This window comes from Mustela lutreola, chromosome 8 (genome assembly GCF_030435805.1).
Source record: "Mustela lutreola isolate mMusLut2 chromosome 8, mMusLut2.pri, whole genome shotgun sequence".
Classification (NCBI taxonomy): Eukaryota; Metazoa; Chordata; class Mammalia; order Carnivora; family Mustelidae; genus Mustela; species Mustela lutreola.
In genome coordinates this window covers 66,639,370-66,711,458 of record NC_081297.1, presented here as the reverse complement: position 1 = coordinate 66,711,458, position 72,089 = coordinate 66,639,370, and the positions used below count along the sequence as shown (strand labels likewise).

General features: G+C 39.9%; 3 protein-coding genes across 3 annotated transcripts; 1 reads left to right on the top strand and 2 right to left on the bottom strand.

The window, feature by feature from the left end:
• Window positions 1-14,377: 14,377 nt before the first annotated feature.
• CCDC184 (coiled-coil domain containing 184) lies at window positions 14,378-16,263 on the top strand. The gene has a single exon (XM_059185520.1). It carries the CDS (start codon window positions 15,319-15,321, stop codon window positions 15,898-15,900), a length of 582 nt encoding a protein of 193 aa, XP_059041503.1. The 5' UTR covers window positions 14,378-15,318; the 3' UTR covers window positions 15,901-16,263.
• Window positions 16,264-31,085: 14,822 nt separating this feature from the next.
• LOC131839772 (olfactory receptor 10AD1-like) lies at window positions 31,086-42,940 on the bottom strand. Its single transcript, XM_059187499.1, has 2 exons — window positions 42,798-42,940; window positions 31,086-32,034 (listed from the first exon to the last, which is right to left on the bottom strand). Exons 1-2 carry the CDS (start codon window positions 42,938-42,940, stop codon window positions 31,086-31,088), a joined length of 1,092 nt encoding a protein of 363 aa, XP_059043482.1.
• An 11,374-nt stretch (window positions 42,941-54,314) lies between these two features.
• LOC131839771 (olfactory receptor 10AD1-like) lies at window positions 54,315-55,256 on the bottom strand. Its single transcript, XM_059187498.1, has one exon. The coding sequence runs from the start codon at window positions 55,254-55,256 to the stop codon at window positions 54,315-54,317; it is 942 nt and encodes a 313-aa protein (XP_059043481.1).
• Window positions 55,257-72,089: the final 16,833 nt, after the last annotated feature.

The following is a 72,089-nucleotide window of genomic DNA, read 5'->3' as shown; positions in this document are numbered from 1 at the left end:
ATCAATAATTATAATAAATATAAGTGGTCTAAATATCACATTTAAACAATAGAGATGGTCAGGTTAGATAAAAATAAGACCCAAGCATATTCTAAATATAAAGGCATAAATACAACAAAATGAAAAAAACGGAAAAGATATGCCAGGCCAACACTAATAAAAAAAAGCTGAAATGCTTTCTTTAACATCAGACTAAATATTAGAGCAATGGATAATACCAGGAATAAAGAAAAGACATTTCATAATGATAAAGTGGTCAATTCAGGATATAATAATCTTAAATTGTCAAAAACCTAATAAAGAGTTTCAAAATATAGGAAGCAAAATATAATAGAATGAGAAATAGAAAAATCTACAAAATAGTTTAAATCCAAATATTAATTTTATCAATATTAAACATAATTAGACTAAATGCTCCAGATAAAAGACAAAGGCTGCCAAAATGGATAAAAAACAAAACAAAAATCTGCCTATATGCTGTCTACCAGAAATATATTAAAACTTAAGGAAACAGACTGAAAGTAGATGAATGGAAAGGGAAACATCATGCACCCCATTCAAAAGAAAGCAGGTGCAGCTATATTAATGTCAGTCAAAATTTAAGACAAAAGCATAATTAGTAAAGAAGAAAACCACTTAATGATGAAGATCAATCAACTCACTAGAAGTTATGACTATTAAAAAATTTAGATTACACTTCTAGCACCAGAATATATAAAGAAAAAAATTATCAGAAGGATAAATTCACAAATATAGTTGATTATAATAACCCCTTGTTGTAATTTGTAATATAAATAGAAAAATCACTGATATAAAAAAGTTTTATAAAGAGCTTATAAATTTGTTTTAAAATTTGTACTAATGGATATATCTAAAACTTTCATCCAACAAATGCAAAACACATATTCTTTCATTATATATATATATATATATATATATATATATATATATATATATACTTGTCTATTAGGCAAATTTCAACAACGTTTGAAAAGCTGATATTCAACAGAAGGTATTTTTCAACTACAATGAATTTAAGCTATTAATCAATAACAAAAAGACAATCAGAAAATTCTCATGTTTGGAAATTAAGAAATAATTTATTCAACAATATTTAGTGCATGCTTACTATGAGCCAGGCACTGTTCTAGACAGTTTGGATTATATTAGAGAGAAGGTAATAATTAGAAGTCTGGCATACCAAGTGTTGGTGAGAATATGGAATGATGAGAACTTTTGCCTTGCTGGTAGAGTATAAATTATTACACCCACTTTTGAAAGCAATTTGATATTTTCTAGTAGAGCTGGAGATAAGGATACCCTATGATAAACAAATCCATCCATATGTATAAACTTCAGAGAAGTTCTACTTTAGAAAAATTTGTTATGCATACCATGAGACATGTACTAGAATATTCATAGCCGTATTACTAGTAAGAGCCCCAAATGTGAAAACTGAACTGTCAATCAACAGTAGAATGCAACTGTAAATGCAGATATTTATGCATTGCAGTATGTTCAGAAAATGAAACACAGTAGAACCATGAAAATGAATGAAGCACAGCTACCCCCAAAACATTGATATTTACAAATTTAATGTTGCGAAAAAGCAGTACATGAAACACTAAAGATAAATTGTGTGATTCCATTCATATGAAGTGTGATTCCATTCGCATAAAGTTCAAGAGAATAAAGTCCTTGTGATTCCATCCATATAACGTTCAAAAACAGGCAAAATCAGACTATATCGTTAGGAATGTGTAAATATGTGATAAACTATCTAGAAAAGTGAAAAATTATTAGCACGACAATCAAGATAATAGGTATGCACAGGAAAGAGAGAGTTTGACTCCAGTATGGCAGTGGGGGTCTTTGGGGAGGGGTGGGAAGATGACTGCTGTCTCTTACCTAGACAGTGATCTATTGCCTTTATTCATTAAATTGTAATGTATGTCTATTTACGTGTATGTATTTGTGTTATATTTCCACAACTGATGAAGGTCTAAACATAAAGGGAAACAAAAGCAGGAAAGGCATTAAACATAGAAGACCGTGTGAATAAAGGCAGGGTGGCATGAAAGTGTGCTGGGTGCATGAGAACTACAAGCAGATTTGTGCATCTGGAAGGTAAGCAGTGGAGCAGAAAGTGGTGGGAAAAAAATGAAGTTGGAAGCTATGGAAGCCTTTGGAACATTTCAGCTGGGCTGTGAAAAGGCTCAACTCTGAATTTCAGGTAGACTCCTCTACTGCTGCAGGGGAGAATGATGCACAGGGAGGAGAGAGAAAGGAAGGGGCAGAGGAAAGGCTGAGAGAAAGGAGCTATTACAATCCTCTGGGCATGAGATAGCAAGAGCCTAAGGTATGGTGTTGTTTATTGTCGGAGGCAGGCCCCTGGCCAGGGCAGCCTCCGCCATTAAAAGATGGCGCCTGGCTAGTTGCCAGGTTAGGATTGCCTTGTGAGACTAAGCGGAACGCCCAAAGAGGAAGTAAACAGCATTGGTTGCTAGCGAAGTTGTTCATTTATGTGCACAGCCTGATTCGCTCGCTCCTGCTTGTACCCTGCTCGCTGATTGGTCATGTAAGCGTATATAAGTGTGTAGACTTGCGGAAATAAAGAGAGAGAAGAGAGAGAAGATGCATCCGAACCAGGGGTTCTTGTCGTCCTTGTGGGCCGAGGGCGATAAATGGCGCCGGCACCCGGGAACTAAATAAAGGAATCTTGCAAGGTAATCCGCAGGAAAGCGGGGAGTAAAGGTCTGCAGGTAAGCGGGGACATTAGCCACGTTCAAAAGTGGGAATTCCGCGGTAAAGCAGGGAGTAAAGGCCACGTTCAAAAGTGGGAATTCCACAATAAGAAGCGGGGCGGCCTTAGAGCTGGGTTTAACATGTACAAGTCTGCAATAAGAAGCGGGGCGGCCTTAGAGCGGAATTTAGCAGCGAGTCTTTAACGTCCGCGTCTGTTGTCTGTGTGTTCATAATGGGATCTGAAGTATCTAAAGTGCGGTTGGAAGGGTCTTTTTAGAAGACCTGCTGAAAGCCAATGGAACTCCACTAAAAGCAAAAACTAATCGGGCCTTTTTGAATACAGTGGAAAAGGCGGCTCCATGGTTCCTAGATGAAGGCTTGCTAAACATACCTCAATGGGACCATTTAGGGGAGGATTTGAAGAAACAGAATGCTTTAACTCTTTGCCTCAAATTTAACATAACAAAAGCACAGGCACGGGACATAATAATCTCCTGCAGAAATTGCATGATCTTACTACCTGCACTGTCCTTGGGGGTTAATCCTAAGGGTTTGTTACCTAATCATATATGGCATATGGATGTCACATATGTTTCAGAATTTGGAAAGTGAAGATATGTTCATGTCTGTAGATACCTGCTCTGGAATAATTTTTGCCTCAGTGCATACGGGGGAAAAATCCAGAGATGTTGTCGCCCATTGCCTACAGGCTTTCGCGGCATGGGGAAAGCCACGCCAATTAAAGATAGATAATGGTCCAGGCTACATCTCACAACCCTTTAAAGCCTTCCTACAACAACTTGACATTCACTTGATACATGGAATACCCTATAACCCACAAGGACAGGGTGTTGTGGAGCGTGTGCATCTTACAATAAAAAATGCGCTTTATAAACAAAAAGGGGGAATAGGGGACACCTTCAGGTCCCCTAAAGATAAGCTCAACACCATTCTCTTTATTTTGAATTTTTTAACGTTGGACAAAACGGGTAAATCAGCTTCAGACAGACATGCAAGTGATGCTGCTGCTTCCCCTAAGCCTTTAGTACTTTGGAAGGACATCCTCACAGGAAAGTGAAATGGACCACATCCAGTGTTAGTATGGAGTAGGGGGTCTATATGTGTTTTTCCACAGGAAAAGGAGGCTCCAATTTGGATCCCAGAGCGGCTGGTGCGTGCAGCCTTGCCTCCGAACACCAGTCATGATGCTGAAGATGCTGATGATAACTCTGGGGATGCTATACCTCCTGCGGCCGACTCAAGCCAGAGAGCTGTGAGCAGTGGTTAAAGCATGGCCATATCCTTTACCAGTGACTAACTCTTCTCTCATATTCCCTCCTCTCCCTTTGATGCATGGCAGGTCTGTAACTTGCTAGGAGAATGTACTGATATCTCAGCAGTGTCCATGTTAAATGGTGGCAAATTCCTCAACTGTTCTTATAAACAAAATGACTCTAGTATCTTTGAGACAACAGTTAATGTGTCTTGTCCCAATAATATTACTTATCAGCCCACTCCCATATGCGTCTGGCCACCGTTCCCTTTCCTCGTAACAAATGCTAGTGAGCTGAATGATACATTGAATTGCACTAAGAATTGCTATCTTTCCCAGTGCTGGAATGTCATGGCCTTCAAGCTGGCTGTGATTATGCGTATCCCTACCCATGTTCCTATCCCAGTTTCCATTCCAGAGGACAAGTTACCGGTGGTGCTATCCAGAAAGAAGAAAGATTTTGGTATCACAGCTGCCATTGTGACAGCATTGGCTATATCTACAGCAGCTGCCACGGCAGCAGCAGTCTCGCTTGCTGCAACTATACCCACTGCGGAAGCTGTGAACACCCTTGCAGAAGGAATGGCGGCTGCCCTTCAAACACAGACTCAGATCAATGCACATCTGCAAGCAGGAAATCTGATAGTCAACCAGAGAGTGGATTTGGTTCAAGAACAAGTGGACATATGGGGGGCCCTATTGGGACTGGGATGTATAGTACCCCTCCTGGCAATTTGTGTAACTCCCATAGCCTATACTAATATGAGTGACTAACAGAATGTCTCCCGACATCTCTCCCAATACTTGCGGGGGAATTAGTCTGCAGAATTCCAAAACTATACTCAGCACCTGCTACTAGGCATAACAAGGATAAATAACACCAGAGTTGAGCTTGCAACCCTCCCAGAGATAATAAAAACATTGCAAGATGTGTTAACCTTTACGAAACAATGGGCTAGTGTAATTGGTCTGATGACAATCCTCGTAGTGGGCTTGATTCTGCTAGTAAGGAAACTGCAAATTTGGAGGCGACAGCAACCTAGGCAACAGCAAGCCATGGTGCATGCCTTGTTGGCCATCGAGGCTGGAACATCCCCCCAAGTGTGGCTAAGTATGCTGGATCGGTAGTCAACGACGGGTAAGATTGGTGGGGGAAATATACCAACCTAAGACAGGACGCAGATCATTGATATCTGCCGTCTGATGACGGGTAAGGATATTCCCCGCCACTGACAACCTAAGACAGGCACGATCCCTGCCATAAAAGAAAAAAGGGGGAGATGTCGGAGGCAGGCCCCTGGCCAGGGCAGCCTCCGCCATTAAAAGATGGCGCCTGGCTAGTTGCCAGGTTAGGATTGCCTCGTGAGACTAAGCGGAACGCCCAAAGAGGAAGTAAACAGCATTGGTTGCTAGCGAAGTTGTTCATTTAGGTGCACAGCCTGATTCGCTCGCTCCTGTACCCTGCTCACTGATTGGTCATGTAAGCGTATATAAGTGTGTAGACTTGCAGAAATAAAGAGAGAGAAGAGAGAGAAGATGCATCCGAACCAGGGGTTCTTGTCGTCCTTGTGGGCTGAGGGCGATAGTTTATAGAAATGGGGAGGAGGAAATGAATTAGAGAAGTGTCTGTGTGCATTTCAGTAATCTTCCTATTTTGAAAAACACAGTCACTTCAGGGCTTTTTCAACTTTGGGTTTGTGATTAAAACATGGATAGTATGGTGCCAAAATATCACAGAGCTAGTCTCAAGCATATATAAATCTATTTCTTTCCAAGCTAAGCTCAGACAAGCAAGACTCTGCTAGTTTTCAAGTCCTCCAAGCAATCAAGGCTCCTTCATCTCAGATATCCATCACTTTCAAGAAGCCCTTTAATGTTCATTCTTCCAATCCATGAGCACGGAATGTTTTTCAATTTCTTTGTGTCATCTTCAATTCCTTTCATCAGTGTTTCATAGTTTTCAGAATACAGCTCTTTCACCTATTTTGTTGGGTTTATTCCCAGTTATCTTTATTCCCAGTTTTTGGTGCAATTGTAAATGGGATTGATTCCTTAATTTCTCTTTCTGCTGCTTCATTCTTGGTGTATAGAAATGCAACTGATTTCTGTACATTGATTTTTGTATCTTGCAACTTTACTGAATTTGTGTGTCAGTTCTAGTAAATTTTTGGTGGAGTCTTTTGGGTTTTCTACACAGAGTATCATGTTGTCTATAAATAGTGGAAGTTTGACTTCTGCCTTGCCAATTTGGATGCCTTTTATTTCTTTTTGTTGTCTGATTGCTGAAGCTAGGACTTCTAGTAGTATGTTAAATAATAATCATGACAGTGGACATTCCTGTTTTGTTCCTGACCATGGAGGAAAAGCTCCCAGTTTTTCTCCAATGAGGATGATATTTGCTGTGGGTCTTTCATACATGGCCTTTGTGATGTTGAGGTATGTTCCCTCTATCCCCACTTTGTTGAGGGTTTTTATAAAAACTGGATGCTGTACTTTGTCAAAGACTTTTTCTTGCATCATATGGTGCAAGGATCATATGGTTCTTATCCTTTTATTAATACACTGTATTATGTTAATTGATTTGCAAATATTGAAAAGCCCTTGTAGCCCAGGAATAAATCAGACTTGTTCATGGTGAATAATTCTTTTAATGTACTACTGTTGGTTTCAATTTACTAGAATCTTGTTGAGAATTTTTGCATCCATGTTCACGAGGGATATTAGCCTATAATTCCCCTTTTAGTAGGATCTTTTTCTGGTTTTGGAATCAAGGTAATGCTAGCCTCATAGAATCTACACATTTAATACAATCCTTATTAAAATATCACCAGCATTTTTCACAGACCTAGACCAAACAATCCTAAAATTTGTATGGAACCACAAAAGACCCTGAATAGCTAGAGCAATATTGAAAAAGAAAAGCAAAGCTGAAGACATCACAATTCTGGACTTCAAGGTATATTACAAAGTTGTAGTCATTAAAACAGTATGGTACTGGCACAAAAACAGACACATAGATAATGGAACAGAATAGAAAACCCAGAAATGGGCCCACAGCTATATGGCCAACTAATCTTCAGCAAAGCAGGAAAGAATATCTGGGGGGAAAGACAGTCTCTTGAACAAATGGTGTTGAGAAAACTGGGCAGCAACATACAGAAGAATGAAACTGGGCCACTTTTTTACACCATTCACAAAAACTAATTAAAAATGGAGAAAGACCTAAATGTGAGACAGGACACCATCAAAATCCTAGAGGAAAACACAGGTAGCAACCTCTTTGATCTTGGCTGTAACAACTTCCCACTAGACAGGAGACAAAGGAAACAAAAGCAAAAATGAACTATTGGGGCTCCTCCTCAAGATAAAAACCTTCTGCACATCAAAGAAAACAGTCTACAAAACTAAAAGGCAACCTACAGAATGGGGGAAGATATCTGAAAATGACATATCTGATAGTGTTAGTATCCAAAATCTATAAAGAACTTTTCCAACTCAAGACCCTAAAAATAAGTAATCCAGTTAAGAAATGGGCAAAAGACACAAAAAGACATTTTTCCAAAGAAGATATATAGATTACTACCAGACACATGAAAAATCCTCAACATCACTCATCAGGGAAATACAGATCAAAACCACAATGAGATACTACCCCACACCTATCAAAATGGCTGAAATTAACAACACAGGAAACAACAGATGTTGGTGAGGATGCGGAGAAGGGGGAACCCTTCTACACTATCGCTGGAATGCAAGCTGGTGCAATCACTCTGGAAAACAGTATGGAGGTTCCTCAAAAAGTTAAAAATAGAACTATCCTAGGACTCAGCAATTGCAGTACTAGGTATTTACTCAAAGGATACAAAATACTGATTTGAAGGGGCACATGCATCCTGATGTTTAGAGCAGCACTATCAACAATATCCAACTTGTGGAAAGAACCCAAATGTTCGTCAACGGACGGAAGGATAAAGATGATGTGGTCTGTATACACAACGGAATGTTAGCCATCAAAAAGATGTAATCTTGCCATTTTCAACAAAAGGAATGGAGCTAGAGTGTATTATGTTAAGAAAAATAAGTCAGGGAAAGACAAATACCATATGATTTCACTCCTTTGTGGAAGATGAATATAGAGAAAGGAAAAAAAAAGAGAGGAGGCAAGCCATAAGAGACTCTTAACTATAGAGTCTGAGGGTTGCTGGAGGGGTGGTAGGGGGTGGGCTAAATAAGTGATGGAGTTCAAGGAGGACACTTGTGATGAGCACTGGGTGTTACATTAAGTGATGAATCACTAAATTGTACTCCTAAAACCAATAATACCCTATATTTTTACTAACTAGAATTTAAGTAAAAACTTGAAATATGAGGGGCACCTGGATGGCTCAGTGGGTTAAAGCCTCTGCCTTCGCCTCAGGTCATGATCCCAGGGGTCCTGGGATCAAGCCCCGCATTGGGCTCTCTGCTCAGCAGGAAGCCTGCTTCCTCCTCTCTCTCTGTCTGCCTCTCTGCCTAATTGTGATCTCTGTCAAATAAATAAAATCTTAAAAAAAACCTTGAAATATGAAAAAAAAAAGAAGCCCCTTAAAAATCTGACATAAATGCATCATCCTGCCTTTTGCCCTCACAGTGGCTCAGGGAATGATACTGTTGTCTATCCTCTGTGCTATCCTTCTCTCTAGGGTTTCTTTCTCTCTCACATCTCTGTAGATTATTTCCTTTCTTCCATTAGACCTTAGATTATAATGATATCCCAGCATCACCTCCATGCTCCATCTCTAAAGAACCTTTCTCCATAATCACTGTTTCCAGTAAAGAGAATTTCCCCCAAACACTAATAAAAATCCACAAGTGTGAAGCAGAGGGGACTTAGGTCTCACAGATCTCATTACAATTAAACACCAGGAATTTCAATATTCTAATCATGTGAAATCATTTCAAAGCCATAAGCACTTTTCTCTTTTGCAAGAGGTAGATACCTCTGTGTGTCTTATAGTAAGTATTCCTTTTTTTAAAGGCCACTCAAAGGATTATTTATATGAACATAAGCTAGAAATCACTAAAGTAGATGGGTGAAACCAAAGAAGCTATGCTTCTCTCTAGGATAAGGAGGAGTTGGAGCTCTGCAGGCTACATATCCTTAAGGGTGATGTTTCTTTTCCTAGTTATGGATTCAGGCTTCATTCATTCATCTGTTAAACAATTATTTATTGAGCAACTCCCATGTACCAGGCATTAATCTAGGTGATGGAGATGTCACAGTGGACAAAACCAAACCTCTTCCCTAATGGATCTTATACCCTATTTGAAAGTGAAAGACAACAAACAAATAAAATATAGAATAACAGATGTTAACTGCTGTGGAGTAGAGTAAAACAAAGTAAAGGGACTAGAGAGTTCTGGAGTGAAGGGGATCCTTGTGCCTTAAAAACAAAGCAGGTATTGTCCCTGTAAATTGTGGACTTATGGTTGACTATAGAAGATGGGACCGTTTTCATGTAAGACTTCTTAAAACAGGGGCTTCAGGGTCTGTGTGGAAAAGTTGGGGCGAAAATCCTTCTCACTTCTGCACAAGATCCAGCACTGCTTCAGTACTTTGAAATGTGGATCAACTTTTGGGGATCAACTGTGTCCCCAAAAGTTGATCCACATTTCATAGTATTCACCATCATGAATACTAGTCATGAACTAGACTATGAATACATAGTCTCTGTCTATGTGTGTTGACTAGAAGCATAACACGCCCGCACAGTTGCTGCTCAACTGTAGCTGGCAGTGCCTTGCTTATCCTTGGGATACCACCCCATGGTAAAAGGGAATTAAAAACTACTTTTGATAGTATTTTTAGGATGTCTAAGAGGTATAGAGATAGCATAACTAGATGTATCAGTAAGACCTACAAAATTGTGTTTGAAGTGTCTATGATAGAATACCTCAGACTTCCTCAAGATGTGACAGGTGAGAAGAGGCCTGGAAGTTTGCATAGGTCAGCATAAAGGAACACTGAATTTCTAAAAATTCCTCTAAATGGAAGGGCAGACATACCAGAGTCCATACCCTGTCCAGATGCTGAGACATAATTTCCTCTGAGTTGGAAGGATACTTCCGGAGAGGCAATTTGTCAAGCAAAATTGTCCCATGGCACCAAAAATTGAGAGTGTTCTCTGGTGGTAAAGCACGTCAGTGCCTGATGAAGATTGTAACTTGGGGAAAAACCAGTCCCTGGGCTGTTGGCAACTTTCTGGGGGCAGAAAATATATAGTAAGGATGGAAGGTACATGAGACCCTGTACCAGACATCACGGTTGGCTCCAGAACTCCGAACGGCAGTTTGTGGCCAACTACCCCACAACGCTTGGACTGGAACTAGACCTGTCAGAGGGCACAGGATAAATGACTATCCAGTGAGGGGAAAAAGTCCTCTGCAAGTGTTAACACAAAAGCAGCTGTTGCAGAAATGCAGAAAGGGGAGATAGGGCAAACACCGGCACAACAGGTTTAATTGGAATGACAGGTGATTTTCAGTGGAATTTCAGACTCCACAAGAAGGAATTCTTGCTTTGAATAAAGTTATTATGGAAGAGAAAGAAATGTGTGGGCAGGAGATGGCCTTTTTAAGATTCCTAAAAATAGTTTGGGGGCACAGAGCAAGCAACTGAAAGTCTTTCTCTGGTTGTCATCCTCTGGTGAGGATGTGTGTTTGGTGCTCACCTCATGGCCATGTCTATGACAATAGAGCTTTTAGACTGTGGACATTTGGACCCCCTTTCCAGCCAGGGGCTCATAACAATTCGGGATCCTTGCAAACTCCCATGTCCATTTCTCTGTATAAGAGTAGAGGAAATGAGGGGTGGCCTGGGTGGCTCAGTTGGTTAAGTGTCTGCCTTCAGGTCAGATCATGATCCCAGGGTCCTGGGGTCCTAGGATCTAGCACTCCATGGGGCTCCCTCTGCTCAGCAGAGGAATCTGTGTCTCCCTCTCCCTCTGCCCCTGCACTTTCACTCACTCACTCTCTCTCAAATATATAAAACCTTTAAAAAAAAGAGTAGAGGAAATGAGCAAAACAGTTTGTAATATCAGACAAAACACCCTTCCATAATGAAAATATTTAGTCTATGCGACAGACCAAACCTACAAGTATTTTCAGTCTTTCTTGCCCTCTAGGAAGAGACTCTGTCATTGACAGCTGGTGCTCCAAGTACCTGCTCAGAATGGAGGGCAAAACCAAAGGAGATGAAACAAGGACAAGGAATTCCTTCTCATGGAAGAGAAAAAGAATATATCCAAGAGGCGAAGTAGTCAGGCAAGTGAGAAAGCCAGGGACAGACTTGAAAGTTTGGAGGTGTCTGCAGCGAAAGGAGGGGGAATGGGAGCTACAGCTATGTCAGGATGTGTGAGATGCGTAGAGAAGGAGGGAAGAAAAGTTCAAGGCGTTTTGCTTTGTGCTGAGAATGCAAATTTCTTTAGAGTTTTCCCAGAGACTATAATAAAAATAAAGTGCTTTTTAGTTTTTTGGCTGTTGGAGGTGTTTCTTTTGAATGTGATATCACGCTGAGATGGGCCCTAAGGCAACTCAATGCCATAAAAGTTACATCTGGAGAGCACCATCTGGGATAGTGGACCTTAAGTGTAGCAGTCAGCTCTGCCTTGATTTTGATCATCACTCTTGATCTGGGTCAAGACAGCATCTTCATCACAGCTGTTGAATTTATAGTTCAAAAAGTACACCAGCTATATAAAAGATAGATTGGAGATAAACTGGATGCCGGATAGAGGAAAATGGCAGAAACTACTAAGAATCACAATTCTAGTTAGAATGTGATATGTGGAACTAAGTGTACCTGACCTGTATCTATGTACCATGGAATCTCTTCCACCCATTGGCTCATGATGAAGGAATAGAACAGCTAGGGTGGTTCCCTGAGGATAAAAGAAAGGCAAGAAGCAGAAGGGGTTATTTATTTTTTTTCTTGCTATAGGGCATACATGCTATGTGTGAATACTCTAATGACATGGTCAGATTACCCACTGAGCCTCCTTCTGCTTGGGATTGGATCCATTCAACAAACCCTGGGGCACTGGCATCCAGAGGTCCCAGCCCTGAAACCCCACCAGGAAACTGAGGCTTCTTTGCTCTCTCTATCTGTCCCCCTTATTTTTCAGTAGCTAGACACTTTTATTTTTCCTAGTTCCATTTCACACAGAATTCCTAAAATGATCTGGATCTGAATCTGATGCACCAATTGTCTCCTCCTCACATTTTCAAGTCCTGTTACTAGTCGACTCCCCCAGTTCCCACCTACCCTTGGCTCTCAATGTCTGACCTGGAACTTGACTGGATCAGCCACACCCCTTGATCTCTGCACCTGTTTCCCATGTTCTTTCGTGCTTCTCCAATAATTTCCCTTCCCTCTAGGCTCAGACCCCCTGTACTCTCAGCAGACTTCATGCCAGCATCTCTGGGCAGCATGATGTAATCTTATGCTGAAAGACTTGACATACATGGTATCCTCAACAATAGTGGCAAAAGCCCTTTATGATGACATAAGTCAGCTCCTAGTGTATGGGGACTATGTTTAATGTAAGAGTAATACCAAGATGGGAGTTCCTATACAAGGGGCAGGGTCATCTTTACAGGTAGAAGGCAGGGACCCACCTGAAGGCTGAGAACACTGACAAGCTGAAATCGTTCAGGTGAAGTGCTGGTCAAGAATGTGAAGTAACAGACCTAGGCAAAAAACCTCAGAAGTCCTGTCTTTTATGGCTATGGCAGAGCTCTCCAGAGAAGGATGAACAGCATGGTTGAATCCACATGCCCTGAGAACATGCTTGCTATAATATGAGATCAGAAACTTGTGCTGTGTAAGCTCAGCCGTGTGTGTGTGTGTGTGTGTGTGTGTGTGTGTCTTTGTTTCTAGTTTTCCTATGGTTTTCTGGTAAAGACTTTTTGTAAATACCAGCCCACTTCAGCTGTGCTTAGGAAAACCAAGGAAAAGCATTTCTGTCTTCTCCTAAGCTTTGGGAATAACCCTTGGAGAACAGGGTGAAGGTAGAAATGACAACCAAGGTGAGAGCGCCACAAGCTGGTGGAATAAAGAAGAAGGAATGAGCAAGCAAATAGGACCAAATCATTTGTTTTTAGAAAATATCATACTGTAGGGTTTTTAATTTGTTCAAGTATTTATTTTGGGAAATCAAATTTCTAATGGCTGTGTAATATATCAGCAGTGCCTTAGGTTAAACTTCCTGCTCTTTAGGTTATTTCTCCCATTTAGTTCTATTTTTAATAATAGTAAAATAGACATAAACCAAACAGTTCTTTAGTGCTACAAAGGTTTCTTTGGGCTAGCCCCACTCTTATAAGAGCAGGCCACCAGGGAAATCTCAAGGTAACATGCTCAGGATGTACCAAACATTCACCCATACCTAGCTTTCCCCCAGCTTGAAGCGATACAGTTTGTTTCTCCACAAGATTAATTTCTTCGTATGAAATTCATTTTTAGTTTCTGACCACTTGGCTTCTCCCAGTTTACTAGGGTCATTACTAATTAGTATGCTGCTGCCCAGGTGCTTTTGCTTCTCAGTCTCAAGTCATCTGTAAACATATTAAAGTTTTCTTCCTCTTCTCCTTTCCCACTCCACTTCTCCAGTAGGGAAAGGAGTTGTCACAAAGGCTGAGGCACTCAAGTGTGTCTGTACATGGACACTGGGCCTGTGGAGGGGGAACTGCAGTACCACACACTGTCCCCACCCATCCCTTCCACACACGGCCAACAGTTTACCCTTTCACCTGTGAGCTAATGCAGAGTGCTATTCAGTTAGAAATAATATTTTAGATTATCCAGTCCAATCCCCTAACAGATCAGGAAAATTATTTATCCAAGTTCTCTGAATTAAAAGGCAGAAACAAAATTGAATTCAGGTCCCCAAGCATCAGCTCTGTGATGGGCTGGAGAGTTCTGGATGAGGGAATGGGAGCATAGTGGTTCCTGTTAAAGTATTCATTCAATAAATACATAGAGCATTTATTTACTACGTGCCAGGCACTATTTTAGCTGTTGGGAATTCCGTGATTGAGGGCGTGGAGACAAACCTCTGCCCTTAAGAGGCTTTCGTTATCAAAACTTAAGTACTTTGCTTCATCATCATGGAAAAATTCCCTGTGCCCAGGGTAGGAACGGTTGGGTCTCGTTTCATATGTAAGGGAATCCCATCTTTCCTTAGCTTCTGTGCTATCTGCAGGGAGAGGGCTGATTTACTGCAGTAGCCAAAGAGAAAGGCGGGCACCTCCTCAGTGCCCTCCCCGCCCTCTGCACCGCGGAGGCCGGGCGGGGCCTACTCTGCCCCAGCGCGCAACCGCGCCCAGCTCAGGTCTGGGATTGTTAGCGCTGGCCTCTCTACCCTCTCTGCTTTCCTGCGGACGGCTGGAGGACAGAGTAACAAGACCCGGCTCTAGCGCCATCCTCCGAGAAAGGACTGCGGGTGGGTGAAAAATCCTTGCAAGGCGGTTGCGCTCAGGGTCTAGTACCCAGACTGGGGGAGGGACGAGTTCTCCCTGACCTGGAGGTTTATGCAGCAAACTGCTCTCTCATGCTTCCCTATTAAGCATCGCAGCTGCACGCTCTTTCCACTCAGCTGAGGCCACTGCAGCGTCTCCTCCCCTCCTGCCCCACCCGCTAGTTCAGACTCTAGAGCCCCACTGCAGCTTCGCAACCATCCTTCCTTTTCTTCTCCACTTCCTGGTTGCCATGGAGATACACGTCATTTACGTGCCGTGCGTCGCCTTGGAAACAGAGGAGCATCCGCGGCGCCGCTGCGAGACCCGCCCCTGCCACTCCAACCACACTCGCGGGCGCTGCCCGTTAATGGCCGGGGGTAGTCCCGAGCGGTACCCACTGCTGGCCTCCACCCGGACCCCTCCGCGAGAGCTTCTGTGACCCAGAAAACCAGCGGGCACTTGCAGCTCGTGGCGCCCGGAGGGAGGCGCTGACACGGGCTCAATTCAGGAGGCGAGGCAGGTCTGGGCGCTTTCGCCCCGGGGCAAGCCGGAGAGTCGCCGACTTGGGACTCTTCGCAGGGTCCTCGTCCCGCCGGCTCTTCCCGGCCTCCCCCGATCCTGCCCGCGCCCTCCGCCCGGGACTCATCTTCTCACGTCGGCTCCCCGCCCCTCTCGGGAGCCTCCTTTGCCCTCGGCTCCTCCCCGCCCCTCCGGGGACCTCTCCCCCATCCCTGTCCCTCCCCCCACCCCGGAGGCCGGGCTGGACCGGACCCAGAGCCGCCACCGCCCGCTTCTGCCATTCAATGGAGGACGGTCCGCTGGAGATCATGACCAAGGACGGCGGCGACATGCCGGCACCTTTGGAGGTGTCCACCGTGCCGGCCGTGGGGGACGTGATCTCCGGAGAGTACAACGGCGGCATGAAGGAACTGATGGAGCACCTGAAGGCCCAGCTGCAGGCCCTGTTTGAGGACGTGAGGGCCATGCGGGGGGCCCTGGACGAGCAGGCCTCGCACATCCAGGTGCTCTCGGACGACGTGTGCGCCAACCAGCGGGCCATCGTCTCCATGTGCCAGATTATGACCACGGCGCCCCGCCAGAGCGGTCTGGGCGTGGTCGGCGGCAAGGGGAGCTTCCGGGGTGCCCCCCAAGAGCCGGGGACCCCTTCGCCTGGGATCGGGGACAGCGGTTTGCTGGGTCGCGATCCTGAGGACGAGGACGACGATGAAGAGAAGGAGATGCCCAGCTCCGCCACACCCACTAGTCACTGTGAGCGCCCCGAGAGCCCCTGTGCTGGTCTCCTTGGGGGGGACGGGCCACTTGTGGAGCCCCTCGATCTGCCCGACATTACCCTGCTGCAGCTGGAGGGCGAGGCCTCTCTGTGAGGGGACTCCGAGGGGCACTACTTTCCTGGGCTGGCTTTGGGTTTCCGAGTGCATGACGCGAGGGGACTGAACGGTGCGGTGCAGCATGCTTCACTTCGACTGCTGCTCTTGTGGGTCAGGCAGAGTGACTCCCTCGAGGAAGGATTTATAGGGTGAAGGATTTTGGGAGCATCAAGAATTCTTTCTGCCTAACCAAGGGAGACAATAGCACACTGCGGAAAGGTGAGGTTCCGGGAGAGGAAGCGCCCATCTCTGGACTCCCATCCATCCCCCTACCCTGCCCATTCCCCCTCCCCAGCCAACAGGAGAACCCCTGAATTGTGTAAATAAAATTCTGCTTTTTCTATTCTGAAAAAGGACTTATCTAGGACTATGGCAAATAATCTCTAACGATTTACCTAGAAATTAAGGAATTGGGGGTATTCTGTTCTGGCAACAGAAAATTTACCCTTCTGCTGAAATCCAAGATATTCAGCGCTCTGCAGAAGCCTCTCCCCCTCACAGATCTCTGCGGCTGCTGATTGGTAAAGGAAGCTTAAGGAGGGAACTGCAGCCCTAGGAATCTGGGTGAATGGGGTTCCAAGGGCCCCTGGGCTGGGAGGAGCTGGCTATGAATGTGCATGAAGACATAATAGCTCAACCTCTAGGATTCTTGCATGCAGAGTGGATCCTGCCTTGTCACTGACTTCATCGGGGATTGCTTTATCCACCCACTGGGGCTTAGAGAACAAAGAGCCCAGTACACAGGCAGAGACTTGGGGGTGCTCAGCAGCAGCCCAGATTTAGGGGACATTTGAGGGACTCTTGGGGGCCGCAGCCAAAAACTGTCTCTCTCCTGGCTATACCCGCTTAACTTCAGTTCCTTTTCCTGTCAATTTGTCCCTGCCCGCTGCCTCTCGGTGTTGCCTCCATAATGTCCTGTGTGTGTTATGTGTGTTGACTTGTGTAGTAGTGTGTGAGCCCTGAGGGGCAGGGCTTGTGGCTCTGGTGTTAGGTTCAGGGGGCTTCAAACCCTTCTGTGAGTCCACGGCTATCATGGCGCTTTCCCCTCTCCTTTCCTCTTTTCCCCTACAACCAGGGCATGGAGCATGTGGCTGTCCTGAGGTTCTTAACTGATGTGCCTCCCTCCCACCTCCTTAAGTAGTGACTTTGTGTGCCCTTTCTCCTCCGCTGTGTATTCCTTCTCAATGCTTTCCTTGGTGTTAACCTTAATAAAGAGGCGTCATCTCCCCTCCTTGCTGACTGGTACTAGGGGGATGTCAGGGTGGGGCTTCTGGGCCCTCTATATGGACCAGGGCTTAGGGGGGAACTGCAGGGACCATGCCTTCCCTCCTCTCTCCTTGCCTTCTGTTCCAAGGAGTTACCAACCCTGCCCTGGTCCGGACGTGCATTGCCAGCTCTATCTACTTTCTCTTGCATCCCAGACCTTGAACTCAAGCTGGATGGGGTGGGGGGGGAGCGTCTGTGTTGAGTCTTCTGGTTTTTAGTAGCAGAACTCCAGATGTGCAAGCGGCTTCAGTGAAGCGCCTGCTCCCTGAGAGATGACTTCCAAATCTGAGCTGTGGAAGGGCAGGCATGACACCTGTTCCATGGGAGGGTTAGGGATTGGGTATTGTGGGTATTGTTCTGGAGGGATTGCCTGGGATCTCTGGAATAGAGTGACACATCACAAAACAGTAACTGCCTTGGGCCTCTAGTGGAGAATGCCGGTAAGGTATTCCCTGTGGAGCTTAGACTGACATCAGCTCTAGTCTGCTCCCTTGGGCTATGGAATTTCCCAGGACTGCCCTAGGGAAGACAAATGAGCTGGAGGGCTGTGTGTGTGTGTGTGTGTGTGTGTGTGTGTGTCCACGTGTGTGTGTGTGTGTGTTTGTTTGGGCTGTGCACATGAGTATATGTGTATTTATATGTACCTGTGTTCTTGCTGCTGGTTGCTGCGGAGAGGTTGAAAGAGCTCTGGAACCACAGATCTGAGTTTGAATCTCAGTTCCAACACTGAATGACTGTTTGAAACTTGGTTTGCTGCTTGATACTTAATTTCTGCCTGTGTAAAATGGGGACAAGAAGTTGCTGGGGATAAAAATATCTAAGACCTGTAGGAACTCTTGTGCAAATGTTAGTTTTTTTTTTTTTTTTTTTTTTTTAATAGTTCTCTTGGGATGGGGGTGGTGATGGTAGTGACTGGGTCCTCTGGGGAAACAAAACAACCTAGAGAAGGTCCTAGAAGCTCTCTTTTTATATTAATCCTTCCCCATCTAAAGAACTCTTAACTTTTAGGATAGTCAAATAAAGAGGGATGATGAAATTCCCAAGGTGACATGGGGCTTTTCATCATAAATGCCATGCAGTTATGGGCCAAAAAGGTCTTGGGGGCCAGCCCTGTATAGAATGACCAAAGGAAGCTTTGGTTGCCGTTGTTGGGGAATGGGTGGTGGGGTCCTAGAGAGGGCAATTAAAGTATATTTGTGTTGAAGTATCCCCAAAGGCTGGGAGATAGTTTCCTATTATTGTTCCAGCATTCAGCACCAATAACAATGATAGCTATTATTTACTGAGCACGTACCATGTGCTGGACACTGCCCAATTTCATCTCCAGTGAGATGTAAACACTATTTCTATTTTCACATAACAGTTCCAGAAACAGACGCCAAGACTTTCTCAAGGTCACACAGCTAGTACTTGGCAGAACCAGGACTTAAACCCAGGTTTTCCGACTTAAAAAACCCTAAATTGGAACTACTGTGCTAATTGCTCTATTATTTAGATATTCAGGTCCCTTATTTCCTCAGTCAATCTAAGAGTCCTGAAAAGGAAATAACATTAGTTTTAGTCTTTTTTCATCTTCTTGATGAGAATAAGAAATTGCCGTTCAAATTTTGGTTTGTGGCCCTCATCAGAGTCTAGTGGATGATAATATAATAATGGCACTGAGAAGATGGCCTTTTGGACCTGCTCCTTGAAAGGAAGAAGCCAGTGCTCCTGGATATTCTCTGACACTGCTCCATTCTTGTGCCTCTTTCCTGTTCCCACAGCTCAGTTTCTGTAGAGTCTGACAGGAATCCCAAGGCAGCTAAGCTCTTTAGCCTCTATAGAAAGGTCTGGGTTGAGCTCTTTACCCTTTGGCCCCATTTCAGTTCCCCTTCCTATGCCCACTGTCCTAAATGTGTCATAAGTCCCTTAGCCCAAGACCTCCCAGAAGTTCTCTAGCTACTCCTCCAAAGCCCAGATACAAATCTCTGGAGAAAAAACAATTCTTCAGCTCTTTAAAGTTACCTCCCCCAGGATCTCCTTGGGGTCCAGCACAGGTTGGCCTCCCACCACCTTATTTCTCCCTCCTCGCTATCCTTCCCTTGCATTTCCCCTTTGGGATGCTCCTGATGAGTGAGTCTCAGATGAGACATCTAACCTGGGACTTATGGACAGGGGCATTATTGAACTTCCAGAGGCCATAGCCTCTTGAAATCGAATGCAAAAGTGTGTAAGTATGAACATTCTCTAGAGACTTCTTTTGTTTCAGCTTAATTCTTAAAGGTGAGAATTAAGAAAAAAGGATCGCAGAGCTGAAGAGGAATGAAACTTTTTAGCTTGAAGAATACCAAGCCAGAGATGACCCTGCTGAGCCAGTACTGTATGGCACCCCTGCCTCCTGGGGCTTCCAGAGCATTTGCCACACTGAATTGAAATCTTCGTATAAATCTGACTATTCACCACCTATTCAACAAATTCAAATTATATCAACACTTGTGCTAAGAATCCTGTCTCCCATTATTTCCAAGTCTTTTTGTACTTGGGAATTTGCCCGAGCACTGCTGATGAATATGGGTGAAGAGGTGCACCTCATCCCCCAAAAGTTCAGCACTGCACTTTATGTCTGCACCTAACACCACGCTATGTGTAACTCGTCATAACTCTATTTCTGGCACTTCTATCTCTCACCAGTCTAAGGGAAATCTCTCAGGGTTAGCTCTTAATCTCAAAATGAAAAGACATACAACTTCATAGAGATAAGCTACAACTATCACCTGGTACAAGTAAAATCTGTTCTAGAGAAATAATTATTTTTAGAAGAGATGCAAAATGGCCTCTAACGTAACTATGCACTTTTATGTGGCCTCAGAGTCAACTTATGGTCTCTGCTTGATTATGTGTAATGAAATGGCTCCCGGAGAAGTTTTCCCAGAACTAAGGAACAGTACAATACATGTAATTCTATACTTCTGGCAAGATGGACAACAGCTCGCGTCTTTGAAAAGGCAGGTTTTCTAGGCATCTTTCCACATGTACATGACTAGGGATAGAAATTCAGCCAAGATACTCTCGACAGTAAGAAAGGAAATAGAAGTATTAAAGGAGTAATCACCAGTCTGTTATCCCAACTACCAGTTCCCCTAACTTCCACATTGTCCCCAGAAGGTGGATTCCCTCACAAAAACACAGCCTCTCTACTTGGAAGCACCGTGCTTCTAAAAGGCAGTCTGCTCTGTAAATGGTGCTGTCTTGGCGCCACCTAGTGAAAGATAGGGTCATACAAGGGGACCCTCAGTGAATTCATGGCTTTCAATTCAGCAAGCGCTACCAACTGCTTACTAAAGGCCTGGCTCTTTGCCAAATAGTGGGTGGCCAAGGAAAAATAAATAGAATGTATTTGAGCAATATAAAAACAAACTGCAATAAACTCCTGACTGGTCTCCCCTGGCCTCTCACACACCTGTAATCCTGAAGATTAGTCTTCCTAAACCACAGCTCTGAGCACTCATTCTCCTCAGAAATCTGCATCATGTCCCCATTACTTCCCGAATTAAGCATAAAATCCAGTGGTTGTAGGAAGTCAAGGTTCCCTTGGATAAGACCTTGACATACTTTTTTAAAACCCATACATTTATTTCCTAGGTACATTTTCTAACCAACCTTTCCATCTTTGGAAGCCTATATCATCCAGTCAGCTAGAAATGATTCCCAAGGGTATCCCAGTTCTTTTAAATCTCTGGACCAGTAGACAGAATGAGTCCCTCCTGGTCCTTGATTCTCTTCCCACCCTATTCTGTTTCTGCCTGTTGGAATCCTACCAATTCTTTGTGGCCCTTCTCAAATGCTACTACTTTCATGGAGCCTTTCCTAATATCTCTTCCTCCTTTAAATACCCAAATCTTGGGGCACCTGAGTGGTTAAGCCTCTGCCTTCGGCTCAGGTCATCATCTCAGGGTCCCTGCATCTGGCTCTCTGCTCAGCGGGGAGATTGCTTCCCCCTGCCTGCCTCTCTGCCTACTTATGATCTCTCTGTTAAATAAATAAATAAATAAAATCTTTAAAAAAAAAGATCTGCCTGCCTCTCTGCCTACTTATGATCTCTCTCTGTGTTAAATAAATACATAAAATCTTTAAAAAAATATCCAGATCTTACTTCTTTTGGGGACAATAATTATATTTTTTCTTACTTATGTTATTTAATGTGCTTGTTATTCTCTCTTCTAGCTTATGAATATCTTGAAGGCTGGAACTTCTTTCTCATTTTTATAGTCTCTTAAGTATTTACTGTATTTTATTGACTTTAAAGCACCATCAATTGTGTAGCACATCATTTTAGGTATTATAAAAAAATACTGTCAACTAAACTTTATCACTTTTATTTTAAATTTTCAATCTGTTTAAAGAGCTCATTTAGACTTATTTAGAAATAGAACTTTTTTGTATCACTATGATGCACACAAATTCAAAGTCATTATGGAATTCTTATAATTTCTTCATATTGAGTCTAACACTTATGAATCACTTTTGACTCAGGGTTGCTGATGTCTGTATTTTTCCAAACATTTATATTTTCTGGGTCATTTTGAGTATTATTGAAGCAGCATTTCTTAAAAAAAAAAAAAAAAAAAAAAAAGAGCTTCACTGTTGTCTTTGGCAATTTCTTCCAGGCCACAAACCTATTCGGCAAGTTTTAAAGCTGGGACTTTTTTGATCTTGCCAGAAGTGTTCAAGGAATATGTTCAGACAACAACCAGGACTAATATTCCTTTGAATGGTCCTTGAATGGTTAATTAACGGAAACATCCGGATTGTGGATTTCCAGTCATACTACCTAGAATAACAACGAGGCTCAGGCATGTGTAGGCAGTGGCAACTATGTCATAACTGCTGTTTGGCCAACAGTAATTGTAAGATGACATTGATTACTGATTATAAGACACATCCCATTTCAGAAATGCTAAAATGGGGATGGGGGAGAGGGAGAATGTTTGCAAATGATGAAATTGGTAGAGTGGAAACTTTCTCATAATAGGCAGGAAATGAATGTTTGAAACTTAAATACATAAATGAGTACATAAATGAAAAATTATAGGATTTTTAGATCTGGGAATAAAAAAATGTGTCCCCATATCTTAGAATCTTCAAAAATGTTACTGCTGAAAGAAATCTTAGTGATGATCATATAGGCTTTTTATATATAACTCAGATGTCTGAAGAGACAGCTTTATCTCTTAAAGTATCTGATTAAATTTGGCTCAAATTCCAATGCTAAATTCTGAGAATTCCACAGCATTCCATACAATTTCTATTATATCTTATGGTTTATTGTGCTTCTGGTTTTTTCTGCATCCACACACCTGAGTCCATGCAAGCCACCTTAGTTTGATTTCTTATCAGCTCTGGGACACATAAAACAGACCAGCCCATTCACTGGTTTCAATAACAAATATAACATTACTAGGCATTTAAAAACTTTTACTATAGATTTGAATTAAAAAAATAGAGGGAGGAGTGATCACAAGGAAAAGTCCCACTGAGGAATTTCTGCCTTTACAGGCTCCTCCACCCTATCCCACCTTTACTCTCATCCTCCTCTGGCCTGCTCCCGAGTAACAAGCAAATTCTTTCTTTTATTCTGAGAATAGTTTCTCTCCATTTAGTCCCCTCAGTGGGGAGAAATTTACCTCATATCTACCCTAAGTACCTTATTAAAAGGTATAGTCTCCTACAGTGAATATATGTGATCTCATTGCATATAATTAAGAAATAGATGAGATGACATGCCCAAAGTTGTACAATTAATGACAGTATTAGGAGCAGAATCCCATTTGTCTAAATTATATAAATCCTCCCTTTGAATGATACTGTGCCTTGCTTTGTTTTAAGTGGTTATAATATACTAAGGGAAGCTTATGGTGGCTCAGCTTCAAGAGTAAAAAGGACAAGTCAACATTCCTTTTATAGCAGGCGAATAATTCTTATAAGCATGATGGAAAGAAGACCTCCAAGAACAGAACCACGCTGAGTCAATCTGCCAGCAAGTATTTCCCATCTGCCTACTGTGTATCATGGAAGGTGGTAGGCACTGGGGCAGACTCAAAGAAGTCATGGCCTCTGCCCTTAAATTGCTCACAGTTTAATGATAAGGGAATGGTGTGTTCTTGAATTGGGACAGAGTGCTTCTCAGAAGATTGAAAGGAAAATCTGTTTTCTGTAAGCATCGTCAACTGAATGAAGAGCAGTTTAATTTTAAAATGGGAATGGGGTGTGTGTATGTCCGTGTGTGTGTGTGCGTGTGTGTGCTGGGGGCCAAGTGGTGGGAAAGACAAGGTAAAAGAAAAGAAATGCTCAGAAAACCCACAAAATTTTATACGACAGAGGACATCAAGTATGACATTGGAATAAAAGCAGTAGTTGAGTTGGCATCTCATAATTCTCTGGAGAAAGTAAGTTGAAAGGGGCTGGGAAAAAATATTTATGGCCTCTACACCAATGCAAAAAGTACAGGTAATATACAAATAGAACACGAGATTTTATACAATGGGGAAAATAATTTCTCACAGATATAAAGAAACTTGTTAGGATGGGACTCATGACTAGAACATGGCAGTGAGAAAAGGTGAGTAACATTGTTCCAAATAAAAAGAACTGGTTTCTTTATTTATTTATTTATTTATTTATTTATTTTTAAAGATTTTATTTATTTATTTGAGAGAGAGACAGTGAGAGAGAGCATGAGCAAGGAGAAGGTCAGAGAGAGAAGCAGACTCCGCATGGAGCTGGGAGCCCGATGCGGGACCCGATCCCAGGACACCGGGATCATGACCTGAGCTGAAGGCAGTCATCCAACCAACTGAGCCACCCAGGCGTCCCAAGAACTGGTTTCTGATGAGCACCTGGAGAGGGAATGGAAGTCACATGATACAAACTGCATGTCTGTGGGGACAGAAATGGCTTCTTTGCTGTGATCTAGGGAAAGTCAGTATGTATAAGCCCCTACTCTTAGCATTTCTAAAATTCAGAAAGGAAAGGAGGAAGAAAAAGTGTAAAGACCAAAGGAAAGAAGGAAGGAGACAAAAGACAGTAAGCAGGAGGAATAAAATAAAAACGAAAGAAAATGATAAAAGGAAAGTCAAAGTAGCACTTTACATCATGAAGATACTCTTAGATGGGATTTTATATCTTTGAGAATGGACACAGGAAAGGAATTATTTAGGTGAAGATAAAAGGAGAGGAAAAGAAGTGACATCATCATAAAAATGTCTAGTCTGCCCAAACAGATAAACTGGATTACAGACCCCAGGAATAAATCATGAAATTGGCACAACGAAGTTGCAGAAGTTGATTTAATGTAACATAATCCTTCAGAAGGAAGAAGGCGGCAGAGCTAAGATGATTCTAGATCTAATTCTGATCCACAAGGATGGAATTGATTAGCAAAATGAGGGTGAAGAAGATCTTGAAAGAAAGTTAACTATGCCATTTCGGTTCTTCCTGATAGTCAAGGAGGTCAGGTGAGATGCAGTCCAGAGCTACTGAAGTCTGACTTCACCTAACTAAAAGATATGATTTTCATAGCCTGCAGCTCTAAAGGGGGAAAAGGCTCAAGGAAGATGGTGTTCGCCTAAGAATGAAATTTAGTCAGTGTAATTACTCTAGAGTCCAGTGATGAGGACTGGATGGAATGACCACAGGGACCTTGCCATTAAACTCAGATTTAGAGATGCGAGGCAGAGAATAGGCATAACTAAGAGAGTAGTCCACATATTTCGATACCTTCAAAAATACAAACATAAGGCAAAAACTGGGGGATTTAATAACAAAACAAAGATTTATGTTCTACAAAGGGCACCATGGACAAAGCTAAGAGGTAGATGGCAGAATGAAGAAAATAATTTGCTTTGTCTAAAACTGACAAGGATGTAATATCCTAGGACTATATTTGGAACTCTTGCAAAAACAGGAGAAAGACAGCAACCCAATTAAAAAAAAAAGGTGCAAAAAATATCAACAGGCAATTTAAAGAATATATAAAAGCTAATATGCATATGGAAATTTAATCAAAACCATTAGTAATCAAATATGAATTGAACCAACAATAAGAAATTAGTTTATACCTATCAAACCAACAAAAACTAGAAATCTAGATTACAGATGTCAACAATGTGGAAATCTGCTGCAAGACTTCTTTCTACCACTTCTAAAAGCAAGCTGGCATTACTTGACACATTAAATAGACTCATACCCTACAGCCCAGCAGTCCTTTTCTTAAGTAACATAAAACGAATTATTTACAAGTTCAGAAAGGGACTACAATGAGGATGTTCATTGCAGGGTTATTTGCAGTGACATGGGCAATGAGTGTGCTCATCACTGGAGGAGTCGATGAGTACAATGTGGCAAATGCACACCATGAAATACTAGGCATCAGGTGAAGTAACATTAAATGTCAGCATCTGGCAAGATGGATAGAGATAAAAAACAGTGCTTAGCAAAAAACATAAAACACAGAAATAGACATATAACTCAGTAGTTTTGTAGTACATTTAAAAATAAATGCCTAACGAATAACTATTTTCTATGAACACATTTAAACACATTAGAAAATTAACTATTGTTAGGGCTGTGGATGGGAGTGTAGATAGAGTGTAATGACAGAATAAAGAAATAAAGATTTAAACAAAAGGGCTTTTCCTTGCAGCAACAATGATGGTGTATCATGAACTGAAGAGTATGATTAATTTGATCCTTCAAGGGACAAAAACTTCAAAATAAAACATAGAAAAGCACAAATTTATCAGCACCTAGACCATGAACAGAACAACACTTAGAAAAGGAAAAGTTGAAATGAAGAAAAACTTGTAAAAATACTGACAGCAAAATGGACTCATTATTTGAAAAATAACAAAGAACAGATATCTCTGATGCTCTGAACACATGGGATGCTATTTAAATTTAGAGAAAGTAACATTTTTGGAGACACTGACTTACACATTTGAAATATTTCTTTTAATCCCCATAACCACATTGAGGTAGGTGTTACCTTAGTAATATCTTTTTTCGTAATAACTTTTTTGGTTTCAAGAAATATAAATCCATCTGTAGTAATTTTGAGGAAGAAAACTTTATTGTAGGATGCAAGTTTATCTCACAAAGCCCAAGAGCAAGAATGCAGCTGGTCCTCCAAAGCTGACTGAAACCAGGGCAGCAATTATCTCAGGCTCTTTTTCTGAAAATATGGTCTTCTATCTTTGCTTCTCTCTGTCCTCTGACTTCAACCTATTCTCCCCGCCTGCCAACTTTCTTTGCTTCTTCACATACATGGAAGAAGACAACTGCTCCATAGCTCAAGTGTTTGCCTGTTCTAGCCCAGAAATGACTAAACCCACAGCACACCAGGAAGGAGGACTTAATCTAGCTTTACTGCACTGCTTGTGGTGATATTGGTGGTGGTGGTGGTGGTGGTGGTGGTGGGTGTTCCATGATACTAACTTGGTTGCCAGGGCTCACCGCAGTGGGAGAAAAAAAGGATTCTTGGAGAATGGGCTGTGTGCTATAGCACACTCTAAAACATCTACCACAACTAATAGGACTGCAGAACAGGTGCCAAATGAATATGAATAATAAGTGACATGAAACTCTGTTTTCTCTAACTTCAAAGCCCATGTTTTCTCTACTACATCATACAGCCTTCCAAATGTTTGAAATACCTGTTTTCATTGCCTCAGTAAGAGAACAGTCTTCTATTAGGTATCCCAGGAAACAATGGCATTCTCAAATCAAGACATTTTGGAAGTTTCATAAAGAATTATTTACAACAATGTGAGCAGGGTGCAGGGAAATTGCTAAGGGGCCACAGTACCCCAAATCTGGTATTAAAAGGGCTAAGCCTGAAGAGTTAATGGAGGTAGCAGTTCTAAAACTGAGAAACAGAGAACTAGGTAGAAAAGGCTACATGACAGGGGCTGAGATCTTAGAAAGGGACTCAGGTGAGCTTGTCACAACCCCACAGGGAGCTAGAGGATTAATCAGCCTAACCTCACATTCCTACTTCCCTCCAATCTTTGGCCTAGACTACTCATTGGCTGATCCCAATAGAAAGCTAGTGGTAAGGGGATCTGTTGACATGTTTCCATGCAGGTCAGCTTCCCAGGCCCAGAGCTGCGTGGATAAAGAGGGCCAGGATAAACTGATCTGAGTAGGCAAATTAATATCTTGGTCTGTAGACTGTAGTCTGTAGACTGGAAAATAAAAACAAATGTGCAATCAGATTGGAAGTTCAAAAAGATGAGATTTTAAGAGTGCTCCTAGAGGATCTGGACTTGTTTAATTTTCATGTCCTGGGTAAACCATGTTTCTATGTATTAAGGTGGATATTTAGCTTAGGTCACTAAAAATGAGTGCTTCAAGGGTGGGAGGCGGGTGTTCAAGGCTCTGGACACTCATACTCTACACCTACTAGAAGAGCTTTGTCATTTGGTTAATACATCAGCATTCTGCTTAAGATTTCATTGAGAAAATAGCGCTACAACACCTCCAGATACTGTGCTAAAATAAAACCTCACAAATGAATCACAAACTAGTGGCGACGACAGAAAAGTAAATGAGAGTACAGGATTAGGAAAATGCACAGGTTATGCAGGAACTCCAAATATTAAGTCCAGTGAACCCAGAAAGGGGAAGCGGTCAAGGAAGACTTTCTGGCATAACTGCAAAGGGTAGGTAAGGATGTTCCGAAGACAATGCGCTGTCCCGGAAGGAAGAGAAGCTCAACAAGTGTTCAGTTCGCTAAAAGAGGAGTTACCACCAGGAAAGAACTAGGCTACGGACCCGTGCTCAAGTCTAGGAGGTACGAGGACTCGCTGTGATTGGCAAACGTCTCCGCTCAGCCCTGCCTCCAGCCTGATTCCGCCGTCATCCCAGCCCAACCTCAACTAAAGGGGCTCTACCTATCAACAATTCCACTCAGCTGCGAGGAAATCCTAGCCCTAAAACCCGCGTCTCCAGCGTGACAGGTTGCAGCCCAGTCCCCCCAAAATAGCTCGTGTTTCCGGGAGGTGTTGGCCTTAGCGGGGTCCCTCCCGCGAGCAGCCAAGGAGAAAGCGCTCATTGGTTGCGGTAACGGTGATCCGAGAGGCTGCGGAAGGCTGATTGGCAGTTTTTTTTTTTCCCCCCTAGCGCGGGCCACGCCCATCTCCTCCCCTCCTGCAATCGGCTGAGGGCCCGAGGCCTCATGGGTAGTTTGGGCGTGTAACTCGGAACAGTTTCGGGAGCCCGGGTGTCGGCTTTAGCTGGGAGGGGGCGCCCCGTGAGGTCACAGCCTGAGGGCGGGTTGAGGTGGGACCACAGCTAGAATTCCTGGGTTGCTTGCCCACATTCTCAGGCCGGGGGTGTGCGGCCTCCCACAAGTGGATTTGCATCTGGATATACGAGAGGGCTGGGACGGGACGCGCATTTCAGGGAGACCGTTGCATTCACATACGTTTTCGCGGTCCCTGGGGGCTTTTTACGTGCCTCGGGATCCAGGGTCCATGGCTGAGGCTGCGGCAGGGGAGATCCGCAGGGCGGCGGCTCCTCGCGCGAGAGCGCATCCCGCGCCTTAGAGCTCCGCCCGCCCGCCAACCCCTGTTCCCATTCCTGTTCCCGACCCCGCCGGTCCAGGGTCAGTTCGTGCCAGGTGCCCGGTCCTCCCGGCCCCAGGGCATTGGATGAGAAAGTGCTTGCCCTTGAGAAAACAATTTTAGATCGCTCAGCTTGATTTTACAACATTCCTGGCCACGCTCACCATCCGCCATAACTGTTGAAAGCATTTCAACCAAGGTAGCTCCTAGGTAGCATTCCTATTTCCTAGTCTCTATTGACGGGTAGGGGCCCCAAATCAAAGGGCATCTTGCTCCAATTGCAAAATTACAACCTGTAAGCTTACTTTTCCTTTGAGTAAGACCAGTCACCACACAAAGGTGGCCCTACTGCAGCTCTTAGTAACTCCAGCCACTTGTTTCAGTAGAGTTGAGTTCAACTTCCTATTGCAATAATCTCTTTCTCTCTTTTTTAAGATTTTATTTATTTAACAGAAGAGAGAGAGCGCACAAGTAGAGGGAGCAGCAGGCAGAGGGAGAGGGAAAGGCAGGCTCTCCACTGAGCAGGGAGCCTGATGCAGGACCTTGGGATCATGACCTGAGCCCAAGGCAGGCACCTAAGCAACTGAGCCACTCAGGCATTCTGCAATAGTCTTAAATAAAGTCTTTCTTTCATGCTTAATTTTGTCTATTTAATTTGCCTAGTGTAACTTCTCTTTGATAATGAAAATTTTATGTTCTATGTTTATTGTTTCTTCTCAATTACACAGGTATTTCATTTCTTCCTGCTGACTGAGAAGGCCTTCTCACATGACCTTGGATATCTAGAGATTAACCAATTTGGATTCAAAAGATTACAACCTTGTGGAGTGAAGCTACCACTTTAAAGTCATTGCAGAAAGTAGTGTGATAAGTATGATGTGGAAAGGGTAGTATATCTATTTGAGGGAATCCTAACCGAGGTGCATTTATCTTACGGAAGTGGCACCAGGAAATAAAGAACAGACCTGTCCCCGTGTCTTTCCTTTTTTTCTCTCTCAGATTAAAAAAAAATTATTTATTTGAGAAAGAGAGACAGAGATAGTGAGAAAGCATGAGTGGGCAGGAGAGGGAGAAGCAGGCTCCCTTAGTAGGGAGCCTGACACGAACTTGATCCCAAGACTGATCATGACCTGAGCCCAAGGCAGACGCTTAACCAACTGAGCTACCCAGTGCCCCTGCCCTGTCCCCTTTTCTATTATTATGAAAGAGAAAAAAAAATGCAATTTTCAAAGAAAGGGGATGGCTAAAATATAATCACCTCTCAAGAGATGCTAAATGTGGTTAAGGAGAGAAGCTAGAGGAAGTGAGAGAGGTCAGGGTTGGTATTGGAAAGGCTTCTGCAGTGGTAGAGGTAATGTGGAGAGGTATTCCTTAAAGCACAGGAAATGAAATGTATCCATTTGAGATGGGAAGTTAAGGTGCAGTAGGACTGAGTTGGAATGAAATGAAAGATGGTTGGGGAAAAAGGCAAATAGTAGGGAGAAGGGAGTTCACTGGGAGTCTACACCAGGGAAGGAGAGTGACTAGTAGTCTGAGAAGCTTGCAGAGTCTTTGACTACTTCGATCAGAAGAGAAATACCAGGCAATCATGTTACCTAGGAAACTAGGAAAGGTAGGAGAAGGGGTTTGACACACTAGCTTCTCTCACCTTCCTTTCCTCTACACACAAGGATAAACTTAAGTTGAATGCATTATTATGGTGGCATAATAATGCATTCATTATTATGAATCACGGGCTAGTGGAGCCTAAGATATGGAGTTGAGGCTGATGATATTTTTCATTTTCTGTTTTTCTCTGACTTTTCTTAATGTCAACACTGCTCCCTAATCTCCTTTCCCTTAATTTTTCCCTCTACTTTTTCTTATGTAGAGATGGGGTGGCTGAAGGTGGATTCAGGACACGAGAGTGGAACATGAGAAAGAAAAGACTAAAATGACAAGTTGAAAGAGAGGAAAACTTTACTTCCAGATGTAAATGCAAAACTCAGGCTGGGAATAGCATGTGAAAGTACTGTACAAATAAAATGAAATGGAGTTAAGTACATTTATGTCCTTATAAAATCCGGTTATAAAGACGAAGAAGAAAAATAGGAAAATCTCAAATTATCCTGAGAAAGGACCAAGAGAAAACAATACTGGAAATAAATCAGATAGATGAGCATTAGACATCAACATAATCTTCCAGGTCTGATGCCAGTGGGAAGAAAACTATGAATGCTCTTTCCTAGAGCTTTTCAGCATGGGAAAGTTACCCAGTTGTCAGGACTCAGGGAGGGAGCTTCTCTTCCAGGAGGCTTCCCACTAGACAAACTCTGCTTAGGCCAGGCTGGTCCTCCTAAGAGCCCTCATCATGGCTCCCTTCATTTCCTTGTTTCGAAAACTATAGATGATGGGGTTGCACATCGGGGTGATGATGGTGTAGAGGAGGGAGAAAGGCTTGTCTTTGTCAGGGCCATGTGTGCTGCGAGGGTTCATATAAGAGAACATGGCTGAGGTGTAGAGAAGGATGACCACAGTCAGGTGGGAGGCACAAGTAGAGAAGGTCTTTCCACGACCTGAGGAGGAGGCTCTGCCAAGGATGGAGGCCAGGATGCGTGCATAGGAGATGACAATGAGCACCATGGGGCTGAGCAGCACCACGATGGCATCGGCAAAGATCATCTTCAGACTAAACTGAAGGTCTCCACAAGAGAGAGCGATTACTATGGGGGCCTCACAGAAGAAGTTTTCTATGTGGTTGTCTCTACAGAAGGGATTCCGGAATGACAGATACTCAAGAAAGATGCCATTGATCAGCCCGAAGAACCAGGCAGTACTCACCAGCTTCACACAAACCTGCCGGCTCATGATCTGGGCATAGCTGAGTGGGTGGCAGATGGCAACATAACGGTCATAGGCCATAAAAGCTAAAAGGATGCACTCGGCCACACCTGCACAGAAGACCAAGTACATCTGGGTCGAGCAAGAGACAAAGGAGACAATGTGGTTCTTGACCACCAGGTGGATCAGCATCTGTGGGATGGTGGTGGTGATGAAGCAGACATCCAGGAAGGACAGGTGGCCAAGGAAGAAGTACATGGGGCTGTTGAGCTTGGGGTCTGTCCAGGTGATGAAGATGATGAGGCCATTCATGGCGATGGCAAGGCTGTAGAGGGCTAGGAAGAGTGCAAAGAGCAATGCTCGAGTGGAAGAGGAGCTCTGTTCAAAGCCCACGAGGATAAATTCTGTCACTGTGCTGCTGTTCCTTAGGTCCACTGTCTTGGACCTGCTTGAGGAGGTAGAACAGGAAAGGCAAAGGTGAGACAGTTGTAGGGGAATGTTAGGTACTCACCTGGGCCAAGAGATGCAGCTATAGAAGAAAAATGAGTAGTGGCAGACATGTTGGAACTTTAGTAAACTATGTAATGGGCAGTGTTGTGGAGCAGTAAAAATGCCAGTGTCACTATAGGCTGCATACATAGAATTGTAATATCAAAAATTGAGGAAGCAAAGGATATAGTTTCTTCTGGTTTGGTCAGGCCTGAAATGAAGTACTGCATCTGCTCCAGGGCCATAAATATTGAAGGGTAGGCCAGTAACCAAAATGTGTTCAGAGATGCAAAACTAGGGTGGTTGGGCTGGGAACCCATGCCAAATGAGGACAAGTTTAAGAAATGAAGAATTTAAGGAATGAAGTATTTGAGGGGAGGGCATGACGGTTGTTAGCTGATAGAAGATCATATTTAGGAAGTACTTGGGAGATGTTTAAAGACATATTTTTCTAGAAGAAAAATATGCTCAGTCTAGTGTATATATTTAAAATGATGAATGGTTTGAAGTTTCAGAGGAAACAGTCACATTCTAGCCTTCAGCATTGCCCCTTAAGGGAGAATGATTTGCATAACTCTGGGAACCGCCATGCTTACCCTCTTTCCAGACTCCTTCTCCCAGTAGTTTGTGCTGCTGTATCCACCACCCATGCAGTGCATGCTGGAGATGGGGCCTGGCTCTAAGCTCTCACATGCTTTCCCAATAGGATACAATTTTCCTACAGGGGTTGGAACTTAGGGATAAGCGCTTTTGGGTGGAAAGGATGCATCCATTGCTGTAAGACCAGGGAAGCTATGAGTAGGGCATAAATTTAGCCTTTCTGGAATGAAAACTTTGATCTGACCCTTTGCTTCCAGGATTAGTCTTATTCTTTTCCCGTCATCGGAGAATGAACATTCAGAATCCTCATGTTCTTTTCTCATTATTGTGACTTTTAGGAAGTCATTATGTTCATGTTAAATCTCTCTTGTACTCTTCATCTTGTCTTGGAGTTAGGATGTCAGTTAGATCCCTTCTACTTTCAGATGCTTATACAGGGTTAGCATATTCCTTCTTAACCTTCAGTTCTGCTAACCACTCTTCTTCATTTCCTTTTCTCTCGCTCCTTTTTCTACACATTCTTACTCTACCCCCTCTGATAGTCTTTCCCCCTCCTTTCTCCACTTCCACTTCTCACTCTTTTCTTCTCTCTCTCCCTTTCTCATATTTGGTGTGGCTATCTGCCATTCAGCTACCTCTGGTTGGACTGCCTTCCCTTCATGATTTAAACATCTCATGTTGCCTATCTTAATTTTAGAAGAGACCTACCCCATTAACTGCTACTCTTTTCCATATTGGATTCCTAATAGATGATTTCCTGGTAGGTCAAAGCAGTAGGCCATTCCCATCGTCTATACTTTGGAACATTCCCCTTGAACTGTACCTAGAACTTCTCCTCATTTGGGGCCCAGAAAGGGCAGGGAGGGTCAGAGAGCAATGTTTAACCCAAGAAGCGGCCTGGAATCATGGGCCCAATGGACATGTTGGGTTTGAGGTCAGAACCTGGGCAAGGGAAGGCAGTGATCTATGCTCCAGATAAACCTGGGACTTCCCCAAGAAAAAACTGAAGTTCAACTGAAGAAAACACTAGGACCTATAGCAGTATATAAATGCTTATTGTGGTTCACTGTCCCAGAAAAATACTCCATGATAACCGGCATCTAGTGCCCTGTTAACTACTAGGGTTAACTAGTCAAGCATTTATATAAATAAATAGGATAATGACTTGAAAATCACATCCTACCTCATTCTGTTGCTTGGCTAGTGATGATGTTTATCACTGAATCACTGCAGCAAATAACAGAGAAAATCCCATGGTGTTTGAAGAAGAACTGGTCCAGGGAGGATGGTCTGACCAGGTGGACCACTCTGGAAGAGAATTGTGGTGATGACCTCGTTAGTTCTTCAACATCCATACCATAGATGATCAATGTTTACTTAAATAATAATACTAAGTCACATATGTACTGCACATTAACTGTCACATATTCCACTTGTTAATAAGCTTACTTGCTCTTACTTTTTCATAGTATATGTTTTGACCTTCTCAGGACTTTTAATTTTGTCCCAGTGCTAACTGAATTTTAGCACCTTGACTCGAAAATCACATGCTCTCTTAACTGTTATTTGAAGAAACACAAGCAAGAAAATAATAAAGCATTCATTCTCCTTTAGCTGTAGACAATCTCATATTACTCTGTAACATAAAACATGTCCTTGTGGTTGTTTCTGACAAAGAATTTTTTGAGACTGGACATCAGAAATTGTTGCTATGTGCTTTAAACCTAATTGTGAACCTCTAAAATATCATTTTTATTGGTGGCCTTAATGATGGCCATTGTAGTATTTAAATTGATCTGTTTTCAGAAAGGTGTAGATTATGAGATTTCTCTGTTAAACCAGAAGAGGATCATAGGATTTTCTCATGCCAAGGGTATAGATAGAAAATAAATAACTACCCATGACCCCTTGGACTTCTTGTTTAAAGAGTCAAGGGTCTGTAATCTCATTTAAATTAACAATAGTTTATAAAGTAGTTCACACATGCCATGACTTTTTATTGTAATTTCAGGATATAATTTAATCTCATCGAAGAACCTTTGTTATGTTGGACAATGTAGTTGAGCACAGTTTGGCAAGGAGAGAGGAATAGGGTATAGGTTTTCAGCTGTGGGTCTAGACTGGCTTCAGAGCTGACTAACTTACTGTTCTGATTCCTTTTAGAACCACTTATAAGCAAAATAGAACTGTTCCAAAGTTCCAAGAGCCTCACAACAGAGCAGAGATTTGTGTTGGAGGACCAGCCAACACGAAAGTGGAAGTAGGACTGTTTTAATATCTTATACCCTATGGTTAACTGTCGACTTAACGGGATTAGAGAACAGAACGCTAGATACTATTAGGGGTAGGGTAGGTAGGGAAGAAGTTCTTCCATATTCCTGATGTTTCCTTTCACATGGATGAAATTGTGATAGCATAGCACTCTTGACCTTTCTCTTCCTTATTCACACTGATCGGTGGGGAATGGAGTAGCTTACCAGATTGGTGATTTTAGAAGGAGAAACCAAGCACATGTTTTCTATCCCTTTCCTCTCACCTTCCTCTTGGGAGTGAGTGGCTTTCTTCAGGGCAGGCTCTACCCCTGTTTGAGGAGGCTTTGTGGCTGTATGTTCCTGCTAGTTACCAGGGAATAGGTTTTTCTGTCCAATTCTCTGCTTCTGAATTAGGAAATCCAATGACTTCAATGTCTGCTTTGTTATTAGTAAAGGTAATGTTTTAACCTCCACCTGCAGACTCTGTCTTATTTCTCAGATGATTCAGAACCAGGTGGGAAGAGCCATGCTATTTAAAAAAATTTTTTTAAATTTCTTTTCAGTGTTCCAGAATTCATTGTTTATGTACTACACCCAGTGCTTCACGCAATACCTACCCTCCATAATACCCACCACCAGGCTCAACCAACCCCTCACCCCCTGCTCCCCTCCAAAACCCTCAGTTCATTTCTCAGTCTCTCATGGTTCATCTCTCCCTCCAATTTCCCCCAATTCACTTCTCCTCTCCCTATGTCTTCCATGTTATTCCTTATGCTCCACAAATAAGCAAAACCATATGATAACTGACTCTCTCTGCTTGACCTATTTCACTCAGCATAATCTCCTCCAGGTCTGTCCATGTTGATACAAAAATTGGGTATTCATCCTTTCTGATGGAAGCATAATACTCCATTGTATATATGGACCGTATCTTCTTCATCCATCTGTTGAAGGGCATCTTGGTTCTTTCCACAGTTTGGCGACTGTGACCATTTCTGCTAGGAACATTGGGGTACAGATGGCCCTTCTTTTCACTACATCTTTATCTTTAGGGTAAATACCCAATAGTGCAATTGCAGGGTCATAGGGAAGCTCTATTTTTAATTTCTTAAGGAATCTCCACACTGTTCCAAACTGGCTGCACCAACTTGTGTAAGAGGGTTCTCCTTTCTCCACATCCTCTCCAACACATGTTGTTTACTGTCTTGTTAATTTTGGCCATTCTAACTGATGTAAGGTGGTAGCTCAATGTGGTTTTGATTTGAATCTCCCTGATGGCTAATGATGATGAACATTTTTTCATGTGTCTGATAGCCATTTGTATGTCTTCTTTGGAGAAGTGTCTGTCCATGTCTTCTGTCCATTTTTTGAAGTGATTAACTGTTTTGTGTGTGTTGAATTTGAGGAGTTCTTTATAGATCTTGGATATCAGCCCTTTGTCTGTACTGTCATTTGCAAATCCCATTCTGTGGGTTGCCTCTTTGTTTTGTTGACTGTTTCCTTTGCTGTGCAGAAGCTTTTGATCTTGTTGAAGTCCCAAAAGTTCATTTTCACTTTTGTTTCCTTTGCTTTTGGAGACATGTCTTGAAAGAAGTTGCTGTGGCCAATGTTGATGCTCGGCTGATGACCGAGGTTACTGCCTATGTTCTGCTGTAGGATTCTGATGGGTTCCTGCCTCATGTTGAGGTCTTTTATACATTTCGAGTTTATCTTTGTGTATGGTGTAAGAGAATGGTCGAGTTTCATTCTTCTACACATAGCTGTCCAATTTTCCCTTCAACATAGTATTAGAAGTCCTAGCAATAGCAATCAGACAACAAAGAGAAATAAAAGGTATTCAAATTGGCAATGAAGAAGTCAAACTCTCTCTCTTCACAGATAACATGATACTTTATATGGAAAACCCAAAAGATTCCACCCCCAAACTACTAGAACTCATACAGCAGTTCAGTAAAGTAGCGGATACAAAATCAATGCACAGAAATAAGTTGCTTTCTTATACACTAAAAATGAAAATACTGAAAGGGAAATTAGAGAATTGATTCCATTTACTATAGCACCAAGAACCATAAGATACCTGGGAATAAAACTAATCAAAGAGGTAAAGCATACAGAGTACAGGAACAGATAAAGTTCCTGCATTCGAGGAACTACAGAACACTCATGAAAGAAATTGAAGAAGACACAAAAAGATGGAAGACCATTCCATGTTCATGGATTGGAATAATAAACATTGTTAAAATGTCTATACTGCTTAGAGCAATCTATATTTTCAATGCCATTCCAATCAAAATTCCACCAGCATTTTTCAAAGAGCTGGAACAAACAATCCTAGAACTTGTATGAAACCAGAAGAGATCCCAAATTGCTAAGGAAATGTTGAAAAAGGAAAACAAAACTGGGGGCATCACATTGTATGATTTCAAGCTTTACTACAAAGCTGTGATCACCAAGACAGCATGGTACTGGCACAAAAACAGACACATAGACCAGTGGAACAGAGTAGAGACTCCAGATATGGACCCTCAACTTTATGGTCAAATAATCTTTGACAAGACAGGAAAAAATACCAAGTGGAATAAAGAGCAGTGTTATTTACTGCACCCCTTAAAATCCCTAACAATTATTAGTGATATAATCACATATATGGAAATAAAATTTAAACAAAAATGTGTTAGAGCTTTGATTACAACAACAAGAAACCATGAGTTACAGAGATGTCTGGGAAGATCCTGAGAGGGAGGAGTTCTCTGATACGTGTATGCTGAAAGCTCAAGGTATAGTGCTGGTGAGTTCAGGGAGAGAAGTCTACATTCCTTGAACTCAGGAGGACAATGAACAAAGTGTGCTATTGTAGCCTACATGGGTGGGAAAATGTCTCATTGTAATGTTAAGGTTCTGATTCCTGTCCTACTCACCAAAGAGAAGCAGGATACCATTGAATACATTCAACAGTTAGCCACAACATTTCTGTAGCTTTCCTAGCATGCTATGACCACAGGAAAGAAAATATCACACAGCACTGTATCATTCATTTATTCTGGAGAGTATGTTTGTTTTCAGAATGAAAATGGTTCACTTAAGTTGTAAATGAACTTATCAGCCTTGTTTAAAATCATGCGTGTTCTTAGAAAGCTTCAGCTTCTGTAAGGGTTGGCCATCTTCTTGCAGGTCTGGTGTAAATAAAATGTGCCTCTAGTAATTTCACATCTAACACAGCTTGAAATCTAGTTTCTCTTCTGCATGCTCTAATCCCTTCCCTTTTTTTGGGTTAAACACATAATTTCATGACCTGAAAGCCAAAGGCACTATTTTCCTGAGCAGAAAAACTTTAAGGTGGTTATATTTATCCTGGGGTTCACTGAGCTCTAGGGAGTCAGAAGATTCAGTGTGTCCATGCTTCTCTGAAATGTTGTATGAAAACGTGTGTGTGAGAGCACTTTTCTTGAGAGTAAAACGAAGAAAAACACATTTGTGGGTATGGTAGTTGTGAAGATTAACAAGAAATTTATTCATTCAATCAAAAATGTGTGTGTGTGTGTGTGTGTGTGTGTGTGAATTACACAGAAACATATTTGTAGTAGGGAAAATGCTCAACAAATCTAAAGTTTCCTTTTCTAGGTCACTGGATAAATAAAAAATATTACTTAAGACATTTACATTTTTAAATGTCAGTAATCTTCAAAATGCCTGAAGCCTTTTGAAAACTGAATCTGCAAATTAAAAATGTATTTTCAAGCATTGTTACATTCTGGGGGAGCATGCAGTACAGCTGGGGGTAGGGATATGTTACGATATGTGATTTAACTGCACGGTGATATGGTTAAGAGCTCCTGTTGGGCTTCAGTAAAATACTACAGTATTGCAGAGTAATAAAATAATAACATACTCAAGGAAAAAGTGTGGAAGAAGAAAAAACATCAACTCGAGAAAAAATAGCTGCTAATGACTGACAGATTCAGAGGTTGTTCTCAGAAAAGTGCATTTTTGGGCACTTGGATGGCTAGTTGGTTAAGCAACTGCCTTTGGCTCAGGTCATGATCTTGGAATCCCAGGATGGAGTTGGGCATTGGGCTCCCTGCCAGAAAAAAATAATTGTTTTTCCTTCTGATTTTGTACATTATTCAGAATGCCCTGTAATTGCGGCATTTCTAAAGATTTTTTAAAAAAACATTTTATTTATTTGAGACAATGTGAGAGCCAAGTGGGTGTGTGTGGGGGGTGGCAGAGGGAGAGGGAGAAGCAGGCTCCCTGTCAGCGGGGAGCCCAACTTGGGGCTTGATGCCAGGACTCTGGGATCCTGGTCAAAGGCAGATACTTAAGCGACTGAGCCACCCAGATGCCCCTAAAGATTTAAAATTTGAGAAGTAACTTTGGAATCCCATGATTTTCACGAACAGAGCTGTATGAAATTTGAGGAATTTAAGAATAAAATTGGAAGGCAATGGAAAAGAAATTTTGCCATGTAGAACCTAACAAAGTTGTATAGACAAAAGCATATGGATCCATGGCTGAGAAGATATTTGGAAGATTGATGTAAATGACTTTTAAGGAAGGACAGCTAAATCATCAGTGTGAACCCCTGGAGAGTTCTGCTGGCAACTCTGTTACAACTTAGCAACATTTCTCAACATCTTAGGAACTCACTTTAGCTGTGTTTCTCTATTTCCTTTGCTGTGCAGAAGCTTTTGATCTTGATGAAGTCTTAGCTAAAAGTTCATTTTTGCTTTTGTTTCCTTTACCTTTGGAGCCATATCTTGAAAGAAGTTGCTGTGGCTGATGTTGAAGAGGTTACTGCCTATGTTCTCCTCTAGGATTTTGATAGATTCCTGCCTCATGTTGAGGTCTTCTGTCTATTTTGAGTTAATCTTTGTGTATGGTGTAAGAGAATGGGCAGGTTTCATTTTTCTATACATAGCTGTCCAATTTTTCCAGCACCATTTATTGAAGAGACTGTCTTTTTTCCACTGGATATTTTTTGGTCTTTGTCAAAGATTATTTGAGCATAGAGTTGAGGGTCCATATCTGGAGTCTCTACTCTGTTCCACTGGTCTATGTGTCTGTTTTTGTGCCAGTACCATGCTGTCTTGGTGATCACAGCTTTGTAGTAAAGCTTGAAATCAGGCAATGTGATGCCCCCAGTTTTGTTTTCCTTTTTCAACATTTCCTTAGCAATTTGGGATCTCTTCTGGTTTCATACAAGTTCTAGGATTGTTTGTTCCAGCTCTTTGAAAAAGGCTGGTGGAATTTTGATTGGAATAATGAGAGACTATGGATTCTGAAAAACAATCTGAGGGGTTTGAAGTGGCGGGGGGGGGGTGGGAGGTCGGGGTACTAGGTGGTGGGTATTATAGAGGGCACGGATTGCATGGAGCACTGGGTGTGGTGAAAAAATAATGATACTGTTATGCTGAAAATAAATAAATGAAAAAAAAAAGAAAGTATAGATTTCTCTAGGCAGTATAGACATTTTAACAATGCTTATTCTTCCAATCCATGAACTTGGAATGGTCTTCCATCTTTTTGTGTCTTCTTCAATTTCTTTCATGAGTGTTCTGCAGTTACCCGAGTACAGATCCTTTACCTCTTTGATTAGTTTTATTCCCAGGTATCTTACAGTTCTTGGTGCTATAGTAAATGGAATCAATTCTCTAATTTCCCTTTCAGTATTTTCATTTTTAGTGTATAAGAAAGCAACTTATTTCTGTGCATTGATTTTGTATCCTGCCACATTACTGAACTGCTGTATGAGTTCTAGTAGTTTGGGGGTGGAATCTTTTGGGTTTTCCATATAAAGTATCATGTTATCTGTGAAGAGAGAGAGTTTGACTTCTTTGCCAATTTGAATACATTTTATTTCTTTTTGTTTTCTGATTGCTGTTGCTAGGACTTCGAATACTATGTTGAACAAGAGTGGTGAAAGTGGGCATTCTTGTTGTGTTCCTGATCTCAAAGGGAAGGCTGTCAGCTTTTCCCCATTGAGAATGATATTTATTGTGGGTTTTTCATAGATTTTATGAAATTGAGGAATTTTCCTTCTATCTCTAAACTTTGAAAACTTTTAATCAGAAAGAGATCCTGTATTTTGTCTAGTGCATTTTCTGCATCAATTGCAAGGACCATGACCATGTGGTTCTGCACAGCAAAAGAAACAGTCAACAAAACAAAGAGGCAGCCCACAGAATGGGAGAAGATATTTGCAAATGACAGTACAGACAAAGGGCTGATATCCAAGATCTTTAAAGAACTCCAACTCAACACATACAAAACAGATGATCACGTTAAAAATGGAAAGAAGACATGGACAGACACTTCTCCAAAGAAGACATACAAATGGCTAACAGACACATGAAAAAATGTTCCTCATCACTAGCCATCAGGGAGATTCAAGTCAAAACCACATTGAGCTACCAATGATTTTTAAGGCAAATCCTTACATATTTAGAGACTCAAAAACCATCAAAAACCTGATCTATTACCTTATAGGGAAGCAGCAAGGCTAACAGCATAAAGTACAGGGACTTTGGAGGCAAGCATACCTGAAATTCAATTCTCACTTACTATAATGTGGAGTTGGGTAGCTGAGACACAAGTTTTTTTTTCTCATATAAAACAAGGATGAACTAAAATAACATGTAATTAGAGGTTGCCACAGATTAGACAATAAATAAACATTAGTTTTGATCTCTGTTTCCTCTCAGTCTCCCTTGTGGTTTCACTTCACAAGTGGAAGGAACATTGTAAAGATATGGCCAGCTTCCCACATGCAGAAACCCAGAGAAAGAGGAGGATCACCTCCATCCTAATGGTTCCTGCCTCTCTCTATCAGGAGGGTCTTTCTATCTAACTCAGTACTTGCACCCCCCCAATGTATGTGAGTCCCATTTTCTCTTAATTTGACTTCCAGAAACATTGCCAAAAAAACACAGCAGCCTCAAGATCTATAGCACAATCTCTAAGAGAGGATCATCCTTGAATCACTTCTCAGTTTCTCTTTCTCCAGGGAACAAGAAAGAAAAAGGCCAGATAAGTAGAAAATACTGCCATGCACAAACATAAAGAGGAGGAAGCGTTGAAAATAAAAAGAAATGAGATAAAGTAATCCTAGAGATAGTGGAAAGATCCCAACCACACAAAACAAAAAAGAAGGAAAAATGTTAAAGCCAAAGAGAGAATTAGAGAGACTGAAACAAAGAGAAGGAAATAGGAAAAGAGGGTGCATTATGTGACAAGATGGGGTATATGTAGAAAAGTGATGACCAGGTGGATCTTTGCAGGAGGGAACAGAGAGAAGCACATCAAGAGACAGAGAAGTAAGGACCCAAATTTTGGCACAGAAAAAAATGAGAAGAAAAGCCAAATGTGGAAAGACTGCTGGCCAGGCAGGATTGGCATGGCTCCCTGGTCATGAGGAATCAGAACTAAATAGCCAGGTACTACAGTTCTGCTCCCTCAAGTTCTAGAAATGCAAGATCGACCTTCTGGATTGTCTCCCTCTTTGCAGCAATTAGAGACAGGTCTTCGTAAATCAGACAGGCACCACCAGATGCATGCGCGCCAGATGCCCCCCAGCCAGAGCCATGAGGGCTGGTGGGCAGACTCTGAGAACCTCATGGAACCTCAGAGGGGTGATCAAGAGAATGGAGTAGCTGGGAGAGAACTGGAAAAGGAGAGACAGAGCTAGGCATCTAGAGAGGGAGAAGTGGACAAGGTGGGGGTTAATGGAGTCTCCTTCATGACCTCTGTGTGAAGAGCTTGATGTGATCTGAACACAGGTGGTCATTGAGAGAGCCAGGAGCTATTCATCTTTGATGGATTCAACTGATTCAGGGTCAGCTTTCATGCAGAAGTGAGCACATTCACTAACCTTCTCCATGGACTTTGGTACATGAAGGTGATGACATTGGCTGTGCTGATCTCAGACCCAGAGGAGGGATCCACAGGCATAGAGTGAGGGTGTAGTGAATTCTGCTGCAAACCAGCAGCTTGTTTATAGGGCAAGGAGGACATGTACACAGGCAGGTGTGAGCTTCTAACTGGTTTCTGTTGGGAGCCAACTGTAATAAGGCCAACAATCTCTTGTGAAGTGTTACCATTCTAACTGGATCCCTGGGGAGAGTCTTATACCAGTTCATTCCAAGGCTCCCTTGTGAGGCTCTGTCCATGGCAGGCATCCTGGAAGGTCTAGAATAGTCTCAGGTTTTCCCAGGAAAGTTCTACTCCATTTACCAGATAACCTGATAGACAAGGTGGCCTGGCAAGTATCATTATCCCTGTGTCAGCTTCAAAACTGGGAGCCCTTTAACTATGATCTACTAATTTTATTTTGAATTGATTTTCTAGTTACAGGTTCTATGTCATAGGCAACATTCCTTGTGTCCCCAGTTAAATATAATTTCATACAATTATGGTACATTCAACACAATAATTAACATTGGCTAAGTACCACTTTACTCCAGTCGCCTTATTAAATGCTGTCAATAGGGTGATAAACACAGTGTCACAAGCTCTCCTTGGTAACATGCTCCCCTCCTAACCGCCATCCTCTACCTTTTCCTCTTCACACTTCATTTCTTGAAATCTGGAAGAACCTTCCTTCTCTGATGCACCCACTGTTCTTCCAAAATCCTCCCTGCCTCATACTGAATTTGATTCTGCATAACCCAAAGAACCACAGTTATCCTCATATATCCTCTAAAGCTCTTCTTTCTACTCCTGGAGAGCCTGGACTCCTATAAAATTGAAATTTATGATGCTTGTGTCCTGACTCATTCTATATGTGCGGGATGGCTTTTTCTCTGCATGCTACCATACACTGGGTCTTACAAAATCTAATTTAATTGGGGCATTTAAAAAAATATTTTATTTATTTATTTGACACACAGAGAGAGAGAGAGAATCACAAGCAGGCAGAGAGGCAAGCAGAGAGAAGGGGAAGCAGGTTCTCCACCGTGCAGAGAGCCTGATGCAGGGCTCGATCCCAGGACCCTGAGATCACGACCCGAGCCGAAGGTAGAGGCCCCACCCACTGAGCCACCCAGGTGCCCCTAATTGGGGCATTTTTTTTTTTTTTTTACCATAACTCAGTTTGGAGTAAGACACAATTTTAAAACCTAAGGCACAAAAACTAAGCTTCAGGATACTGACCTTTGCAGTACAAGGTGTCTGACATTCCTTCAGATATCCATCCAAAACCTCCTTAAAAAAAAAAAAAAAGGACCAACTTGTCCAGTTCTTTAAAAATAGCTATTTCTGGGGGCGCCTGGGTGGCTCAGTGGGTTAAGCCGCTGCCTTCGGCTCAGGTCATGATCTCAGGGTCCTGGGATCGAGTCCCGCATAAGGCTCTCTGCTTCCCTCTCTCTCTCTCTCTGCCTGCCTCTCCATCTACTTGTGATTTCTCTCTGTCAAATAAATAAATAAATAAATCTTAAAAAAAATAGCTATTTCTGTACCTTCAATTGATATGCTAAGAAGGAATGTTCTTGCTCTCCTCACTTCCCTATAACCTCTCATCCACATTTTATGACTGAATTCCAATCCAAATATGGGGTTTTTCATCCAAGCCCCAAATCTGGGTGAAAAAGTAATTATAGTTGACCCTGGGACAAATGAGGGGTTAGAGTCACCACTCCCATGTGCAGTCAGAAATCTGCATAAAACTTTAGCTCCCCCCAAACTAATAGCCTAGTGTTGACTAGAAGCCTTACTGGTCACATAAACAATCAATTAATAATCAATTAATATTTTGTATTTTATATGTATTATATATTGTATTTGCACAATAAAGCAAGCTAGAGGAAAGAAAATGTTATTAAGAAAATCATTAGGGGGGCGCCTGGGTGGCCCAGTGGGTTAAAGCCTCTGCCTTCAGCTCGGGTCATGATCCCAGGGTTCTGGGATCGAGCCCCGAGTTGGGCTCTCTGCTCAGCAGGGAGCCTGCTTCCTCTTCTCTCTCTGCCTGCCTCTCTGCCTACTTGTGATCACTATCTGTCAAATAAACAAATAAAATGTAAAAATATAAAATCATTAGGAAGAGGAAATACATTTAGAGTACTGTACTTTAAAAAGTCCACATGTAAGTGGCATTGCACAGTTCAGACCTGCGTTGTTCAAGGGTCACTTCTAAGTCAAAACAAGTGATGTCCAAAGTCATATAATTTCTAGAGCTATTAGGGCAGAGTTGTTGGCTCTATTGATGCTACATGAGGTAAGTCTCTATATATTTCCTTTTATTTATTTTCTCTAGTGACATTCCATAAATTTATATGCATCTTTCCATGAAGAATTAACTGTTTTCAGTAGGGTTATTCCTATGTACTTTATATCTTGGATACTATTTAAACTGGTATCTTAAAATTTCAATTTTCTAATATGTTTGCAGGTATATAGATTGCAATTCACTTTTGCATATTGATTTTGTCCAGTAACCTTGTTAAAACCTATGAATTTTAATAAATTATCTGTACATTCTTTCAGTTTTTATATGAAGACCACCACATGTCATCTGTAAATGAAGACAGTTTTGCTTTTTCATTTCCAGTTCTTATAACAATTACCTACTTCCCTCGGTTTATTGTATTTTCTAGGATCTTCAGTACAATCTTAAGTATGTATACACAATGGAATATTACTCAGCCATCAAAAAATGAAATCTTGCCATCAGCAATGATGTGGTATCATGTTACATGAAATAAGTCAGAGAAAGACAATATCATGTGATCTCACTCATATGTGGAATTTAGGAAAGAAAACAGATGAACATACGGAAAGGGGAAAAGAAGAAAGGAGAGAGGGTAACAAACCATAAGGGACTCTTAATGATAGAGAACAAGCTAAGTGTTGATGGAGGGAGGAGGGGGGTGGGGATGGGCTATTAAGGGGGGCACTTGTGATGAGCACTGGGGTTGTATGTAATTGACAAATCACTGAATTATGCTCCAGAAATCAGTAACCAATATTGCACTGTACATTTACCAACTAAAATTTAAATGAAATAAAATACTACCTTGACTAAAAGTAGGCATAATGGTTACTTAGGCTTAATTATGATCTGAAGGCAATTTTAATGTTTCAGTTTTGGAGGGTATTTGCTATTGAGTTTTGGAGTATAATCACTTTAATAGCTTAAGGAAGTTCACTTTTATTCCTGGTCTGCTGAGAAGTGTTGCTTTTTAAAAAATTATAAACAGGTATAAATGTTGAATAAAACAGATGCCTTTCCTGATCTACTGAGATGATCATATGGTTTTTCTTCATTTGTCTGTTAGGGTAGTCATTTACATAATTCATTTTTAAAGAGAGATTTTACTTATTTATTTCACAGAGAGAAAGAGAGAGATCTCAAGTAGGCAGAGAGGCAGGCAGAAGGGAGGGGAAGCAGGCTTCCTGCTGAGCAGAGAGCCTGAAGCAGGGCTCTGTCCCAGGACCCTGAGATCATGACCTGAGCTGAAGGCAGAAGCTTAACCTGCTGAGCCACCAAGGCGCCCCTCATTTTCTGATGTGCTATCAACTCTGAATTACTGGAATAAACTCAGTTTTGTTCAGGACATAAGATATTACATTTTTAATACATTGTAGGCACAGTTTTCTTTAAGAATTTTGCAACTATGTTTGAGAGTGAGTGAGATTAGTTGATTTTTTCTATCAAGTTTTGGTATTGAAGTTATCACTTAAAAAGCTGAGGTGTCCTATGTCTGGTTCTTTATAGAAATATTATAGAAATTTTTTTCAAGTGTTTATTTCAATTCTAGTTAACATAAATGGTAAATTTGGTTTCCGGTGTGGAATTTAGTAATTCCTCACTTACATGTAACACCCAGTGCTCATCACAAGTGCCCTCCTTCATAGTCATCACCCTTTTAGCCCATGCCCCACCCATCTCCCTCCATCAACCCTCTGTTCTCGCTAGCTAAGTCATTTATGGTCCACTTCCCTCTCTCTTTTTCCCCCTTTCCCTATGTTCATCTCCTTTCTTTCTTAAATTCCACATATAATTGAAATCATATAATATCTGTCTTTACCTGACTGTTTCACATAGCATAATACTCTCTACCTCCATCCATGTCATTGCAAATAGCAAGATTTCATTCTTTTTGATGGCTGAGTACTATTCCATCATAGATGTATACATACATGTATATATATACCACATCTTCTTTATCCATTCATCATTCATTGGACCTTTGTACTCTTTTCATAGTTCAGCTACTGTTGATAATGCTGCTTTAAACATCGAGGTGCATGTGCTCCTTCAAATAAGTATTTTTGTATCTTTGGGTAAATACCTAGTAGTGAAACTGGTCGGTCTTAGGTTAGTTCTATTTTTACCTTTTTGAGGAACCTGTATACTATAACAGCAAAAATCAACTATTGGGACCTCATTAAGATACAAAGCTCAGCACAGTGAAGGAAACAATCAACAAAGCTAAAAGACAACCTATGGAATGGGAGAAGATATTTGCAAATGATGTATCTGATAAAGGATTAGTATCCAAAATCTAGAAATTTTTTTTTTAATTTCAATTCAACTTTTGTATCAACATGGATGGGACTGGAGGAGATTATACTGAGTGAAATAAGTCAAGCAGAGACAGTCAATTATCATATGGTTTCACTTATTTGTGGAGCATAAGGAATAACAGGGAGGATATTAGGAAAAGGAAAGGAAAAGTGAATTGGGGAAATCAGATGGGGAGAGGAACCATGGAGAGACTGTGGGCTCTAAGACACAAACTGAGAGTTTTGGAGAGGAGAGGGGTGGGGGGGATGGATGAGCCTCGTGGTGGGTATTAAGGAGGGCACGTATTGAATGGAGCAGTGGGTGTGGTGCATAAACAATAACTCTTGGAACACTGGAAAAATAAAATAAAATAAAAAAATTAAAATTTCAGTATAGCTAATGTACAGTTTTATTTATTTATTTATTTTTAAAGATTTTATTTATTTATTTGACAGAGAGAAATCACAAGTAGGCAGAGAGGCAGGCAGAGAGAGAGAGGAGGAAGCAGGCTCCCCGCCGAGCAGAGAGCCCGATGCGGGACTCGATCCCAGGACCCTGAGATCATGACCTGAGCCGAAGGCAGCGGCTCAACCCACTGAGCCACCCAGGCGTCCAATGTACAGTTTTATTTTAGTTTCAGGTGTACCATATAGTAAATCAGGTGTCCCATAGAGTGATGGTACCATTTAGTACCACATGGTGACACATCACACAGTGTTCATCATGACAAGTGCACTCCTTAATCCCCATCACCTATTTTACCCATCACTCCATCCACCTCCCCTCTGGTAAGTGTCAGTTTGTTCTCTACAGCTAAGAGTCTGTTTCTTGGTTTGCCTGCCTCCTTTTTAATTTTTTTTAATCTTTGCTCTTTTTTTGTTTCTTATATTCCACCCTTAATGAAAGCATGACATTTGTCTTTCTCTGACGATGTATTTCACTAAGCATTATACTCTCTAGCTCCCATCATGTTGTTGCAAGTGGGAGGATTTCATTCTTTTCTATGGCAGAATAATATTCCATTGCATATATACATATATACCACAACTTCTTTATCCATTCATCTCTCCATAGACACTTGGGATGTTTCCATAATTTGGCTATTGTAAATAATGCTGATAGAAACATGTATTATCCCTGCCTATATCCTCCCTATAATGTTTTTGTATTTCTGGGGTAGGAACCCAGTGGTAGTATTACTGGATTGTAGGGTAGTTCTACTTTTAACTTTTTGAGGAAACTCTATACTGTTTTCCACAGTTGCTGCACCAGTTTTTAAACCTGTTATCAGATATGTCATTTGCAAATCTCATCTCTTGTTCAGTCGGTCACCTCTTATTTTGTTTTGTCAGTTGTTTCCTTCACTGTGCAGAAATTTTATTTTGATGGAAAACTAATATTTTATTTTTGCCTTTATTTCCTGGCCTCGGGAGATATATCTGGAAAAAATGTTGCTATAGCTGATGTCAGAGAAATTACTGTCTGTGCTCTCTTCATTCTACTTTGAGTTTTGCATATGGTGTAAAAAATGGTCCAGGATCATTCTTTTGCATGTAGTTCTCCAGTTTTCCCAACACCATCTGTTGAAGATACTGTCTTTTTCCTACTGGATATTCTTTCATGCTTTAGTCTAAGATTAGTTTCCCATATGATTATGAGTAAAGCATTTCTAGGTTTTCTATTCTCTTCCATTGATCTGTGTGTCTATTTTTTTGGTTGGTACCAGTGTGTTTTGATTACTAGAGCTTTGTAATATAACTTTAAATCTGAAATTGTGATACCTTCAGATTTGCTTTTCTTTTTCAAGATTGCTTTAGCTATTTGGGGTCTTGGTGGTTACATATAATTTTTAGGATTTTTTGTTCTAATTCTGTGAAAAATGCTGTTGGTATTTTGATAGGAATTGCACTAAATATGTAGATAGCTTTGGGTAGTATGGACATTTTAACGTGTTTTCTTCCAACCCAAGAACATGGAACATCTTTCAATTTCTTTGTGTCATCTTCAATTTTATGGAAATATTCTTAAGCTAATGATTTATCTTTATGATTACAAGTGTGTTCATTTTTCCCTTCTTCTTTTGTCATTGTGGAAAATAATATTTTTCTAGTACTTTTTTCCTATTTATCTAAGCAGATGTCATAAATTTTCCATGGTATTATGTTAGAAATTAAAAAGCTTATATTAGTAGTCTATTGCTGTATAACAAATTACCACAAATTCAGGGACTCAAAGTAATACAAATTTACTATCTTACAATTTCCTTGGGTCGGGAGTCTGGGTATGGTTAGCTGGGCATTCTGCTCAGGGTCTCACCAGGCTGAAAGCAAGGTGTCAACCAGGCTGTGATTTTCTTCTGAGGCTCAGGGTCCTCTCCCAAGCTCACTGGTTATTGGCAAGATCTATATTCTTTGCAGTTGTACCAATGAGGTACTCATGTCCTTGGTGCCTATCAATCAGCCATTGCTGTCAGCTCCTGGAGGCTGCCTGTAATTGCTTGCCACATGGATGCTCAGGCAGTTTACAATATGGATGTATGCTCTCTTCCAGGCCAGCTGGAGCATTATCTTTCTTTGACTTGCAGCTCCTCTCTAGTCTGCTACACTGGAATTTTACACAAGATAAATTTTATATTTTGACTTCCATTGTTGAGAAGACAGCTGTCAATCTAATTGTGCTTCTTTTGAAGGGAATCGGTCCTTTTCTTCAGGCAGCTTTTTTTTTTTTCTCTGAGTCCCTCATTTTCAGATGTCCTAATGGTGTGCCTATGTGTGTAACATATTATGGTATACTTAGGGCCTCTGTAATCTGTGCGCTGGTGTCTTCTTAAGTTTTGGAAAAATCTTGGCTATTTTCTCTTCAGATAGTATATTTGCTCTATCTATTCTTTGTTTCATCTTTGTGACATATCTCCCACTTTACTAATCCTCTTATCAGCCCTCCCTAGATCTACTTAAATGTAGATTGACTGTTCCTGGGTCTTAGATCCCAAATTCTTCACTGCCTTTTTAATGCTTTAGTTCTTTCAAGTGGATGGTTTAAAATATTTTATCCAGCTTTTGTTGTTCTGAGTGACATAGCTGATCCAAATTACACGGTCCATCAATATCAGAAACAGGAAGCCTCTTATAATTCATTCTGTAACATCTGTAGTTATGGGCCCCTTTCAGTCTTAGTATTGTTTAAGTCCATTTATTTTTGATCAGTCATGTCACAGACCTGTGAAGTTATTAATTTCTTCTATCAATTTCATCAGTCTCTGGATTTGTTTGAATCAATCTATTATATGCATTTTTATTCCTTCTATGTTCCTTGCATAATCTATTATTCTGGAATTGAGTTGTTAGCTTAGTTTATTACTTTTTAACACTTCTTTTTTTCCTAATAAAAGAAAGTATTGCTCCAGGTACATCCCACAAAATTGTAAGTAGTTTCATTACTAATTTGGGGCTTGCAAATTTTTGTAATTATTACCACAATCAATTTTTGTGTTGAAGGCCTGACATGAAGTATCAGGTAGAAGGAACTGAGGTAAATAAGCCTTCAGCAGGGGGTTTTATGTTAGGCTTTAGGCTGTGTTTAATGTTTTCTGTAGTTGTGGGGTCAGAGGCCAAAATTTCCTCACCTGTCCTTGCTTTTGTTTCCTTTGTTGTCTTTTTTGTTTCTCTATAAACTCCTTCTTAAATAGGGTCTGAGTGTTACAGCTCTTTCAGCTGTGATCCTGAAATTCTACAGCCTTATTGATGTGGTGGTGAGGTAGAGGCGAGTGGAAGCATTCTACAGTTCTATGATTAGGTCTCAGTCTTACAGTGAGCCAGTGTCCTTGGGCTCTAACAACCTTCACTGGTCCCTCTCAGCACTACTGTTTGTTTTGTTTTTGTCTTTTGTTGTTGTTGTTCTTTCATGGATCCTTCCCCTGATTTGTTAGATTCTCATCAAAATAATTTTCCTTGATGGTAAACAGTGTTCTCTGGGCTTATTTCCAGATGCTAGCTTGTCCCTTCCCCCTGCTAAAGCACAAGGGATTTTTTTTCCCTCATTGTTATCATGACCAGAGTTGGGCTGCTGGAAGTAAAACTCATGAAACTATGAGAGCTCCTCTGAGGGTAAGCCCTGAGTTTTTAATCTCTGAAGTTAGTCCATTCTCAGTCTCTAATAACTGGTCAATTTCCCTTTAAGTAATCTGACCAGGCTCCAGTTGCATATTCTACTCCCAGAGAGCTTATGATTTTCTGTGTTCACTTGTCTCCCAGTTTTGGGGGTGGTGGTTTCCCCTGTGACTTCAATTCTGTGATAGATCTAAGAAGTGTTGCTGATTTTCCCTTTGTTTACCCTTATTCCTTGGTGAGGATGGGAGTGCGAGCCTCTTACTTCCAAGCTCTTTACTCTTTCCATGTTGGAGTAGTCTTATATTCATTCCTTGGAGGTATATTAATTACAATTATGTTTCTTAATTTCCAACCATAAGAGTTTCCTTCTAGTTATTGTTTTGTTACTGCTTTCTCATTTAACCTCATTATGGTCAGAGAACTTGGTCTGTGTGACTTCATATCTTTGAAATGTTTTGAGATTTACTTTATGAACTAGTATATTGTCTATTTTGAGACATTTTCAATTTGTGTTGAAAATAATATATACCTGGTACCTGTTACTAGGTCAGTCAGTGTGCTGGAAGGAAATGGTTGACACACCAAATAGGACTAATGAGGGTGCTTACCAGGATGTGGAAGGATTAAGGGAAATCAAAAAGGGATGGTGAATCATCCTGGGATCTCAAGAGCAGGGAGCAGGTACCACCTATGGGGACAGGGAAGGGAGCTGTAGAAGGCCACCTGACAGTAACTCTGGGATATCAGAGATGAAGCAGGAGAATAAATATTCCTATGCCTTCTTCTCCTGCCTTCCTCTATCTTACTAAGTAACTCTTACTAGCTAAACCCGACCAGTATGTAGAGGCAACAAAACCCACTGAGGTAGCCAACAACGGTCTGTCTATGAGGACAGAGACCAGAGGGAAAATGTGTGTATTTCATTCTAAAGAGGCAAAAAAAGTATCTATCTACCTTCTATTCAGATAGAAGGTAGAGTGGACCTTTCAAACAAATGGAACACATGGGTGGGGAAATACAAGCACTGGAGAAAGGAGGAGATGGATAAAGTCAATGAGAAAAATGTTGACATTGTAGGAAGTATTCCCATAATTATTCCCACAAGGTTTTCATGGGTTGCACTAAATGGTATGTGCAGGAGTCCTACTGTAAATGAGCAAAGGTGATGAATGTTAGGATTTAGCTGAGCAGGAATGTGAGGCTGATGGGAACAAGGGAAAGACGACTGCTGGGTGAGTGAAGTTTGGGTTGAAGTAAGAGATGAAAGGGGCAGAATTTAAGTAGGTGTCCATGCTTGTGGGCAGGCAGGAAGGCATGATTGGGTATAACTTGGGAAACCTGGAGTAGAAGTAGGCTTAGATAGAGACAAACACCCAGGTTTTAGAGCAGGTTTTATCACAAGTACTTACATAGATTGTTGCCATGGCAGTGCCAGCAGAAAGCTTGCTCACAGTAAACCAGAAATGTCTTTGTAGATAGAATTCTGAATCATAAATTCTTGGTTTCCCTACTGCCTCTTCTTTTCCCATATCAATACCTCTCATCATCTGCCTCATTCTGCTCTTTTAATACTTTATCTCCTTACCAGGGTTATTCAAGCTCAGCACTAATGATTCCTTCAGCTGCATAATTCTTTACTGTGGGTGCTGTTCTGTGAATTGTAGGATGTTTGCAGCACCCCTATCCTCTACCTATTAGGTGTCAGTAGCACATACCCTCCTTCTTTTGTGACAATTAGAAAATGTCTTCAGATATTGCCAAATATCTCCTGGGGGAGAGAATCATCCCTGCTGAGAATCCCTGAGCTAAGACATTAGGTAACTGACTGGGGTAGGGGAGAAAGAAGGATGTGAACAGTGTCTCAGGAAATGTAGTGCATTATAAATAAAACAAGACATAGGGAGGAATCTTCATGAAGAAAGGGAAACATTTAAATTGTAAAACCTGCATCCAGGCCAGTGACAAAATCTTCTAGTGGAAGCAGACAAATGCACAAATAAGTTAAAGTGCTCTTTTTAATATTCTTATAAAATGCAGATGTCATGGGAAGCTTCCCTGACTCCAGGAGATTTTGTTCTATAGCTACCACTCCCAGTTCATCGTTTGAGGAAGTGGGTGCTCTCCTCAGATTTCCTGATCTTGCTTCTGCCTTCCCACTTCCCCATTAATAATTCACATGCATCTGGCATAGACCTCCTCCTCTTGTTTCCTTTGAGGAGTAATACAGTCCTCTTCCGCCATTCTTACTTTTTCTGGGAACTTCTTGGATAATTTTGATGCCATCATATAGGGATAATGTCACACAGCTCTTAGCATATTTCTCTCACCTACTGCCTTTCCCCTAACTTCTGTACATCCCTTTGTTTCCCTTATAGCTTTCAGTATGATCTTTTCCTTAAGATGAAGTTCCTGCTATTTGCCTTTACCCTGGAAAGAAATGCTCCAAAGAATGGACTGGTCATTGTATTACTTTCTTCTCTTGAGGAGTCTACTACTTATCCCCCAATTTTGGAATAAACTTTTCCATTTCATTATGCTTGTCCCTCCAATTATGAACATGTTTCAGTAAGAGGAATTTGGAAGGATCAATCTACACTGGGTGTAAATCAGACAGATGAACATTAGACATCATCAGGATCTTCTCGGTTAGATGCCTGTAGGAAGAAATCTTTGAATGTTCTTTCTTAGAGCCTTTCAGCATGGGAATGTTACCCAGTTGTCAGGACTCAGGGAGGGAGCTTCTCTTCCAGGAGGCTTCCCACTAGACAGATTCTGCTTAGGCCAGGCTGGTCCTCCCAAGGGCCCTCACCATGGCCCCCTTCATTTCCTTGTTTCGAAAACTATAGATGATGGGGTTGCACATCGGGGTGATGATGGTGTAGAGGAGGGAGAAAGGCTTGTCTTTGTCAGGGCCATGTGTGCTGCGAGGGTTCATATAAGAGAACATGGCTGAGGTGTAGAAAAAGATGACCACAGTCAGGTGGGAGGCACAAGTAGAGAAGGTCTTTCCACGACCTGAGGAGGAGGCTCTGCCAAGGATGGAGGCCAGGATGCGTGCATAGGAGATGACAATGAGCACCATGGGGCTGAGCAGCACCACGATGGCATCAGCAAAGATTGTCTTCAGACTAAACTGAGGGTCTCCACAAGAGAGAGCGATCACTATGGGGGCCTCACAGAAGAAGTTTTCTATGTGGTTGTCTCTACAGAATGGACCACGAAATGTCATATAATCAAGCAGAATGCCATTGATCAGCCCGAAGAACCAGGCAGTACTCACCAGCTTCACACAAACCTGCCGGCTCATGATCTGAGCATAGCTGAGTGGGTGGCAGATGGCAACATAACGGTCATAGGCCATAAAAGCTAAAAGGATGCACTCGGCCACACCTACACCAAAAACCAGATACATCTGGGTCAAGCAGGAGGCAAAGGAGACAATGTGGTTCTTGACCACCAGGTGGATCAGCATCTGTGGGATGGTGGTGGTGATGAAGCAGACATCCAGGAAGGACAGGTGGCCAAGGAAGAAGTACATGGGGCTGTTGAGCCTGGGGTCTGTCCAGGTGATGAAGATGATGAGGCCATTCATGGCCATGGCAAGGCTGTAGAGGGCTAGGAAGAGTGCAAAGAGCAATGCCCGAGTGGAAGAGGAGCTCTGTTCAAAGCCCACGAGGATAAACTCTGCCACTGTTGTTCCGTTCCTTAGGTCCACCATCTGTGGTCTGCTTGAAGAGGGAGGACAGGAAAAGTACATAAGAGATCATTGTGTATAGACACTACCTAGTTGTATAAAAACAGTTTAGGACAGATGAATGAAAAAGAAAGGAATTTTAGTACATTCCATGTGAGTCTCAGAAGAGTCATGGGCACTGAAAATGCCAGTGGTGAAAGATCTGGGAACCAGGTGACAACATTTAGAAGGAAACTTTAAAGAAGACTCGGTGATGAGTATTAAGGACAGCACATATGAAGCACTGGGTGTTAAACACAAACAATGAACCATGGAACACTACTTCGAAAACAAATGATGTACTATACGGTGACTAACATAATGTAATAAAAAAAAAGACTCAAGGAGAATCTGAGAGGTCCATTTAAATATCAAGAAAGTACTTGTGATGAGCACTACATGTTATATGTAAGTGTTGAATCATTAAATTCTACTTCTGATACCAATATAACCCTTTATGTTAACTAACTAGAATTTAAATTAAAAACTTGAAACACAAATAAATAAAAAGTAAGTTTATAATAACTCTTAATGGGTTCTGCATCTAGAATAGTGAATTTTCTTTTTCTATGTAATCTCAATGAATAGAACTTAAACTAGAGAGTAGATATGTCTGAGAAAAAAATGACTGATATTTCTAGATGTACATTTCCCCCTCTCTTTACTATAAAAGTAATGCCTGTTCATTATAGAACATCTAGAAAATACTAAAAAACAAAAGCAAAATTAAGTAAATTAAAAGAATAATCAAGACAATATGGTACTGGCACAAAAACCGACACACACACAGATCAATGAAATAGAACAGAAAATCCAGAAATGGACCCTCAACTCTATAGTCAACCAATCTTCAAAAAGGCAGGAAAGAACATCCAGTGGAAAAAGGACAGCCTCTTTAATAAATGGTGTTGGGAAAATTGGATAGCTACATGCAGAAGAATAAGACTGGACCATTCCCTTACACCATACACAAAAATAGACTCAAAAATGGATGAAAGCCCTAATGTGAGACAGGAATTCATCAAAATCCTAGAGGAGAGCACATTCCGTGTGAGTATCAGAGGAGAACACAGGCATCACCCTCTTCAATATCTGCTGCAGTAACTTCTTTCTAGACACGTCTACAAAGGCAAGGGAAATAAAGGCAAAAGAAGAACTTTGGAACTTCATCAACATAAAAAGCTTTTGCACAGCAAAGGAAACAGTCGACAAAACAATAAAGCAACTGGCAGAATGGGAGAAAATATCTGCAAATGACATATCAAATAAAGGGCTGGTATCCAAGATCTATAAGAACTTACCAAACTCAACACCCAAAGAATAATCCAATCATGAAATGGGCAGAAAAACAATCTGAGGGGCATGGATTGCATGGAGCACTGGGTGTGGTGCAAAAATAATGAATACTGTTATGCTGAAAATAAATAAATTAATTAAAAAAAGAGAAATGGGCAGAAGACATGAACAGACATTCCTCCAAAGAAGACATCCAAATGTCCAAAAGACACATGAACAAATGCTCAATATCACTTAGCATCAGGGAAACACAAATCAAAACCACAATGAGAAACCACCTCACACCAGTTGGAATGACTAAAATTAACCAGTTAGGAAACAACAAGTGTTGGTGAGGATACAGAGAAAGGGAACCCCTCTTACACTGTTGGTGAGAATGCAGTCTTGCACAGCCACTCTGGAAAACAGTATGGAGATTCCTCAAAAAGTTAAAAGTAATAGTACCCTATAATCCAGCAACTGTACTTCCATGTATTTATCCAAAGGTTAGAAACACTGTGATCAAAAGGAGCACCTGCATCCCAATGTTTATAGCAGCAATGACCACATTAGCCAAACTGGAAAGAGCCCAGATGTCCGTTGACAGATGAATGGATAAAGATATTATACATATGTAAATAGTGAAATATTGCTCAGCAATCAAAAAGGATGAAATCTTACCATTTGCAACAATGTGGATGGAACAGAAGGGTATTATGCTAAGTGAAATAAGTCAATCAGAGAAAGACAATTATCCTGGTTTCACTCATATGTGGAATTTAAGAAACAAAACAAAAGATCATAGGGGAATGGAGGGAAAAATAAAATGAGATGAAGTCAGAGAGGGAGACAAACCCAAGGAGATTCTTAATTATAGGAAACAAACTGAAGGTTGTTGGAGGGGAGGTGAGTGGGAGAATGGAGTAATGGGTAGGTGATGAGCATTAAGGAGGGCACATGATGTAATGAGCACTGGGTGTAATGTGTAAGGGATGAATAAATGAACTCTACAGTTGACACTAATGATACATTAGATGTTAATTAATTGAATTTAAAATAATAATACTAATAAAAAAGAATCATTCAGAGTGCAACGTCAATATTTTAGTTCATGTCTTTTCTATTATTTTGTTTTCTATGTTTATATTTTAAAAGCTTTTAAGATCAACATAAGGCCCGAGTAGAACCTGCCTTCAAAACTGAAGTGCTGGGGAGAAGTGTATATTCAGGATGAAACACAGCATTAAATCCTGATTGGAAGATCTGCTAAAAGTCCAATAGGGAAAAAGTATATAAAAGATAAAAAGTCACTTTTTGTTTGAATGGGCAACTGGGAACAATTGCATTCCATTCCATTTTATAGCAAAAAATTTTACTCATTTAATAAGTGAGTGCCTACTGTGTTCCATATATTGTGCAAGGTGCCAGGGATATAGAATCATGCATGAGAAATTCTCTCTGACTTCATGGGAATTATACTATATATCAAGTCATTAGATCAAGGCACTAAGTAGGAATATAGATAATCCATATAATAGATGGGTAATATTAATGAAAAAGCATACATTTATAAGCAAATATATTTCAACTCTATGCTTCTATATAGGGAATGTACTCTTTTGAAGGGTCATGGAACACTTGTAAAATACTGTTGATCTATTAGGGTATAAGGAAACCTTAAATGAATTCCAAAGAGCCAGAACAGTTCAGACTATATTCACTATGCTAACACACTGAAGCCTGAGGTCTGTCCATGTGATGAAGATGATAAATCATGTTCAGCAATGAAAAATTTTTGTATAAAGGAGATTTCTAAAAATTGTGTTTATTTTCTTCCCTTGAGGGAGAAAAAGAGCACAGGTGCTGGTCAGCTTATATATAGGATTCTGCTTATCAATACTGTTTATCATCATTGTGCACTTTAAATATCTTATGATTTTGTCAGTTATACCTCATTAAAACTGAAAAAATCTGTCAAATCCAAATGAATAAAAAAGAGAATATTATTTGTTGGTTTTCTTTTTGTTTTTGTTTTACTTCAAGGAAAGAAGTAAATTCTTACTGAATATTTTAAATTTAGAATGTGTTGTTTGTTTGTTTGTTTGTTTTTATAAATAAACTGTAGGTGACGTTCTTCTGATCAGCAGGGTCACCAGGAGTGCTGTGCCATTTGTGTAAGGCACAAAGGCACCTGAAGGGAAGAGTGAATGCTAAAAATCAGGTTGTGGAATCTAGCCGGTGCTCAATTTATCAAGCTGTGCACCCTGGTGAGGTGTGAGTTCAAAGGAAGTGCAATGCCTTTTTTTCTAATTCTTTCCTTAGAGAGAGTGACTCTTTATAATTAACCAAAAGTACCGTAAGTGCTAGGGAGGCAGTGCTGATGTAGAAGATCTGGCCATGAGAATATTCAAATTTCAGCACTTAATTTTTTTGTCTTTATTATAAGATTGGTGAAATTTTTGAATGAATAAAATGTGTTCCTCTGAGTGGATTTTAGGAATAAAAACATAAACAGGCATTTCTTATAATGCAGTGGTACTCAAAGTGTGGCCCACAGGCCACCACCACCAGCAGCATTACTAGAGAACTTGATAAAAATGCAAATTGTTGGGATTCACCCCAACAACTGAATCATAAACTTTGGGGATGGAACTCAGAAACCAGTGTTTTAACAAGCTCTCCATGTGATTCTGATGCACATTAAACATTGAAAAGTACTGGTTTAATACAGGGGTAGACAAATTATGGCCCCTGAGCCAAATTTATAAAGTTTAATTCTGCACACAGCTTCACCCATTTACTTATGTAATTCTGTAATTGTTTCCCCACCAGAATGGCAGACACCAGAGAGCCTATAAATTAGATTGTCATATTTAGCAACTAAAAATATAGAATGCTCTATTAATTGTGTTTTTTGGATAAATAATGGATTTTTAAAATTCTAAATACATTCCATGTAATATTAGTAACCCAACACACAAAGCCTAAAATACTTACTATCTGCCCCTTTATGGAAGACATTTGCTGACTCCTGCTTAATGTACTGACTTTAGAGTGGACTTGCTTCTGATAAGGGTGTGTAAGGGAAGCAATGAAAAAACCTTAATTCTGAGTACACACCTGGGATTCTGGTGCATCCAGTCTCAAGTACTTCCTTCTCAAGAAGAAGAATAAAACTAGGAAGCCAATTTGCCTGGATGGAAGGGCAGCTGGTACCACTTCTTTTTTGTTTATTAAACTCACTGGTATCAGTTGCTTTCCCTTTTTTAAGTGCCTGGTGCTACACATTTCAATTATGATAAAGCAGATGTACTTTGATAATACAATTTTTTGAAAAGATCAAGCAGCTATTTTAGAAGCATTGTCCAGGTAACTCATAAGAAGTTCTGTGACAACAATAAAACTAGACATGATTATGAAAATAACCCCACTTACTTGAAAATTGGGAGAAAATAGCCCTCTGAAAACAATACTTAGATAAAACAGGCAGTCAAAACACTAATTACAGACTATCTAAAAAACTACTGATAATAAAAAGTAGCATATATCAATAAATAACATATATATATATTTGTTAGAATAAAAATTAATATCCTGAAATAATTTTATCACTTAACAAAAAGGATTAATGATAAACAAAATAAAATAAAATAAAATAAAATTGCTGAAGGGGTCAGAAGCAGATAAACAAAGTGAACCTAAGGAAGACCAGAGAGGGAAAATATGTACTGGAGGAAGAGAGAAGTTTCTAGGTAAATATAAATCACTAAATAGTGTTCTTTAAATTCATTAAAGAAATTCATTATAGGAACAAGAGAAATCAAGATAAGCTACTATTCTGAGTGAAAGGAATTAAATGGTTGTTCTAAACCTCGGCTTCACATTATAGGCATTTGAAGAGTGTTTAAATGTCCCCTTGGCAGAAGACATGAACAGATATTTCTCCAAAGAACATATCCAGATGGGCAACAGACACATGAAAAGATGCTCAACATCACTCACCATCAGGGAAATACAAATGAAAATCGCACTGAGGTATCACCTCACATGTTTGAGAATGGCTAAAATAAAAAACACAAGAAACAACAAGTGTTGGCAGGACATGGAGAAAAAGAAACCCCCTAGAACCATAGGTGGGAATGCAAACTGGTTTCTCAAAAATTAAAAATAATATTACTATATTATCCATTATTTACTGGAACATAGTAATTCCACTTACTGGGGATTTACACAAAGAATACAAAAACACTAGTTTGAAAAGTTATAGGCACCCTATGTTTATTGAAGCATTATTTACAATAGCTAAACTATAGAAGCATACCAAATGGCCATCAATAGATGAATGGATAAAGAACATGTGGTCTATATACACAATGGAATATTATTCTGCCATAAAAAGGAATGAAATTTTGTCATTTGTAACAACGTGGATGGAACTAGAAGGTATAATGCTAAGTTAAATTAAGTCAGTCAGAGAAAGACAAATATTATATAATTTCACTTATAAGTGGAACCGAAGAAACAAAACAAAGAAAAAAGAGATAAACCAAAAAACAGACTCTTAACTATAGAAAACAAACTGCTGGGTATCAGAGGGGAGGTAGATGGGTGAATGGGTGAAAAACGTGAGGGGGATTAAGAGTACACTTAACATGATGAGCACTGACTAATGTATAGAATTGTTGAATCACAATATTGTACACCTGAAACTAATATAACACTGTGCATTAATGATGATGGAATTAAAATTAATCCTCACGCCCAGGCTGCACATCAGACGAATTAAAGCAGAATGTATTGAAAGGGCTTAGTCATCGATATTTTTTAAAAGTTCCCCAGGTAAGTCCAATGTGAAGCAAAATTCGATAATTATTAAAATAGAGAAAATTGACAAAGAGTTATGACCAAATAGTGCCAGGTTGTGATAGTTCCTTAGGTAAATTCTTTTCTTATAGGGATGAGACATTTTTGAAGGCTACCAAAAATAAAAGCTTCCTGATTATTTTTACAAAGTCATTAAACCACCAGTAACAAAACCTAAAAAAAGTACACAAAAGAAAATTGTGACCAAGATAATTTATTAATAATGAAATAGGCAAAACAAATTATTAGCAAATCAGTGCATTCAAAGAATAGTACACTATGACCAAGTGAAATTTATTCCAGGGATTTAAGATTTTCCTTATATAAGGAATTCTACTAATACAACTCATGGTATTAATATGTCAGAGATGAAAAACTTCTAATCAAGAGATGTTAAGACATTTGATAAAATTCAACAGTGATACCTGATTTTTAAAAATCTTTACGAAAATAGGACTAAAAAGAAGCTTTCACGTTATGATTTCAAAATTTATCTAAATTATAATGATTATAATGCATATTATGTATTAGGTATTGTTTATTTTACATGTGCTTTAAGTACTTAAAGTGTTCTAAACTTCAAAATAATACATAGGGTAGATAATCTTTCTTTTACTCTCACAGAAAGAGTTAGTAATTTGCCTAATATCACACAGTAAATAAACAGTGAAGCCTGAATCCCGATCTAAGGAGTTTGATTCCAGAAGCTTCATTGTCAACTACACACACACCTTCAGGGTTTTGAATACCTTACAAGTACTAGCCAAAGCATATGACAAATGAATTAAAGGAGTGGTGTATTGGTAAGTGTTTAACAGATGGCTCTGGGAGGGGCTCTAATTTGTAGCATTTGCCAACTTCCATAGAGTAAATCCTTCCACCATGATCTATGTCAAGCTAGAAATGTGACACTACTAAACATGTTTTAGGAATGGATGCTCATTAGATTCCTATTATATAATTTTTACAACTATGCAGATATAATAAATAACTTTGAGAGCATAGATAATAGTAATATGTAGTAAAAAAAAAAACCTTAGGAAATGATGAATTTTTAGCATTACCTTTGTTTTTAAATATAATTTATTTAGTAGTAAGTTTATATAATTTGTTCTTAAAACTCCTGAAAATTTAACAATTGGCTCTCGAGAGCGGGTACCAACTGCCTCTAGTATATCACTGGAATGAAACGGAAAGGGCACAATTATCATTATTTGCAGAAGATATTTCTGGGAATAGGGTGAATTTCTCCTCTTTTTATGTTTCTGCCTCAATCCATAGGGAGGCCAGAATTTCTACATAAATTTCTCCCTTTAGGAGGGAGTAATGTCACCGGAAGCACTCTGACCCCACTCTTCATCTTCATTCTAGAAAGAAATATCCTGGTTACATATATTATGGTACATACACGGAATGGGACAATCTTTGGAAACTGTCTTACCTCATTCTGTTGCTTTGGCTCTAAATGGACTTTCTGTCACCAAATCACTGCAGCAGGTAAGAAAGACAGTCTCATGGAGCCCGAGGATGGGCCAGCTCAGGGAGAGCATCTGATGGTGGGGTCCTCTCTGGAAAAGAGGATGCCCTTGTAAGTTTATATAATCCCTCACATATAACCTCTTAAATCATTCCAAATGAATGTCTACTCAGATATGGGTAAATTTATAGCAATTTATAGTATACAAAGCATATTCACATATACTATCCCATTTAACTCTTTTTAAAAATCCCATGAGGTAGATACTACCTCCATTTTACAGATCTGGAAACTGAGGCTCAGAGAGCTAAAGTAACTTGCTTAAGATCCTGTAGTTATTAAAGGAAAGCAATGAAACTCAGACCAGGCCTTTAAAGTTCTTAGAATACCTTTTCCACAATACCAAGGTGCCTAGGGCAGAGATGTTACTACCTCTTGCAGGTTATACCATTAATTAACATCCCATTTAGTCAGGAATACACATGCACACACACATATATTATAACCCACATTTCCTTATGGTTATATTTTTCATTCTTTGAATTTAATCATGGTAGAGAACAATTTATTGTACATGTAGAGGAGGAAAGCTCTTTGAAATTTGAATACATTTATTAGCCATTTTAGTCTTTTCCTTCAAGCTGAATATTCATGAGACCTTTTACCATGCCTTGCTATCCTTATTTCTTCATTACCTTTAAAGTTCCCAGAAATAAGAAAAGTAAAAACTAAAGAAGAAATCGATTGGAGACATGAAGAAAAGTGTGATAAGAACTAAATAAGCACATTTTGCATTTTTAAAAAATTGAATGTGTATGTACCCTTGGCTGACAGGCTGATCAGATCCTTCCTGAAACAAAAGAGTTATATACTAAGGAGGCAGTTGAATCAGAACACTGAAAAGAGCGATTTAAAAGGTTAAAAACAACCTGAAAATACCCTTATTCAAACACAGCAACCAGCTATTCTCCAACTCCTGCAAGCTGACTGATAGGAATGGAGGTAAGTGCAGCAAGAGTAGTAAAATTAAGACAAGGCATACCTTATTGATTTTTAAATTATTTTTACTAATATATAATGTATTATTTGCCCCAGGGGTACAGGTCTGTGAATCGCCAGGCTTACACACTTCACAGCACTCACCATAGCACATACCCTCCCCAATGTCTATAACCCAACCACCCTCTCCATACCCTCCCTCCCCCCAGCAACCCTCAGTTTGTTTTGTGAGACTAAGAGCCTCTTATGGTGGGTGCCTGGGTGGCTCAATTGGTTAAGCAACTGCTTTCAGCTCAGGTCCCACATCAGGTCCCAGGATCAAGTCCCACATCTGGCTCCCTGCTCAGTGGGGAGTCTCTTCTCCCTCTGACCCTCTCCTCTCTTGTGCTCTCTCTCTCTCTTTCTCAAGTAAATTTAAAAAATCTTAAGAAAAAAGTCTCTTATGGTTTGTCTCCCTCCCAATCCCATCTTGTTTCATTTTTTTCCTTCCCTACACCCCTACCCCTGCACTCTGCCTCTCAAATTCCTCATATCACGGAACTCATATGATAATTGTCTTTCTCTGATTGACTTTATTGATTTTTAATGAGAGATTTGCAAGCATCAAAGTGACCAAGGAGTAATGAAAAACCTTTTCTGTGATCTTTGGAATTAGGACAGATACCAAAATATCAGGTCTTGTTTCAGCTCAAAATGGTCCTAAAGCAAAAAGTGGACTGGAGTCTACATGTCCTTCTGTTTGCTTTCTTTCTTTCTTTCTTTCTTTTTTTCATTTATTTATTTTCAGCATAACAGTATCATTATTTTTTCACCACACCCAGTGCTCCATGCAATCCATACCCTCTATAATACCCACCACCTGGTACCCCAACCTCCCACCCCCCGCCACTTCAAACCCCTCAGATTGTTTTTCAGAGTCCATAGTCTCTCATGATTCACCTCCTCTTCCAATTTACCCCAAACCCCTTCTATCTAACTCCCCATGTCCTCCATGCTTTTTGTTATGCTCCACAAATAAGTGAAATCATATGATAATTGACTCTCTCTGCTTGACTTATTTCACTCAGCATAATCTCTTCCATCAGAAAGGACGAATACCCAACTTTTGTAGCAACATGGATGGACTGGAAGAGATTATGCTGTTTGCTTTCTTGATCAATAGCATCAAGACACATCCACTCACTTAAGTAGGAGACTGGGTGACCTCTTCTGCTTTTTACTCACTCACCTCCATATCCAATTAGCCTTTCATTCTCTCATTTCAACCTCCTCCACCACCTGTATGCACCCTATTCTGCAGTTACTATTTACTGTACACAAACCCATCCATCTGTTCATTGTTATTAGTTGGTGCCTCCTATACACACACTCCACTCCTTCTGACCTCCATGCTTTCATACACCCTGGTTGTTTTCCATGTAATGCCCTTCACCCTTATTGGCATCTGGTAAATTATTTCTTATTTTCTGTGATGCTGATCATATGCCACCTCCTCAACAAAGCTTTCCCCAATAACCTATCACTCCTCCCCCAATTTCTTTTACTGAAAGTAGCTTAATTTTTTAAAAAAAGATTTTATTTATTTATTTGAGAGATCGAACAAGCAAGCACAAGCAGGCTCCCCCCTGAGCAGAGAGCCTGACAATGTGGGGCTCTATCCCAAGACTCTGGTTTCATGACCTGAGCCAAAGGCAGATGTAACATACTGAGCGACCCAGCTGCCATGAAAATAGCTTATTTTTTTTTAGAGGTAACCTCTTTTATTCTATTATTTGCTCTCTTTTTCTTTTTGCTTTCTTTTTCTTTTTTTTGACACATGATGTTACGTTAGTTTCAGGTATACAACATAATGATTAAACACTTCTTCATGTTATGCTATGTTCACCACAGGTATACCTCCCATCTGTCACCATCCAACACTATCTTCTCTTTGAGCCACAAGTGCTGCGAACAATTTATACAAGGCCCTCAAAATAATTAGAAGAATTAAATTGGCTTTATAACAGTTCTTGGGAATAGACCAATACTGAGATATTTAACAATTTTATAACGGATTAGCTAAGAAATAAGTACCAAATAAAACTGACAGAAATAATCAATATAAAAATAAAACTGAAAATAGGCAAAACTGGATGTGGTAAGATGTAAATCTATAAATTTTGACCTGGGAAAATGGGACTGGATAAAAATAATTCCCACAAAAGGAAACGCCTAGTAGCAGAAACTATTATGTAAAATTTGATTTAGGCAAAAGCTGATAACAGAACTGTTTGATAAATTAAACATAAACTAATTAGTCTGGATGAAAATAATTTAGTATTTTTTATAGTTTTAATTTTTATTTATTATTTTTATTTTATTTAAAATCAGTTAATTAACATATAGCATATTATTAGTTTCAGAGGTAGAATTCAGTGATTCATCAGTTGCATACAACACCCAGTGCTCATTATTTCAAGTGCCCTCCTTAAAGCCCATCTCCCAGTTACCTCATCCCCCAACCTTCCCTCATAACAAAATTGGAGATATCTTAAGTACTATATTAGAAAATTGATTAAGGGATTAATTCAGGTTAATGGAATTAATTATTAAGTGTAATTTCATATCAATAGTTTATATGAATTTGGTGCTGGTATAATTCTGATTTTAGTTTTGTATTCATTAACAAAGAATCAATCTCAGGATCAAAATAGCAAGGGAAAAATAACTACAGAGACTTCAAATGTGGGACAAAAATATCTACTGGTTCTCCAACACAGAGTAAACTTTTGATTAATGACTTTTGAACAAGGAAATGAATATTTAAGCTGTAATTTTTGTGATCATTTTCTAATTATATAATCCACAAACTGAAATCTGCTTGAAATTCATATTTTTTTCAATTTGCAATATTTAATATACAGTTAGATTATTTTAATCCTCTGAAAATTTTGCATTACTTTGTGTGCTTGTCCCCTTCAAATTAGTTTTCTTTGGAGCATTTCAAGGAGTTTTAAATTCTAATTTATATACAGACCCTTCTGCCTTAATTTCCAACAAGCATATTATATTGTATTAATCAGGAAACATATTATATTGTATTAATCAGGAACATTTGATATAAGTCCATCATATAGGAAAAAAGTGACAATTATTCTTTTATAATTAGAGATAACACCATCATAACATTTAATATTTCATTGGTCCTTCTGCTTTCCAAAAATGAAAGAGGAACTTGAGGAAAAGAGAAAAGAAATATAAATTAATCTCTTTCCTTTAGTTTAAGAAAGCAACTAGATGCTTCACACCACAACCTCATTATAGTTCCATACAAATTTTGAATATATTTCAAAAACTCATAGAAAAACTGGAAGAAAATAGAATTGAATTTTGAATGAAGAGGAACTTCTGAAGCAAATGTGATAAACCATCAGCCCTTTGGCCCACGCAGATGTTTTTTAATTAAGCCTACATTCTTCTCTGAAAGATATCTCACATAGAAATCTAGATTTTAGCTTCTTCAGGAAAAACAATCAGAAGGTGTTGCTGCACTGTGCCTAATCTCATCAACAACTAAGGAGTTTAGTGCAGGTCTCTGTTTGCACAAGCCTCAAGTCCCTCCAGTCCCAAGACTCTGCACTGCCATGCCATTGCACTCTCTGACCACTAAAGGAATTTGAACTTGACGACTGGCTAAGTCATAAAAGAAATCATGAAGAGGAAGATAGATCTTAGATTTTTATATCAAATGGGAACCTTTGGTACAACAGAAAAAGCTACCGTATTTATTTTTAACATATAACTGCTTCAAAAAACATGAAATTACAAGAGGCAACAACATATTAAGCTTATTATGTAAAAAGCTCATCAAAAAGACCAGAATGTTAAGAGATAAAAGGATTAAAACACCATGATGCATCTAGAGAAAGAGGAAAAAGAGAGAGAAATAAAAGGATATGAACTCTTAGCTCATAGAAGTGGAAACTCATTAGTAATCAAACAATGGATTCGAAACAATCAGATACCATTCTGATCCATTAAATCAAAAAAATTGAAATTATAACATCAGTGCTGGTGAAATGGTATTCCATTCTTGGTTGGAAAGAAGTTTGGCAGTTTAAGAATGCTAATTCCCTTTAATGTAAAGTCCCTTTAAAAATACAAACCATGACAAAAAGCATGGAGGACATGGGGAGTTAGAGAGAAGGGGGTTGGGGTAAATTGGAAAGGGAGGTGAATCATGAGAGACTATGGACTCTGAAAAACAATCTGAGGGGTTTGAAGTGGTGGGGGGGGGGTGGGAGGTTGGGGTACCAGGTGGTGGGTTTTATAGAGGGCATGGATTGCATGGAGCAGTGGGTGTGGTGAAAAAATAATGATAATGTTATGCTGAAAATAAATAAATGAAAAAAAAATACAAACCATGAGAGACTATGGACTCTGAAAAACAATCTGAGGGTTTTGAAGGGGCAGGGGGGTGGAGGTTGGGGGAACCAGGTGGTGGGTATTAGAGAGGTCACGGATTGCATGGAGCACTGGGTGTGGTGCAAAAAACAATGAATACTGTTACGCTGGAAAGAAATAAAAAATTAAAAAAAAATACAAACCTTGGAGTCCAATGATCTGGATTTAAATCCTGGCTTTGCCACTTAGCAACTGTGTAAACTGAGTTGGCTTAAATTAACATGCCTCAGTTTCTTCTTTTCTAAAATGAGAATAATAGTGATAGTACTTTATTGGATTATGAGGATTAAATGACTCAATACTTGTGAAGTTTTTGGAATAGTGCCTGGCACATAGTGCTATATAAGTTTGCTAAATGTGAATAGATTAAACTATTTAAAAAATTTTACTCCAAGAAATTAACTACCAATAGAGAAAAAGCTTTGTAAACAAAATTATAAATTATAATAGCAAAAAATAAGCTATAGTATGGGAATGGTTATATTATTGAAAATTTAATGAAATAATATGTAGTCATTAAAATTATGTTTATGATCTCTGTGTAATAATGTTGAAATACTTATAATTTTAAGTGAAACAAAAAGCAAAATACAAGCCAGTATATTTGGTACTCTCACTACATTAATAAAAAAGGAATGTCCTTTGCATTGGGAAAACATTAGAAGGAAGTTCATGAAAATGTTGAATGTCTGCTTATAGATGATAGCAATATAAAATATTTATTTTTAATGCTTTTTTCTACTTTCCATTTATTTAAAACTCAGCATACTTTACTTTTACATATTTCTTTATATACGTTTTCAAGGTAGAAAGTGATATTATGTGTAATATTATTATTCTATGATTTAAGCTGTCATAAAGTGCACCAAAGAAAACACACTTCTCATTTACCGATTATACCTTCTTACTCTTAGAGTATAGATACTCCTCTTAAACTGAACACTGTGTAGTACTAGTTTGTTTAATTAATATAGTAACATATGTATGTAATTAAAATATATTGATAATATTAAAAAGGGATAAACCAACTTAATAAATATCTAACTTATTCATTCACTCAACAAATACTTATTAAGACCCTGTTATAGGCCAGGCCCTGTTTTAGACACTTGGGAAATAGCAAGAGATCAAGACTTTTGTCCTTATGATGCTTCCATTCTACTGGAATTGAGAAAAGAAATTGGAAATAGCTTGGGCTAAAAGAATCTTGAGATGTCTAAAAATATCTTTCAAATAATTAAGAAGAATTTAGAAGGGTGAGACTTATGGTGTAATTAACCAAAATTTAACAAATTTAAAAATTCTTAGACATACCAACTTCAGACAACCATATTCTGAGATGATTTTCTTAGATGTTAATATTAAAAAAAAAAGACAGACCCATAAACAAATGCAAAAATAGAAAATGTCTAGTTATTTAATTACATATATGATGTTACAAATTTAATAAATGTCAACTTGTCTTTGTGGAAATTAACCATTAGGCTCATAGGAGAATAGGTCTTAGGATACTTAGTTTGCTGTCTTTGGGCCATGGTAGAATTAATAACTAAATAGCTTTTGGAACTTTTTATGGGAATTAAAAGAAATACTAATATTAAATGCCTGGCTAGATCTGACCTACATCTATTTTGGAACAATATACATTGTTCTTGCCTTAGCAAAAATTGAAATTTATGTTCAATCTTTTCTTCACAGTGTGAAAGAAAAACTTAACAAATTTGTTAAATTATAATAATATTTTCTACTATGTTATCTAGACATTTTTCAAGGTAAATATGGTTTCTGTCCCTTTTCTCTATTATAGATGCTGCCCTCTTATAGATGGATCCACTGCAATGTCTCCATATTTCTATAATTGAGAGATCCTGAACTACACTTCTTATCTAATGATGGTCTGACTGACAGTGTGGGGGCCCTTGCTTGGCATGAAAGATCTTTACTACTATGGACAAGACAAAAGCACAAGCTCTATTTACAAAGAAGTTTCTTTGGCATCCACAGGAGTGAGAGATAGCACAGATAATCTTATTTTAGATCTTTATTTCAATCTATTTTCTTAATTCTAGATGGATGTCATATCCACTTATCCATTCTGCTAAAATACTTAGTTGTTCACAGTTTCCCCTCCAGAGTAACAATTAAAGCTATATATAAAGCAAAAATCAAATAAAGTCAAGAATACATTCCTCCTCCTGACAATGGCTACTCTTAGAAGGGGATTTAAGCAATTTCTGAAAAAAGTTCCTAAATAAACCCTCAAAACTGCTTCATGACCCCAAATTCCCAAAATGTAGAAGGAAAACAAGATGAAATGGTGACCAATTGAGCCACACATAGAATGATTAATCCTTAAACATTAAGGGTTTGACTATTTGTAGGAAATTATACAGACTTTGTGAATCATGAGGGCAAAATTGAGCATTAAACTGGCTCTTTTCAAGAAGTAAAAAAAAAAAAAAAAAAAAGAAGTAGTAGCAGCCATGGTTAATGTAAACCACATGTTATTTATGTTGTCTTGAAAAATTCCACTGATTGTAAAAATAATCAGAAACACAAAGATAGGGATATGAGATAGTCACATATGAAAGTCCTGAACTAGAGAGTTAGTTGGTGAATAGTGTTAAGAAGTGAAAGAGGGGTTTTGGGGTGGTTCAGTTGGTTAAGTTGAACTCTTGATTTCATCTCTGGTCATGATCTCAGGATCTTGATATAGCCCTGTGTTGGGCTCCACATTCAGTGGCGAGTCCGTTTGAGATTCTCTCTCTCCCTCTCCCCTCTCCCCTGCTCTCTTTCTCTCTCTCTCTCAAAAATAAATAAATATTTAGGGAAAAAAAAGAAGCAAAATAGTCATTTTTTGAGATCCAACATCCACATCTGAAACTTGCATATATATGGTAGATGTATAGAAAAAGCTTAGGGTTTGGAATTAAGATAAACCGATACTTACATCTCAGTTTTACCACTTACTAATAGTATTTGGGATATCCTCTCTGACTTGTTGAATGGTATAAAGATAAAACGATAATGGAAGTAGTACACTTAAAGTGACTGAAAGACAGTAATTGCTTAGTACATGTTTATTACCTTCTCTTTTACTTCTTTTCTCCCATCTTTTCTTCTTTGCACTTCATATGCTGGAAGAGCTCTTTTAAGGTCTTGAACCAATATTCCATTGCCACAGAAAATTCCTAGGTAGAAACTATGGCTTTAAAAAAAATAACTTTTCTAGATCAGGAAATTCTTTTGTATAGCTGATTAAACTCCAGTCCCATCTCTGACTCCTTGACCTACTTCCTTTTAATTTTATTTATTCTTCAGATCTTAGAGGAAATGTGAAAAACTGAAACTTCATGTTATTTTACTTATTTCGTAATACATTTATAAACCTCTTTGAGAACACTAACCAATCTTTTCTCAAAGGAGCAGGAAAGAAAAATGCACAGATACACAGGAAAACTATGCAGGCAAATGGATTGAGAGAAAAGCAGAAATGGGGAAGGAGAAAGAAAAATAAATTGCGAGACAGATAAAAGAAAAAGCAGATGAGAAGAAAACAGAGGATAAAGTCAAATAGGGAAAGTGAAAGTTAGAAATAAGAGGAGACAAGAATAAATTGAGAGAGAGACATAATTATAACAATCCCTTCCATTTCTGTGACTCTCATATGCTACAACAATTGGAGAGGAACTTTGTGCTCTAAAAAGGTGTCACTAACAGGACTTTGAGATGGGGAAATGGAGGGGCTTTTGGGTGGCTTA

What these genes read in the sequence shown, in the direction of transcription:
- CCDC184 (XM_059185520.1), top strand. Translation starts at nt 15,319, where the DNA reads ATGGAGGACGGTCCGCTGGAGATCATGACCAAGGACGGCGGCGACATG.
- LOC131839772 (XM_059187499.1), bottom strand. Translation starts at nt 42,940, where the DNA reads ATGTCCTCCTTGCCCTATAAACAAGCTGCTGGTTTGCAGCAGAATTCA. An exon ending in TACCAAAGTCCATGGAGAAG is followed by an intron (nt 32,035 to 42,797) that starts GTTAGTGAATGT and finishes CTCCTCAAGCAG; the next exon opens with GTCCAAGACAGTGGACCTAA.
- LOC131839771 (XM_059187498.1), bottom strand. Translation starts at nt 55,256, where the DNA reads ATGGTGGACCTAAGGAACGGAACAACAGTGGCAGAGTTTATCCTCGTG.